The sequence below is a fragment of the Lactuca serriola genome, chromosome 4 (genome assembly GCF_051521515.1).
Source record: "Lactuca serriola cultivar US96UC23 chromosome 4, Lser_US96UC23_V15, whole genome shotgun sequence".
NCBI classification, from domain to species: Eukaryota; Viridiplantae; Streptophyta; class Magnoliopsida; order Asterales; family Asteraceae; genus Lactuca; species Lactuca serriola.
In genome coordinates this window covers 158,297,885-158,369,973 of record NC_136411.1, presented here as the reverse complement: position 1 = coordinate 158,369,973, position 72,089 = coordinate 158,297,885, and the positions used below count along the sequence as shown (strand labels likewise).

Sequence of the window (72,089 nt, the reverse complement as noted above, 5' to 3'; positions counted from 1 at the left end):
GCCGAGTCATATGAACAACTCGACGAGTTGTTCTTGAGCTTAAGAAGATTGCCTTGGACTCGCCGAGTTGTATGAACAACTCGCCGAGTCCCTCCATTACTGAGTCTACCCTCAAACTCGTTGAGTCCACTCCACTACTCACTGGTCCCACTCGACATCGCTCAAAAGGGAAGAAATCGGGGACTCGCAACTTGACTCGCCGAGTCGTTCTTCCGACTCGCCGAGTCACCGCCATGCAACTACTCTACACTCGATTCTGCTCGAATCCAAAACATACAAATGGTAGATCTGACTCCAATAAGCTGATTTACCACGTAAAGTTTCCAACTTTACATGTACAAACACATGAACAAGGAAATAAAGGCTAAAAGATGCTTAAAAGGGGTAGATCTAGGGTTAATATGAAAAATAGCCCCATAAAGACAATAGATCTGGGCTCTACAACTCCTAAATGAACAGATCTAAGGTTATCTCGGCATAAGAGATCTTCCATATCAACATAAAGCTTTGAGAAAGGAATTAACAAGATCTAGAAAGGGTTTTAAGCCATAAAAGAGAGGGAAAACGGAAGAATACCTCAAAGAGCTCTTGCTTTCCCTTGAATCTCTGCTCTACAGTCCTTCTTCTTGCTCCTTCCTTCTTCTCCTTCTTCAAGCCTTCACAATAGCACACAAAATCACTTAGAATCACTCAAGAACGAATTAGGGTTTTCTCACAGTTTTTGAGGGTGAAGGAGGCGAGATTGGGGGCTATAAGGTGGCTTAAATAGTGGGCAACCCGTGGATTTAGGGTTTCTCCCAGATGGACAGACTCGCCGAGTCCGGAATATGGACTCGCCGAGTCGCCAGCTAACACGTGCTCGAAATCCCGACCCTACTTGGCGAGTCAGGCTATGAACTCGCCGAGTCCCTTTAGCAAAACTTCAAAATAAATACCAAGGAATTATCATACCGGAGACGGGTCGTTACAATTCTCCCCCACTTATCTCAGACTTCGTCCTCGAAGTCTGCTACGGCTGAATCTGCAAATATCTCTGGGTAGTGCTCCCTCATCTCCTCCTCAGCCTCCCACGTCCACTCAGACCCCTTCCGGTGCTGCCACTGCACCTTCACTAATTGAATTTCCTTGTTCCTCAAGGTCTTGGTCTTCCGGTCCAGAATTGCGACCGGTCTCTCAATATAATTCAGGCTGCTATCAACCTGAATATCCTCTAGGGGAACGACTGCTGACTCATTCACCAGACACTTCCTCAACTGAGACACATGGAAAGTGTTGTGGATCTGACTAAGCTCCTCAGGAAGATCTAACCGATAAGCAACCCGACCCACCCAGGCCAAAACCCGGAAAGGACCAATAAATCTAGGGCCCAACTTGCCCCTCTTCCGGAACCTGATGACACCCTTCCAAGGTGAGACCTTCAGAAGGACCATATCCCCCACCTAGAACTCCAAGTTCGAACGCCTCCTATCGGCGTAGCTCTTCTGCCGACTATGAGCAGTCTGCAGTCTACTACGGACCTGCTGGATCAACTCAGTCATCTTGAGCACCACCTTCGTGCTCCCGATGACCCGCTGACCGACCTCGCCCCAACAAATTGGGGTCCTACACTTCCTCCCATACAGCATCTCAAAGGGAGGTCGATCAATGCTCGCATGATAACTGTTGTTATACGAGAATTCCGCTAACGGAAGATACGTATCCCAACTGCCACCGAAATCTAGGACACATGCCCTAAGCATGTCCTCGAGAGTCTGAATCGTCCTCTCGCTCTGCCCGTCTGTCTGAGGGTGGAAAGCGGTGCTGAAAAGGAGACGAGTACCCATCTCGTCGTGGAACCGCTTCCAGAACCTGGATGTGAAACGGACATCTCGGTCTGACACCACCGATACCGGCACTCCATGACGTGCCACAATCTCTCGCACATAGATATCGGCTAACTTCTCCGCCGATATACTCTCCTGGATCGGGATAAAATGAGCACTCTTCATCAACCGATCCACTACTACCCATATCGAATCCACTCCACGTGCGGTCCGGGGAAGCTTGGTGACAAAATCCATGGTGATGTCCTCCCATTTCCACACGGGAATGTCTAACGGCTGCACCCTGCCGTGAGGTCTCTGGTGCTCTGCCTTGACCTTCCGGCAGGTCAGGCATCTCTCGACGAACCAGGCGACGTCCCGCTTCATGCAGGTCCACCAATAATCAGGTCGAAGATCTCGATACATCTTCGTCGCCCCTGGGTGGATAGAAAACCGAGACTTATGAGCCTCATCCATCAACACTTGCCGTACTCCACCCTAGTACGGTACCCACACTCTCCCGTGAAGCGTCAGCAAACCACGGCTATCATAATCAAACGAGGCTACTCGACCCACGATCCTCTCACACTTCTGTCTCTCCTCCTGGAGGCCCTCCACCTGAGCCTCCTTGATCCGCTCCAACAACGGAGTGATCACTGTCATCCTCAAACATAGATCCCTGATAGGGGCCGCCGACACTTTGCGGCTCAGGGCATCGGCCACCACATTGGCCTTCCCTGGATGGTATAGGATCTCACAGTCGTAATCCTTTAGCACATCCAACCACCTCCTCTGCCTCATATTCAGACTCGGCTGATCCATAAGGTACCTCAAACTCTTGTGATCCGTGTAAATAGTACAACGGACCCCATAAAGGTAATGCCTCCAAATCTTGAGGGCAAACACAACTGCCCCCAACTCCAAATCATGGGTAGGATAATTAGCCTCGTGAGGCTTCAACTGTCTCGAGGCATAAGCTATCACATGACCTCGCTGCATCAAAACTGCTCCCATACCGGTGATCGAGGCATCACAATAGACTACGAAGTCCTCTACTCCCTCTGGAAAGGTAAGGATCAGAGCCTCGCACAACCTCTGCCTGAGGGTCTCGAACGCTGCCTGCTGCTCAGGCCCCCAACGAAATACCACCGACTTCTTGGTCAGTCGGGTGAGCGGCACTGCTATCTTGGAGAAATCCTGAATAAATCTCCGATAATACCCTGCCAACCCTAGGAAGCTCCGAATCTCAGATGGAGACTTCGGGACCTCCCACTGCATCACGGCCTCTATCTTGGCCGGATCTACCAAAATACCCTTCTGGTTGACGAGGTGACCAAGGAACTGCACCTCGCACAACCAGAACTCACATTTGGAGAACTTTGCGAAAAGTCTCTCCCTCCTCAAAGCCTCCAGCACCTCCCGCAGGTGCTCCTCGTGCTGCTCCTGCGTCTTGGAATATACCAAGATATCATCTATGAACACTATCACTGATCGGTCCAGCATCGGCCTACACACGCGGTTCATGAGATCCATGAACACGGCTGGAGCATTGGTGAGCCCAAATGGCATCACCACAAACTCATAGTGACCATACCTGGTCCTGAAAGCAGTCTTCTGTACATCCTCATTTCTAACCCGCATCTGATGGTAACCGGAGCGTAGATCGATCTTGGAGAACCAAGACGCTCCCTGAAGCTGATCAAACAAATCATCTATCCTCGGAAGTGGGTAACGGTTCTTCACCGTTACCTTATTCAACTCCCGATAATCTATACACATACGATGCGACCCATCCTTCTTCCTCACAAACAGGATCGGCGCTCCCCAAGGCGAACTGCTCGGCCGAATGAAACCTTTGTCTAACAGCTCCTGCAGCTGTGTAGACAACTCCTGCATCTCAGGGGGAGCTAGTCGATACGGTGCTTTGGCTATCGGAGCCGCACCAGGAATTAGGTCGATCCTGAACTCGACCTGTCTCTCAGGAGGTATCCCCGGCAAATCCTCGGGAAACACGTCCGGGTAGTCTCGAACAATAGGGACATCATCAACTGTCGTCTTGCCCTTCTCTCGGGCATCCGAGACGTAAGCTACAAAACCGGCGCAACCCTGCTGAACATAGCGCCTCGCCCTTGCGGCGGAACAAAAGGTCGGTCCCCGCTGTGGCCTCTCGCCCTGAATCACTAACTCTCCCCCACTGGGAGTGCGGACCCTCACTAGCTGAAGCTCACAATCAATCACCGCCCCATTGGGGCTTAGCCAATCCATGCCCACAATAACCTTATTCCCTCGCAGGGGAATAGGTACCAGATCCACTGAAAACTGCTCATCAAATAACTGAAGAGAACACCCTCTATGGACCCTGCCGACCCTCACGGTCCTATCATCTGCTATCTCAACCTCTAATGGACAATCCAGCTCCCCTGGAGCTCTACTAAATCTCTTGCTAAGCGCAAGCGATACGAATGATCGGGTAGCCCCCGAATCGAATAATACCATAGCAGAAATGTCGTTCACAGAGAACGACCCTGAATAAAACATACAATCATAAGCAATACTCAAACGATAATAATAATAAAGAGATGAAGGAAGATACATACCCGTCACCACATCAGGAGTCGCTCGCGCCTCCTCTGCTGTCATCTGAAACGCCCTGCTCTTCGCCACCGGCGTCTCGGCTCGGCCCTGCCGGCCATCTGTAATCCTCAAGGTAGCAGGGGCAGGTGCAACCACCTTCCCTGTTGCAGCTAAACTCGGACACTGGGACTTTTTATGTCCCCTCTGATTGCACTGAAAGCAAATCAGATCTGATGTTGCGACGGCAGTAGCAGGGGCCGTGCAATCCCTACTCAGATGCCCAATCCGACCGCACTTGTAGCAGCCGGAACTCTCTGCCTTGCACGCTCCCTCGTGCAATCTCCCACACTTGCCACATCGACCGTGGCTCTGCTGACTCCTAAATCTGTGATCCGAAACCTTGGGCTTTTTGCCCGAACCGCCTGTACCTGAAACCGCCTCCGGTTTCCTCTTCCTCTCCATCTCGAGATCAATCTCCCTCTCCCGAGCCCTAGCAATCATATCTTCCAGCGTTTTACAGTTGGACCGGCTCACAAACTGGCGGATATCGCTCCGCAACATCTCATGATAACAGGCCTTCTTCATTTCCTCATCAGCCACGTACTGAGGAACGAGAAGAGCCCTCTCCCTGAACTTGGCGGTGATCTCCGCCACTGTCTCTGTAGTCTGGGTGAGGTCCTGAAACTCCCTAGCTAACTGCTGCACCTCAATAACCGGTGCGAACTCCACCCTGAACCTGGTAGAGAAATCAGCCCAAGTCATGGTGTCCAATGCTGCGTCATCTCCAATTGAGTGTCCGACCTCCTCCCACCAATCCTGTGCCCTGTCCTTCAGAAGACAGGATGCCAATCTGACCTTGTCCCCCTCGGGACATCTGCTAGTGCGGAAAGCATTGGCCACATCCGCCAACCATCTGGTACTCGCTATGGGGTCTCGTGCCCCATGATAGTCCAGAGCTCCACATGCCCTGAACTCCCTGAAAGTAAGGGTGCGCGACCCCATCATAGCCGCCACCTCGGCACGGAAGGTGCCCAATCTCTCATCCATCATCTCTAAAATCCCCTCCTTGATCGAACCAAAGATCACAGGAGTCTGCTCTAAAATGATACCAGTAATCTCTGAAGAAAGAAACTCTCTGGTCTGCTCATCCATGTGCTCGCTCCCCGAGCCTGATCCTGATCCCTCCCCGGCGCCTCCACTGTCGGCTGCTGTCCTCGGACGCAAAACCACCATACTGAAACACATCATAGCAATATCAGAAAACTGAAATATCTCAAGGGATCATTGATACTACTACTAGCTTCCTGGCCTTGTCTCGGCCTTCCTTGATTCGAGTACGGATCCTCTACTTTCAGTAGTACGGGCCCATACTACCTTCCACATCTATCCGTACTTTCCTCAAGAACCGCCTTGACTCCACCAAGTCACTTCTACTACTGCTGACCTCTGCTACTCTCATCCTAGGCTTGCCCTAGGGAAACCTCAGACTCAACACAACTAGTCCTCAGCTGCTGAAGGCCTCCTTATAATGCTAATTAGCCATCACCTGAACACCATCACATGTGACGAGGCTCAGATAATCCTTCAAGTAAAAGACTCGTCCCTATAACGGTTGGACTCAAACAAGAGCTGCGCAATAGGGCCAAATCCAGCACTCTGAGATTATTCAACCCTGATCACATGTGATGTGGCGTATTCACCTAATGACTAACTCCCACCATTCAGAGTTCCACAAAGCACAAAGCAAGCAGCATTCGGATAAGGAAACATACTCAGGCAAAACTATCCTTATAACGAGAAGCTACTCTAGCATACAATGCTAAGCCCTTACTATCAGGCATAACCTAAACAGGCTATCCTACTACTGTCTACTCAATACTGGCATGCAATACTCATAAAGTTGTAACACATAAAACAGGTACATAAGGCATCCTCCTAGATCCTTAGTCCTATACTAGCATGCTGTTCTACTGAAACTGAAACTGAACAATTAACTTGTATGGGTAATTTGGGAGTACTTACTTGAGCTCGGCTGATCGCATGCACCACACCCTTATCTTGTTTAAAAATTTCTTTCCTTCTAAGTGCTTTCAAAACTCTTTTAGAAAACATTTTCCTTTTTCGAAAAATCTTTTTATTTCCCCTTAGTTTGAGTTCAGATACACCCGGAAGTGTATCTGAATCCCTCAAACCAGGGCTCTGATACCAACTTGTAACAACCCAAAAATTACGACCCAAAAATTTCATTTCCCATATAACCAAAAACCATAATCTGAGTGTCATATAATAAAAACCATACGTGATGTATCCCAAACGTAATAAAAACAACACTGTGCGGAAACTGTATCATAACCATGTCATATAAAAACTAAATCAACTCCTAGGATAAAAGTTGAAGCTGTGGTGTGTGCGATGCCATCATCCCGAGCTCTTCCCTCTGCTAGCGGAAGTACCTGAAACCAAAACTAAAACTGTAAGCACGAAGCTTAGTGAGCTCCCTCAAGCTACCACATACTATACAATACATAAAAAGCACATACTGGGCCTTGCCCACTGCATCAGACCGAAGTCTGGAACTAGCTGCATCGGACCGAAGTCCGGAACTGACTGGGACCTTGTCCCCTGCATCGGACCAGAGTCCGGAACTAACTACATCGGACCGAAGTCCGGAACTGACTGCATCGGACCGAAGTCCGGAACTAACTGCATCGGACCGAAGTCTGGAACTAACTGCATCGGACCGAAGTCCGGAACTGATCGATCATGGCATAGCATAGAACATAACAACTATTATAATCACATATACTGCATACTGCCTCGGACTGAAGTCCGGAACACATAACACAAATATGCTTGAATCACAAAGACATCAAGCACTCTAGCTACTGCATCAGATCAACTTCCGGAACTACCGATAATTAAACGGGCCGGCATTGTGGCCGTAGACCCGTTCCTACTGAAGGGAAACTCACCTCGTGAACTGGCTGCTGAGTGAATAGCTCTGAGGTCTAACTGCTGCTGCTCCGGTATCTCCCCGGCTACAAGTCCATAAACACACTCAATCAAATACTAAACACTGCATTGGGTAAAATGACTCTTTTACCCTTGGTCAAAGTCAACTCTCAGATAAAGTCAACTCTCGGTTAAAGTCAACCCACAGTTGTCCTGACTCGCCGAGTTGGGCCGCCAACTCGCCGAGTCCCTATTCTCACTCCTCGACCCTACTCGCTGCTACTCGTCGAGTATGGCATCGACTCGACAAGTACTCATTCAATCCAAGAACTCAGACAATCTTCATCCGACTCGCCGAGTCATATGAACAACTCGACGAGTTGTTCTTGAGCTTAAGAAGATTGCCTTGGACTCGCCGAGTGGTATGAACAACTCGCCGAGTCCCTCCATTACTGAGTCTACCCTCAAACTCGCTGAGTCCACTCCACTACTCACTGGTCCCACTCGACATCGCTCAAAAGGGAAGAAATCGGGGACTCGCGACTTGACTCGCCGAGTCGTTCTTCCGACTCGCCGAGTCACCGCCATGCAACTACTCTACACTCGATTCTGCTCGAATCCAAAACATACAAATGGTAGATCTGAGTCCAATAAGCTGATTTACCACGTAAAGTTTCCAACTTTACGTGTACAAACACATGAACAAGGAAATAAAGGCTAAAAGATGCTTAAAAGGGGTAGATCTAGGGTTAATATGCAAAATAGCCCCATAAAGACAATAGATCTGGGCTCTACAACTCCTAAATGAACAGATCTAAGGTTATCTCGGCATAAGAGATCTTCCATATCAACATAAAGCTTTGAGAAAGGCATTAACAAGATCTAGAAAGGGTTTTAAGGCATAAAAGAGAGGGAAAACGGAAGAATACGTCAAAGAGCTCTTGCTTTCCCTTGAATCTCTGCTCTACAGTCCTTCTTCTTGCTCCTTCCTTCTTCTCCTTCTTCAAGCCTTCACAATAGCACACAAAATCACTTAGAATCACTCAAGAACGAATTAGGGTTTTCTCACAGTTTTTGAGGGTGAAGGAGGCAAGATTAGGGGCTATAAGGTGGCTTAAATAGTGGGCAACCCGGGGATTTAGGGTTTCTCCCAGATGGACAGACTCGCCGAGTCGCCAGCTAACACGTGCTCGAAATCCCGACCCTACTCGGCGAGTCAGGCTATGAACTCGCCGAGTCCCTCTAGCAAAACTTCAAAATAAATACCAAGGAATTATCATACCGAAGACGGGTCGTTACAGGCATCACCACAAACTCGTAATGCCCATAACGAGTTCTAAAGTCCGTCTTCTGAATATCCTCCTCGCATATTCTCATCTGTGATATCCAGATCTCAAATCAATCTTGGAAAACCAAGATGCCCCCTGCAACTGATCAAATAAATCGTCGATCCTCGGAAGTGGATAACGGTTCTTGACCATCATCTTGTTCAACTCCCGGTAATCAATACACATCCGGTGTGAATCATCCTTTTTCTTAACAAAAAGGAGCGGCGCTCCCTATGATGAGCTACTCGGTCTGATAAAACCCTTCCCTAACAGCTTCTGGAGCTGTGAGGATAACTCCTGCATCTCTAGTGGCGTGAGGTGATAAGGTGCCGCTCCCGGAACCAAATCAATCCGGAACTCAACCTACCTCTCAGGAGGCACACCCGACAACTCCTCGGGAAAACATCCGGAAAATCACACACTATCGGAACCTCGGTGGTAGAACTCACCAAAAAAGCCCATACAACCCTGTTGTAGACTCTGTCTCGCTCTGGCAGCAGACCAGAAAGCTGACCTAGATCTGGTACCCTCACCATACACTATAAGCACTCCCCCACTAGCGTCTCGTATAGTCACCAAATGACGCTCGCAGTCGATCACAGCTCCAAAATGGCTCAACCAATCCATGCCACGATGACACAGACATCACCCGTCGCTATCGGCACCAGATCTATCGGGAACTCGACACCAAAAATCTCTAGCACACATCCTCAAAATACATAAACAGCAAAAACCGCATGCTCTTTAGCTATGGAAACCCTCAAAGGTCGACTCAACGCCTCATGTCAGATATTGATGTGACGACTAAAAGCTAAAGACACAAAGGTTCGACTCGCACCCAAGTCAAATAACACCAAAGTAGGTATAGAACTCACAAGAAATGTACCTAAATACAGCACATAATAAGCACAACAAATGTAACGCATGTGTTTCCGGGCTTGCCATTTTTAGCAATTTAATAGTCTAGGTTAACCTTTGTAACCCGTTTTGAAATAATAAAAGTGTATTATTTGAATATTATGTGTTTTGTGCTTAATTGCTTAATTATGTGGTTTGATTAATTAAGAATAAAAATAAGCGTCAAAATTAAAGTATGAGATAAGCCCGATATCTTTTCATAAAGTTGTAGTGGTCGAAACAAGGATTCCGGAGATATAAGGAATGCCGAAATCCGAGTTATAACGAAGAAGTTATGACCTGTCGAAGTTTCGCGACAGAACCGGCACGACCCAGCGCGACGTAAATAGTGAATTTAAGGTAGATAGATATCTATCCTTAGTGATCTAAATGAGAATTGAAGATCTCATTGATAGTAGTGCAACGACGGAAAGACAGACGGAATCGGAGTTCAGATGAAGGAGTTATGAATTTCGAACGGAGTTTTCATGTCCCGGCCTACTAAAGATAATATATAAGTAATATACTTATAATATATTAAAAATAAATTCAAAATTAGCCAATGGAGTCTAAACGAGAGTTGTAGAGCATAATCTCACCTTCGCGGCGATATAAAGAACGTCGAAAACGGAGTTCGTATGCGAAAGTTATGAATTTCTGAAGTTCGGGGCGCGAAACCCCAAAACTGTCAGAGCCCACGACGTGCAACAAGGTTGCCACGACGTGGCAAGTGTCCTGTCACCTCCGGAAGGCCCCCAGATGCAACTTGGGATGACGCATGCAATGACGACCAAGCCCACGACGTGGAACAAGGTTGCCACGACGTGGCAAGGGCCAAATTTGCCCTATAAATAGATTTGAAGGGCCAGCCGTTTAGGGTTGCTATTTTCTCTCTTCTCTCTCCCGTTTTGCATCGAATTGCGTGCCAGAAGTATCCCGAAGCCCCGGTATTGTTCCCGAGCCCCGAGGCAAGTCCCGAGATCCTGAAGATCCCGAGAAGTGCGGTTCCCGAGCCGAAGCTCTGCCCGCGAGAAGTTCGATTTTTGAAGAGATCTTCCAGATCTGTTGAGGATTACTACTTTTGCAAGTCGTAGTGCTGTCCGATCATCTTCTGATCAGGTGAGTGTGTAGTTACTTTCTTCTAACACATAATTATGAAGTATTTTATACGGAATACGTATTATGTGTATAATTTTGTGGTTATGTGTGTGAATGTGTATTCACTTTCTTCTAACTCATAGATATGATTTATTCTCTATGAGATATGTGTTATGTGTGTGTGCCTCATCTGTTATGTGAAATATGTGTTGATTAAAGCATGCTATACAGGTTTTTAAACTATGTATACAAAATGTATATTTTATCTACTAATATGTTGGGTAGAACATGGGTAGATAGTTGGTGTGTAATAAACAGATGAGAGGCCTCATTGTTGTTTGATTTAGTCATCTAGCGGAGTTTAGATGACGACCACATACTTTTCTAGATAGTCTTGTGGAAACATTAGCAGGTTCGCCACCTGTAGGTGTTAATGAACTTGGGTGTTCATTCGTTGTACTCCATCCCCCTCATGGTTGCCTTATTTGACTTATATTGCTGAGGTACCCCCGAAGCATGTGTTGTCGCCCCGATGAAATATTCTTAGACTAGGTCCCTTATGTTAGTTTTTTTAGGGACATAAAGTGAGAATAACGGGAATGGGTAATTGGTTTATTGTTGGTTGGTGAAAATTAAATATGATTATTTATTGTGGGTTGAAAACCCTATATGCTCACCAGGCTCCCAAGCCTGACCCACTCAGTTTTATTTGTATTACAGGAAGTGGCGCGAGGGCATGAGATGGATGAACCATCAGTTGTTTTGTTTACAAGTCTGCATATGTTTATATTTGTTATATGACTTGTAATGTTATCGTTTATGCTTATTGGTCTGTATCGGAACATGACACCCCGAGTTTTGATTATATAATGAAAAATACATTTCTTTTATGAAATGTTTTGGTAAACATTGTTTTATCATGTTTTGTTTTTGGGAACAAATTCCGCAACTCTTTCAAATCAAAAGGATTTACTCTGAAAATTATTTTAAAAGCATAAATGAAATCGGTCTTTTTTAGCCGAGATTTTGGGGATGTCACAATAAATCTCAAAATAAATAAATAAGGAAATACATACCAACCACGACATCAGGTGTTGCGCGGACCTCCTCCGTCACAGCTGAAAAGTTTTCCAACGAGCCCTCGGTGCCTCGGCCTTCACCGACCGACTATCAATAGCACACAAAGCAGCAATAGTGGAACCCTAGGCTGATCCCTGAACAAGCTAAGGGAACTCGGCCTTCCAATGGACGGTCTGATTGAAATGAAAGAAAAATGCAAATCCCTTAGGGTAGTCCTTCGCCATATGCCCCTCATTGCCACATTTGTAGCAAATCCCCACCCGACAAGATCCCTCATGACTCTTGCCGCACTTTCCACAAGTGTGGCCCTTCTGGCCTCCTGATCTCGAATCAGCGGGTTTAGCCCGCTTCGTTGCTGGTTGCGACTACGTCGGCCTCCGGTCTCTCCCCTGAGACTCCGCCTCCTCCCTGGCCTAAGTTTCCAAATCGATCTCCCTCTTCCTGGAATTTTCCTGAATCTCGGCAAATGTACGATAAGACGAGTTCGCCACGAACTCTTGAATATCCCTCCTCAGAATGCTAAAATATCGTATCATGCATGCCTGCTCGGTAGACACGTGCTAAGGGCAAAACAACGCCCTCTCGTGAAACATCCTCATAATCTCCGTCACTGACAATGTCTTCTACTTGAGAGACAGAAACTCCTAGGCCAACCGTTCCCTCTCCATCGGGGGAACATACTCATCTCAGGACATCAGTGTAAACCTCTCCCATGTCACTACAGTATGCTCTGCAGGAGTAAAACTAGTTGTCACAAATTTCCTCCAGTCCTTCGCTCCCAAGCGAAGCTGGTTCAGCGCGAACCAAACCCTTAAATGCTTTGGGCATGAACAAGTGTAAAAACATCCCTCAATATCAGAGATCCACCTCATACATCAATCAGATCTTGTGTCCCATCAAACTCTGGTGGCTTCGTGTTGCTGAACTCCTGTAACAGCTGTTGGATTAGTGTCTAAGTCCATAACTATTTTGGTATGTACTTGACCCGATTATGAGCATGGTCCTTTTGGGTTGCCTTCACCATAGCAATATGTAGGATGAATTAAGGAGAGAAAGGTTTAATTATGATTTATTAATATATTATAAGAATAATATATTAAAGGAGAAATCATATTGTTTAATTAATATTAGTCAAGAATTAATTAAGAAATAATTTTGTGGCTAAAAGAGATTAATTAAACTTAGGGGACTGGATTTGTAATTTTGAGATAATTACAATTGGGCTATGGATTACTTAATAATATATAAGTTGGACGAATTCTATGGGGAAGCCCATTAGAAATCGTCCAAGAGATATGTTAAAGGAATCCATGGGCTGCTTAGGGCTTAAGCAGTCAGATTAGGGTTTCCTAGTTGAAAACCCTAATAGCCTACCTATACAAAGGAACCCTATTGCCCCAAAAACGTGGCTAAGACTCCCTCTAGGATTTGTAGACGTTTTTTGGCTGCCTCCTCTCTTCTCCTCTTCATCCAAGTTGCTCTTGGTGTTTGTGACTCCATTAGAGGTGCAACATTTGAGGCACTAAGCATTCTGAAGCCAAGGATTGATTGTTATTGCTATATAACAATCAAAGGTAAGATCTAAACCCTATTTTATGTTAATATGATTAATTGTATGCTAGATCTAGGGTTTATAGCTTTGGATATTCAATTGCATGTTCATTAGACAAACTATATCCAAAAGCTATTAGGGTTTGCATGTACACCATAGGAATGATGTTTTGCTCATAACCCATCAGTGGTATCAGAGCCATGGCCGTTTGTTTGATGTATTTGATGCTATTATGGATTATCCTTGCTTAAAATTCGAAATTTAGGGTTTTTGGGGGCTGAACTCGCCGAGTCCATGGTGAACTCGCCGAGTCTATGCCTGACTCGACGAGTCAGCTGGTCAGAAAGAGGGAAAATTGGGATTTTGTGCTTCTTTGGCTGATGGATAGCTAACAAAACGTTTTTTATTGATATAAATCAGATTTGTATGATATTGGGTGATTATCTTTGCCAAAATTAAAGATAACTTCATATTACTTAAATAATTATTTCCTTATATGATTAGATTTAATTATTTGAATTATTTGGTGAATTATCTTGCAAGAATTTGGACTAGGTCAAATTAGATAACCACCAATTAATTGTTAATTGCCTTATTTGAATTTTGAGATCTAGAATATTATTGATAAAGTTTGGAAAAGTTTAAAATTAATCCCTTTAGGTTTTATAGTTTAAATTTGAACTTAAAAGTTTTGTTTTTGAAATTTAAATAAGTTAAACCCTAATGTTTTGAAATGTTTCAAAACTTGCCCTCAAGTTTTGGAATTTAAAAGTTGATTAAAAGTTTAATTTAGAAATGTTAAATTCTAAAACCCTAGTATTGTTTTGAAAAGTTCAAATCACACCCTTATGGTTTGATTAATTAATTGAAGTGTATAATTAAAAAAGATTTAATAAACCCATAAAGTTTTGGTTTACATTTAATTAAATTAAAAGTATAATTTATTAAATTAGACCACCTAGTATTTTAACAGTGTAAAATACAACCTATACTATATATAACATTAAAAGTCTAGTATTATATATGTATGAGTAAACAGTCAGTATTACCGTTATTAGGCCTCATTCATGAAGCTGGTCTATAAGGGGTGTTTAAGGAAATTGCCTATAAAATGGCGATTGAATGGGTATCCACTCTTACCCACCGCACTCTTGACTAGTGGAGGGTCGTTAGCCGAACGGGTAGGATAGGACAAAAACCCTTTCCATTAAAAGTATAATGAAGCATAAAATAACTAAATGTTTTACAAAATTCCCAATCTTAGTTACTTTAGGCAAAAGTGAATTGATGCAATTCCATGAAATTACACTTTGTGCCCTTACGAAGACGTTAGTGGAGCGTGTGTGGTTAACCGGAACACTAAATGGTTCTAAGCAAAGGTAGCAAAGGGTGACTCACTGTTTGTGATAGTTCGGTGGAGCATGTGTGGTTAACCGGCACATCGAATAGGTGACTGTAAAATTGGGGGCACCATGTAAGTTTGCATGGTTATTCACACCCTGTTTTGTGATCATCGGCATCCCAGTCACAAATCGAGGGGCATATCAAGATTTAAACATGCCATTGAAAAGTTCAATGAATCTCAAAAGATCTAGGAGTTTTCAATACATTTGAAACTTAAGTTTCCTTTTTCTTTTTTCATGGTGGAAATTGGTAAATCGTCATTTACCTACCTTCAAATATTCTGCAACTAGATTATAGCATCCCTCTTCTAGGTTGTAGACTATTGTGTTGGATCCTAGCCTCGATGTTTCATTTGGGTGTCACATCAAGGATTCTAATCAACTTAACTTGAATTTTCTCCCGTTTTGTAGATGTCAAAGTATGACAACTATGGTCTTCCCAAATTCCATGGAATAAGCTTTCCACATGAAGATGATATTCCACGATTCGATCGAGGAACAAGAGATCATGCTTCACCTCCTCCAATTGTTCTCCCTAGCCCACAAGTTCAAAGGCTTGAAAAGTTCAAGCTCACTCAAGCCTTGTTGGAAATTAAGCACGAAGATGGGAAACTTGTGTCACACCCCGAAACCGATGGCGGAAATGTTCCGGGGCGGAGGACGTCATGTATATCGCAACCAATGTACATAGTAAGCATAGTAAACACAAAACATTACATTACATAGAATCATTACATTTTTTTGAGATTAAAGTGTTACAAGTGTTATACATACATATATATATATATATATATATATATATATATATATATATATATATATATATATATATATATATATATATATATCATATGAAAAAAGCTAAGACGAGTCTTCTATACGCTCCGTCTTCACCAAAAGATCGCAGGGTACCTGTCTAATGTGGACCTGAGAATATAAGCAGTTTGAAAATCAGCATAAAGCTGGTGAGTTCATAAGCGGTTTGTTTTTGCAAAAAATAAGTTTCCTTTGGTTTTCTGAAGAAGTCGTTATCCAAGAAAATCCCATATTTTCTTATAAGAAAGTTTAGTTATCCATTCGTTACACCATTTAGTTAAAAGCAGTTATGTTATCCCAGGAAAAACCCTTATTTTCCTAATAGTCGATGATTAGTTATTGATTCGGAATGCAATGTATTAGTACCTACCATACTTGTAGTATTAGTTATCCTAGTTATCCTACACGCGAATGTCGAATATCTACTATACTTAGCCGTATTTTCGAATATTGGGATACACTTAGAAACGTACATTAACTGTATATTCGATATTCTGGTGACTTCCAAAAGCGTACTTTAGACGTATTTCCGAAGCTCTGTTGACATCCAAAGGCGTATGTTTTCGAAACTCTGTCGATATCCAAAGGCGTACTTTCGAGTTATTTCTGAAACTCTGGTGACACTCAAGGCGTACACTAGTTGTATTTCTGAAGTCGTGGTGTCATCCAAAGGCGTACTTTCATATTCGTTCTGTTCCTAGCTGTACTTTCGTCGTTCTGTTCCTAATTGTACTTTCGTCGTTCTGTTCCTAACTGTACTTTCGTCGTTCTGTTCCTAACTATACTTTCGTCGTTCTGATACTATCCGAGGCGTGTCTTATTAGTATTAATCATAATTTATAATTAGTATGAATCCTTCGCAAATTATTAAATATAACATAGATTATAACACTTTATAAAGAAATCTACAATTAGTCTGAAAATTAACTCTGCAATTCGAACTATTGGTTAATACGGTTTTCGATATTAAAAGTATACAAAATATATAAACATTTGAACTGAAATAATAAGTTTGAGTACAAGATTTCCTTGTACTTTTGCTTGTATTCCCCCTGAAAACATTTGAAAAACACGGAAAAAGAGTAGGGGTATGAACTCACCAGTCGCGGAATGTGTCGGTTTTGGATGTTGAACGTCAGTTCGGGGCTTGAACACGTGCGAGGTTCCTATGTAATATGAAAAGATACACATTTGTATCTAATTAGGCTTTGTACTACTAATTAGTTGAGGATATACACTTCCAGTCGCGAAAACACTTCATTACAAGTGTTTGGAGTGACCCGCGTGGCATCTGTGGTTGTGTATGGCTTGGATATGGAGTTTGCTCTTCAAGAGTAAACTCCTAGGATATTTTATGGCCCTAATGAACATATCCCCATGAATTTACGGCCTTAAACTCATGGTGGCGTGTTCTAGTGTGCTAAATGGTCTTACAACTCTTGAGGGTTAATGCTAGGCTTGGTTTTAAGGCATTGAAATGGGATTTGAACATCATAGGGACCATTTGAGGAGTTTACGGTAGTAAACTAGGATTTTACGGTCGTAAGCTCCCTCATACCCATTCCTATGGTGTTTTGGTGGTCCTAGGTCAATCCCAAGTATTTCTAGCTCAATATACAAGTCATGGGGTGAAATTTGGGCATCATTTGACTAAGTTATAGGAGTTTACGGCCCAGGAATCCATCCTTGGGGGGTTTACGGTCGTAAGCTCCTATGGGGGTGGTTTTCATCAAGTTTAAGGCCCCTAAATCGTTTGTGGTTGCTTCTAGACATTATTCCAAGGCTTATGAGGTGTTTAAGGGGCATCTTAACACCTTAATATGTGTTTACTGCCCAAGAAATGGTGTTTACGGTCCAAGCATGCTCTTGGGCCGTAAACTCTTATTTACTCCCTAAATATTGAGTTTAAGGTGTTCCAAGTCCATTCCAATAAGTCCTTAAGTCATTTCCAAGCTCCAAGAGTAATTTGGGAGGGTTTTTGGTAGGGGTGTTGAACGGGTAATTTTTTCGGTTTTCGGGTAATTCGGGTTTTTCATGTTAGAAAAATTACCCGTTACCCTACCCAAACTAAATTCGGGTAATTCGGGTTTGGGTAATTCAGGTATCGGTTTGGGTTTGGGTAATTCGGGTATTACCCGAAATATATAATTTTTTTTGAATTTCACCTGAAAATAAATTGAATGAAATAAATACGTCGTGCTTTATTAGTCTTGTTTATATAAACAAATGAGACATAAACGAAGTTACTCAAGCTTTGAACATTGAGATTTTTTAATCAATAATACATAAGATATCAAGTAATTTTTTAACAACTTAATCTAATCTAATAAGATGTTAAAAAAACAAATACCTAAAGATCTTAATTTAAAAGTTTAAAATGTTTAAGATAAATGTAGCCATATGTTTTGTCATGTTCTGAAGTTTCGTCAAGATAATGAGTTTGTTAGTTGCAATAGAAACTATAATCTAGAAACAGTTAAGTTTTAAAGAACGTGATGACATATAAAAATTACTTTTAGTATTGTTAGAATCGTATTGTCATAATAAATATATTTATGTTTTACAATATTGATAGTTAGTTTAAGCGTGATCAAATACCTGTTGTATAGTATAAGCTTTAAAAAATAGGAATTTTTAAAAAGTTTGGGTAATTCGGGTAATTTGGGTATACCCGAAACCCAAAAAATGTACCCTTTACCCGACCGAAAAAAAAATCGGGTATCCCGATTACCCGGAAAAATTTACCCCATACCCGAAAAAATCGGGCGGGTAATTCGGGTATCAGGTATTTTCGACAGGGCTAGTTTTTGGGCTCCAAAACCCATTTTAGGTGAGTTTACGGCCTAGGACTGTTCTAGGACCGTAAACTCATGTTAATGGTCCTATTTCATAGATTAAACATGGATTTGAAAGCTAAAGAGGTTATACTATGAGCTAGGATAGTTACCTTGACGATTTGGAGCTTGAATTTGATGATTTTGGGACCTAGAACTTGGATTGAGGAGAGAGAGTAGAGAGAGTGGTAAAGGCTTCAAATGAGGCTCATTCCAATTTATATATGGTTAAAGTTTGGACACGGTGGAATTCTACCCGATACTGATGTTAAGCGAGGCTTTTGGTCGCACCCGATTAAGTTGTCGTAACCCGACGTGGTCGAAACTATAAATTTTCTAAATAATAAATTGGGATGTTTTCATGAGTTTCTAACGTGTTTGGACACCAATTAAGTCATAATGGAAGTCTCGAAATAAATGACTTAATTTAAAAATGTAAACGGAAACGATTCGAGAAAGACGAATTTTATGAACGGAAACGGGTTACGGCGATGGAGCAAACTTTGGGTTGTCACAACTTGTGTGTGCACACGTCTTAGAGATGAAGTCACACATTGATAGGTTAAGGATGTTGGGTGTCGAGATTTTAGAAGAGTTGGCTATTGGCTGGGTTCTTCAGTCACTTCCTGAATCATATAGTGAGTTCGTTAGAGAGTACTATACGATGGATCACGACGTGACCCTCATTGATCTCACCTATTTGCTTATAGTTGTTGAATCAGAAATGATTTGGCGTGTTGGTCAAGAAAATTTGTCTTGTAAGTCTAACTCCCAAACTGCAATGGACATCGGAAGTCTAGAAAGAAATAAGTCTATGATTGTCCGATGTGCTGTGCCAAAGGAGTCCATTTGCTTTTATTTCCAAGAGAAGGGGCATTGGAGACGGAGCATCCCTAACTACCTGAGAGATCTAAGAGATGGGAGAGTCAAGACGTATGGATCTACTTCAGGTAAAATCCAGTATCTAACTCTTTTAAGTTCCTATTCTAGATTCTTAATACATGATGTGATAAGATTACATTTTGATGTTTTGTAGGATCGAAGAAAAGAGAGGAAGCTTAAGGGAAGAAGTGAGCGGAATCTAATCATGAAGAAATGGATTTCGATCGCATTGATTGAATATTGGATTCTTGAGCTACTACTTTGTCACAACTGTAAATTTTGAGCCATGTAATCTATATATTCAAGTTAATGTGAATCAAAAACTTCAATCAAATACATCATGCAAGTACCACAAATAGTCATCAAACAATTGGAGACCCTAGAAGTTCTTGTTAAGTCTATTTTAGACTAGAACTTCCTTATTGGATCCCAATGGACCAATAAGCTTCCAATTAGACTATCATGGGCTTAGAACCCTAATTGGGCTCTAATTGGACCCACACTTATTTATTTCAATATCTTGGGTCATATTGGGCCTAGAATGAAATAAATCACAAGCTTTGATCCATAATTTAACCTAACCTAGCTTATTAAAGCATAAAAATCACAATTTTATTTTATAAGGCTAATAAGCACCCAAAACTAACTCTAATTTTGGGCTTAAGGGAAAAAGCCCAAATTTTTCTTTTCCCTCTCTAAAATCTCGGCCCAAGGCCCAAACACAAGAAAGAGTTGACTTTCAAGTGACACCTCATCTTTACCCATAGGATATCCATGCATTATTCTCATTTCTCCATGCACTTCACTTCAAAGATCACTTCACTTCTTCTCTCCTCTCTCACTCTCGGCCATACACACATACACCCACCAAAAATATCTCAAACACTCTCTAGATCACTCAAGAACAACTCTCCCTCTCCACTCAAAAATCTCGAGTTCTAGGAAACATTCAAGAGGAAATCTCCACAAAATTCTTCATCTAAGGTAAGAGTATACATGGATCTATGGTTTAAATTCTTTTGCTATCAAAATCTTTTCCTAATCTATGCAAAAATCGCGATCTTGCACCCTAGAACCATCTCAAAACTCGAGATCTTCATCAAAGGGAGCTAAGGCCAAAAACACTTCATTTTTCCTTCCATTTTTCCTTGCAAAACCGAATCAACACCCCAAGGTGAGCTTCATACCCCCTATTTTCTGTTTTTATGAGTTTTGTGGGGTGGGGGGGGGGGGAATACAAGTGAAAGTGTAGATCTATATGTGTTTTGTATGCCTTGTATGATTTCCATGCTTATATGTATGCTTTTATGTGTTTTTATGTTGGATCTAGCCTTAAAACCCATCAAAACCGAGATATATCTTGTATTAAATGATTTTAGCTTCAAATATATTTCTAAACACAAAGTGTTTCAAGAAAAATGGCTAAGTGGTTTAGTAATAATTTTCTTTGGGTTAAAAACACAAATTTTGGGCCTAAAATGTGAAAAATGCAAAAATAAGGGCCCAAATTGACATTTCACAGATTCTGATGGATGAAGTGTGCCAAAACAGTTTCCATAAATAAATTTCTGGAAATATACTCATTTAGGGGATTAAAAACATAAATTCCAAGCTTAATGGGCTAAAAATGAAAATTTCGGCCCAATAAGGCCCATTATGCGAATTTTTCTGTTTTGGAGGGCCAAAACTGTAACTTTCTGTAAAACAGTGGACTATAAGTGTTCCAAATCCTTTTCAAAGGTTTAAAATGCTTTCCAAATTTAAAAAGGACCAAAGTTGCAAAAGTTTCACAATTTGGGCCAAAACTGTCAAAGTTGCGAAAAGAAGGGGCTAAAACCGAGATAATTGCATTTTCAGGGACTTAAACTGTTTTCTATGAAAAATATGCTGAAAAATATTAATTTCAATAATTTTTGGTGTTAAAATGTCAAGAAAAATAGTTTAAGGACCAAACCGGGAAGTATTTAATAAAAAGGGTTGAAAATGTAAATTTTACAAATAATGAGGGGCTGAAAACTGGAATATTTCAAGGCTAGTTCAATGTACACAATTTGATCAAATAATGGCACCGCGACTATCGACGAAATACAATACATTACAATACCAAAAATCGTTGTTAAACGAATTGGCTCGGTCTCGAGCCAATAGAATTCTACAACTACTAACACTACGACACTACGATTCATACAAGTAACGTTTGGTAATACATATACAAACGAGTGTGCACAGACGTCTACGCACCATCTTTGGGCCCCACAAGTGTAAAATCTTGTTCGTTGAGCCTAGCTAGCCCAATGACCTGATCTTAAGGCCCGAAGACATTTTTTTTTTACGGAGTGTTGGGTTTTACCGATCCGACACAACGTAAATGGACTTTCAATGGCTTGTATACTACTGGTCCCCAAGGGTCCTTTGGTATTGCTAGTAAAGTCTACATTTCATGCGAGGCGGGTCGGGGACCCCTCGTACATTTTATCCCCAACCGGCTAATGGAGTTACCGGGGTCTTCGTGACCTCTTTCTCTTCGGATGTGGGACTACACCTAGTCAGGGCGATTGGATAACGCGATTAGTACTGACGACGCCTTCGGAGTCGTTAGTATAACTATGAACTGGGCGTTTGTGTAACGCGGGTTTGTAGTAAATAATCCTGCTCGAGAACCTTCCAACGTCGCCTGGGACTGTCACTATACGCTATGCAATGGTTTCAATGTAACATCACGTAATTCAAGGAACTAGGAGAACATCGGGTTTTCCTAGGGTTTTCAATACTTACAAATTTGAAATGCATACATTTTCAATGAACATTTTTTTTTTACAAGTATAGAAACAAACAAGCATACCTATGGATCTTCACAAATGTTTTCAAAAGCTTATCTTTTCAGAAAATATCGGATTTTCTGGTGGTTCTTCAAACAATACAAACATTCGATTTCAAACACTACTTATGAACTCACCAACATTTCATATGTTGACGTTTTTCAAAATACTTGTATTCTCAGGGAACCAGTGAATCAAGGGAAATCATATTCAGTGACGGTTGCAGTTTATTTTTGTATGAATTGAACAAATTAATTTTTTGGGAAATGTAATGTTTAAACAATGTATGATATGTAAACACTACTGGTTGTACTATGTTGATGAATGGTGACGAATGTTGTTATGTTTCATATATTCAATGTTATGGTATTCAATTGAGTCACGACAAGCCCCCGGACGTTTCCGCCGTCTGGTTCGGGGGTGTGACAGGTTGGTATCAGAGCTTTGTTTATAGTGAACTAGCATGTCGAGCCATACATTGATATGCAACTATAAACCAAAAAAAAAAAAAAAAAAAAAAAAGAGGGACTAACATAACTCTGAACAAAACAAGTAAATATAACACACTTGCTTGCATTAGGGATAAGAACCTAACGCCGAATCAAACACAATAATTCTGGTATCTCGGTTAATTCGGGACTGTTCTTAGTGATACCAAGGAGTGAATGTAGCCTGATCAACTACATTCTCTCCAAGGTAAAATTAACACACGTCTTGATGAGATCGGGATAGCCAGGGAACCTAACACTATACCTTTTATCACCCAAAAGGAGAATGTTTGCTTGGTATGTATGATAGACATAGCATCCTAGGATAATGTAGCATATTTACGTACTCGCGCAGACAGCATGGCTGGCTTTCATCACCCTGGAGACCCCTACTTCCCTAATCCGGGAAACAACGGGTGGCTAGAGGAGGAGGAGCCTGAGGAGGAGCAGCAGGGTATCCAGTATCATCAGGCCTTAGTAGCTCACGGGATGCTTGTGGATGAGCCAGGAGAGAATCCAGGTGAAGCACACGATGTCGGACCCGACGAATACGTAGACACTGACTACGAGTTTGGAGGAATCGACAGTGACGATGAGGAAGGTCAGGCTGGGGACCAGGACCCCATCCCGCCATATGAGGACGTGGCACAACCCGATCACCCCGCTCCACCAGTGAACCCCCCAAGAGAGAACCGTTCCCTCGAAGCTGAGGTCGTCGCACTGCGACAACAGCTGTATGCTATGGAAGCTCGGGCAGTGCAAGCAGAGCATGAGAGGGATGAGGTTATAGGAGACATGGCAGAGATGGCGCAGCTACTGGCGCAACATTTCGGCATGTGACTTCGGCACCACCTCCTGACGCAGCTCATCGCGGTTAGGGATAGACTCGTCGTAGTAGATCATTAGGAACTATATTATGTACTCCGGCTCTATGTTTAAGTGACTACACTACTCATGGAGCCGTTATGCTGTCGGATTAGCGTTACTTATGTATGCTCCTACGAGCAAATTTTCTTGTACGAAATGCGGATAATATTAATAAACTTTTGTGTGTTTTGCTAAATTATTCTCAGTTGCTATGTGTTGAGACATTATGATTGCATGCTTGATGATAGTAATGTTTAGGTTCGCACCATACACCTAGTTAGTAGAGTCGCCACCTCACAGAAACCACGTACACTCAACATCTTTCCGTTTCATGACAGAAAGATGCCTCGCCCAGCTACTCGCGGAAATCCCGAACCAACCCCGCCGGAAGTTGACTCCACTGCTTTCCAGGCAGCCGTGTCTGCTGCAGTCACAGCGGCTATGGCACAACTTCACCGAGGGAACAACGGAGGAGGTAACGGGCAAGGATCCGGAAGTTCGAACAACGGGACGAACCAAGGACTCACTAAAACGTGCACCTACAAGGATTTTGCGAACGCTAAACCCCGAACTTTCAACGGTACCGGAGGAGTGATCGCCCTAAAGCGATGGATCGAGAAGGTAGAGTCGGTATTCGAGATATGCGAGTGCCCCGAGCAGATGAAAGTGAAGTTCGCGGCCTGCACTTTTGTGGACCAAGCACTCACTTGGTGGAATGGTCATGTGGAAGCTATGACACTCCCTGTCGCCAACTCTATTCCCTGGGCAGAGATGAAAGAGATGTTGACAGCTGAGTACTGCCCCCGAGGCGAAATACAGAAGATGGAGCAGGAACTATGGAATCTCACGGTGCAGAATGGGAACATCGATGCTTACATATCGAGATTCAGCGAACTATCTCTGTTGTGCCCGGGTATGATCACATCAGAGGGAAAGAAGATTGAACGATTCATTTGGGGACTGACATCCCCCATTCAAGGGAATGTGATAGCTGCGAACCCTGAAACTTTTGACAGTGCGAAGAGATTGGCAAAGAGGCTATATGATCATAACCACAAAAAGGGCGAGAAACCGGTAGAGACTGAGAAGAAAAAGGAGAGTGATGGTAAGAAAGGATGGAACAACAAGAGGAAGGGGCGTCAGGGTCCCGAGACCTCTAAAAAGCAGCAAACGGTGGCAGTTCACGCTGTCACTGCGCCAGTACCAGTCACATCACATGCTCCAGCCTCAGCTGCTTCAAATACTTCAAGACCCTATTCCGGTAATCTTCCCAAATGCAACAAGTGCGGTTTCCATCACCAAGGAGAATGTAGGGAGTTCCATTGCACCAGTTGCAACCGAAGGGGACACACTGCAAGGTTCTGCAGGACTTATCCTTCTCAGAACCAGAGTCAGGGAAACAACCAGAACAACAACAACAACCACCGCAATACCAACAACACCAATGCCGGCGGCAACAACGCAGGGCCTAGCCACACCTGTTTCGGGTGTGGAAGGACGGGACATTTCCGTCGAGACTGCCCTAACAACAACAACAACTCAGGAAACAGAGGAGCAGGAAGAATGCTGACTATGGGTCAGAGTGATGCAGTTCAGGACCCCGCAGTTGTGACCGGTACGTTCCTCCTAAACCACACTTATGCATGCATCTTATTTGATACCGGAGCGGAGCGAAGTTTCGTAAGCGAGAAGTTTAAACATTTATTAAAACAACAACCCCAAAAGCTAAATGAAACCTATACGGTGGAAATGGCCAATGGGAAGACCGAATCCACTAGGGAAATCTACGCTGGATGTACCCTAACCCTTAACCAACACGTCTTACGAATAGATCTGATGCCAGTGTCAATTAGGAGTTTCGATGTGATTATCGGCATGGATTGGTTAAGCCCCCACCATGCTGAGATTATGTGCCACGAGAAGGCCGTTCGCCTTCGTCTCCCGAATCACGAAACCCTAGTAATTTACGGAGACAAACCTAGCACGAATCTTCGTCTTATCTCATGCATCAAAGCACAAAAACATCTGCGAAAGAACAACTTAGCGTTCTTGGCCCACATAGTGGACAAGGCCAAAGAAGAAATTAACATCCAAGACATTCCGATAGCGTGTGAATTCCCGGACGTGTTTCCTGAAGATCTTCCAGGAGTACCCCCAGAGAGACAGGTTGAGTTCCGAATCGACCTCGTCCCAGGAGCAACTCCTCTCGCTAAATCACCATATCGATTGGCACCTGCTGAAATGCAGGAATTGTCCAGCCAACTCAGTGAGCTTCTGGACAAGGGATTTATCCGACCTAGCTACTCGCCATGGGGAGCTCCGGTGCTCTTTGTCAAGAAGAAGGACGGATCTTTCAGAATGTGCATCGATTACAGAGAGTTGAATAAACTCACTGTTAAAAACCGCTACCCACTCCCACGAATCGATGATCTATTCGACCAGCTCCAAGGAGCTAGCTATTTTTCTAAAATAGATCTACGGTCCGGATACCATCAACTCAAGGTCCGAGAAGAAGATATTCCTAAAACCGCTTTCCGAACCCGCTATGGACATTATGAATTCGTCGTAATGCCCTTCGGTCTAACAAATGCACCCGCCGCATTTATGGACCTAATGAACCGAATCTGTCGACCGTTCTTGGACAACTTCGTCATTGTGTTTATCGATGACATCCTCGTCTATTCTCGAAGCAAAGAGGAGCATGGCCAACATCTCCGACAAGTCCTAGAAACGCTGCGATCGGAAAGGCTTTACGCCAAACTCTCTAAGTGTGAGTTTTGGCTACGGAGCGTGAATTTTCTAGGTCACGTAGTTAGCCAGGATGGAATTCATGTGGATCCCTCTAAGGTCAAAGCTGTGGAAGGATGGGCAACTCCGACTACGCCCACAGAAATTCGTCAGTTCTTAGGCCTAGCAGGCTACTATAGGAGATTCATCCAAAACTTCTCTAAAATCGCCAAGCCACTTACCTTGCTTACGCAAAAGAGTGTGCCATTCAAGTGGACAGACCGACAAGAGATTGCGTTTCGAGCCTTGAAGCAAGCTCTTTGTAGCGCTCCTGTACTATCTCTACCCGAAGGAACGGAAGATTTTGTAGTTTACTGTGACGCGTCAAATCAAGGTTTAGGTTGCGTTCTCATGCAACGTGGAAGAGTGATAGCATATGCGTCCCGTCAACTAAAGACGCACGAAGTAAATTACACAACCCATGATCTAGAACTGGGAGCCGTGGTCTTCGCCCTAAAAATTTGGAGGCACTACCTGTACAGTACCAAGTGCACCATCTTCACAGACCACAAGAGCCTCCAGCACATCTTGAATCAGAAGGAGCTGAACATGAGACAACGAAGATGGGTGGAGTTGTTAAACGACTACGAATGCGAGATCAAGTACCATCCAGGCAAGGCCAATGTGGTAGCTGACGCATTAAGTCGGAAGGAGTACACAAATCGCCGTACGAAAACGCACTCGATAACCATTCAGTCTCATCTGACCGCTCAAATTGCATCAGTCCAGGCAGAGGCTATGAAAGCGGAAAATAGAACTAGCGAGGCATTACGCGGAATGGAGAAGAACCTGGAAGTCAAAGAGAATGGGGTATACTACTTCATGAACCGTATTTGGGTTCCAAAAATCGGAGGATTCAGGGAGATCGTTATGAAGGAAGCCCACAAGACACGATACTCCATTCATCCTGGTTCGGACAAGATGTATTTGGACATTAAGCAGCACTATTGGTGGCCTAACATGAAGGCGGAAATCGCAACTTATGTTAGTAAGTGCCTTACGTGTGCCAAAGTAAAAGTGGAATACCAGAAACCTTCCGGATTGTTACAGCAACCGGCAATCCCTGAGTGGAAATGGGAGGGGATTTCTATGGACTTCGTGACCAAGCTGCCCAAGACGTCGGACGGATTGGACACCATATGGGTAATAATCGACCGACTGACGAAATCTGCCCATTTCCTGCCCATCAAAGAGTCCTACAAGATGGAGAGGCTGACGCGTTTGTACCTACGAGAGATTGTAAGACTTCATGGAGTGCCAAAATCTATCATCTCGGATAGGGACAGTAGGTTCACGTCACGCTTTTGGCAGTCGCTCCACAAGGCCATGGGAACTCATCTTGATATGAGCACCGCGTATCACCCACAAACGGACGGTCAAAGCGAACGAACCATTCAGACGCTTGAAGACATGCTTCGTGCATGTGTGATAGACTTCGGAAAGTCTTGGGATACCCACCTACCGTTGATCGAGTTTTCATATAACAATAGTTATCATTCGAGCATTAAGGTGGCCCCTTTCGAAGCACTGTACGGGCGTAAATGTAGATCACCGTTATGTTGGGCTGAAGTAGGTGACACCCAGCTAGCAAGAACACATACGTCAAACAGGGCATTAACGGGACCGGAAATCATTCGCGAGACCACAGAAAAGATTGTCCAGATCAAAGCTCGATTACAGGCATCGCGTGACCGGCAAAAGAGCTATGCTGATAAACGGCGAAAGCCCTTGGAATTCCAGGTCGGTGATCGAGTATTGTTAAAGGTCTCACCCTGGAAAGGGGTTATACGTTTCGGAAAACGGGGAAAGCTGAACCCGCGATACATTGGACCTTTCGAAATCGTCGCCTGAATAGGTCCAGTAGCATACAGACTACAACTACCCGCAGAGCTAAACGGTGTACACCCCGTGTTTCATGTTTCTAATCTGAAAAAGTGCCTATCAGATGAAACCCTTGTCATTCCTCTTGACGAAATCGAAATCAATGAGAATCTCCTGTTCGTCGAAGAACCAATCGAAATTATGGACAGGGAGGTGAAGCGTACTAAGCAGAGTCGCATCCCGATCGTGAAGGTACGGTGGAACGCAAAGCGTGGGCCAGAATTCACGTGGGAACGCGAAGATCAAATGAAGCAAAAGTACCCTCACCTATTCTAGCATTCTCAAATCTAGCTTTCAAACAGAATTTCGGGACGAAATTCCCTCTAACGGGGGGATGATGTCACAACTGTAAATTTTGAGCCATGTAATCTATATATTCAAGTTAATGTGAATCAAAAACTTCAATCAAATACATCATGCAAGTACCACAAATAGTCATCAAACAATTGGAGACCCTAGAAGTTCTTGTTAAGTCTATTTTAGACTAGAACTTCCTTATTGGATCCCAATGGACCAATAAGCTTCCAATTAGACTATCATGGGCTTAGAACCCTAATTGGGCTCTAATTGGACCCACACTTATTTATTTCAATATCTTGGGTCATATTGGGCCTAGAATGAAATAAATCACAAGCTTTGATCCATAATTTAACCTAACCTAGCTTATTAAAGCATAAAAATCACAATTTTATTTTATAAGGCTAATAAGCACCCAAAACTAACTCTAATTTTGGGCTTAAGGGAAAAAGCCCAAATTTTTCTTTTCCCTCTCTAAAATCTCGGCCCAAGGCCCAAACACAAGAAAGAGTTGACTTTCAAGTGACACCTCATCTTTACCCATAGGATATCCATGCATTATTCTCATTTCTCCATGCACTTCACTTCAAAGATCACTTCACTTCTTCTCTCCTCTCTCACTCTCGGCCATACACACATACACCCACCAAAAATATCTCAAACACTCTCTAGATCACTCAAGAACAACTCTCCCTCTCCACTCAAAAATCTCGAGTTCTAGGAAACATTCAAGAGGAAATCTCCACAAAATTCTTCATCTAAGGTAAGAGTATACATGGATCTATGGTTTAAATTCTTTTGCTATCAAAATCTTTTCCTAATCTATGCAAAAATCGCGATCTTGCACCCTAGAACCATCTCAAAACTCGAGATCTTCATCAAAGGGAGCTAAGGCCAAAAACACTTCATTTTTCCTTCCATTTTTCCTTGCAAAACCGAATCAACACCCCAAGGTGAGCTTCATACCCCCTATTTTCTGTTTTTATGAGTTTTGTGGGGTGGGGGGGGAATACAAGTGAAAGTGTAGATCTATATGTGTTTTGTATGCCTTGTATGATTTCCATGCTTATATGTATGCTTTTATGTGTTTTTATGTTGGATCTAGCCTTAAAACCCATCAAAACCGAGATATATCTTGTATTAAATGATTTTAGCTTCAAATATATTTCTAAACACAAAGTGTTTCAAGAAAAATGGCTAAGTGGTTTAGTAATAATTTTCTTTGGGTTAAAAACACAAATTTTGGGCCTAAAATGTGAAAAATGCAAAAATAAGGGCCCAAATTGACATTTCACAGATTCTGATGGATGAAGTGTGCCAAAACAGTTTCCATAAATAAATTTCTGGAAATATACTCATTTAGGGGATTAAAAACATAAATTCCAAGCTTAATGGGCTAAAAATGAAAATTTCGGCCCAATAAGGCCCATTATGCGAATTTTTCTGTTTTGGAGGGCCAAAACTGTAACTTTCTGTAAAACAGTGGACTATAAGTGTTCCAAATCCTTTTCAAAGGTTTAAAATGCTTTCCAAATTTAAAAAGGACCAAAGTTGCAAAAGTTTCACAATTTGGGCCAAAACTGTCAAAGTTGCGAAAAGAAGGGGCTAAAACCGAGATAATTGCATTTTCAGGGACTTAAACTGTTTTCTATGAAAAATATGCTGAAAAATATTAATTTCAATAATTTTTGGTGTTAAAATGTCAAGAAAAATAGTTTAAGGACCAAACCGGGAAGTATTTAATAAAAAGGGTTGAAAATGTAAATTTTACAAATAATGAGGGGCTGAAAACTGGAATATTTCAAGGCTAGTTCAATGTACACAATTTGATCAAATAATGGCACCGCGACTATCGACGAAATACAATACATTACAATACCAAAAATCGTTGTTAAACGAATTGGCTCGGTCTCGAGCCAATAGAATTCTACAACTACTAACACTACGACACTACGATTCATACAAGTAACGTTTGGTAATACATATACAAACGAGTGTGCACAGACGTCTACGCACCATCTTTGGGCCCCACAAGTGTAAAATCTTGTTCGTTGAGCCTAGCTAGCCCAATGACCTGATCTTAAGGCCCGAAGACATTTTTTTTTTACGGAGTGTTGGGTTTTACCGATCCGACACAACGTAAATGGACTTTCAATGGCTTGTATACTACTGGTCCCCAAGGGTCCTTTGGTATTGCTAGTAAAGTCTACATTTCATGCGAGGCGGGTCGGGGACCCCTCGTACATTTTATCCCCAACCGGCTAATGGAGTTACCGGGGTCTTCGTGACCTCTTTCTCTTCGGATGTGGGACTACACCTAGTCAGGGCGATTGGATAACGCGATTAGTACTGACGACGCCTTCGGAGTCGTTAGTATAACTATGAACTGGGCGTTTGTGTAACGCGGGTTTGTAGTAAATAATCCTGCTCGAGAACCTTCCAACGTCGCCTGGGACTGTCACTATACGCTATGCAATGGTTTCAATGTAACATCACGTAATTCAAGGAACTAGGAGAACATCGGGTTTTCCTAGGGTTTTCAATACTTACAAATTTGAAATGCATACATTTTCAATGAACATTTTTTTTTTACAAGTATAGAAACAAACAAGCATACCTATGGATCTTCACAAATGTTTTCAAAAGCTTATCTTTTCAGAAAATATCGGATTTTCTGGTGGTTCTTCAAACAATACAAACATTCGATTTCAAACACTACTTATGAACTCACCAACATTTCATATGTTGACGTTTTTCAAAATACTTGTATTCTCAGGGAACCAGTGAATCAAGGGAAATCATATTCAGTGACGGTTGCAGTTTATTTTTGTATGAATTGAACAAATTAATTTTTTGGGAAATGTAATGTTTAAACAATGTATGATATGTAAACACTACTGGTTGTACTATGTTGATGAATGGTGACGAATGTTGTTATGTTTCATATATTCAATGTTATGGTATTCAATTGAGTCACGACAAGCCCCCGGACGTTTCCGCCGTCTGGTTCGGGGGTGTGACATACTTGGAGTTAGAATAGATTGCTAAGAAATATGTATTAACATAGTTTTCAATTGAATTGGATTGTAAGGACAAATTTTTCCGCAATAAAATAAATTTTGATTTTATATTATTTATTTATCCTTGCAATTGCGTGTATGAAAAATTGATGTTTGAATGTTTCTATTATTAGCAATAATGGATTTGATTCTTAATTATGTTATTTCTGGAAATGTCAAGAATTTACCAAATAGGGAGAGTTTCTCATCGCCCAAATTTCAATGGGACAGAAACTTGGAATCATGCAACGAGTATTGTATGATGAATGAAAAACTTTCACATTTGGGAAATTTAGACTAATTCTTTGACAAAGTGTCAATTAAAGGACTAGGAGATCGAGTACAATAGGTCGTACGTTGATCAAGTCTACCACAAGAGTGACAGAGATATTCGTCATGATTTACTAAAGTTTAGTGAATATGATTGTACTTATAAGATTAAGTGTAATTCTGAGTTGATTAAAAGAGTTTCAATCAATAGCAGAACGAATAAGAAGAATCAAGTAGGCAGAAAGATAAAAGTTTCTCTATTCTAAGAAGAAGGGAGAGTACCTTTTATTATGTTTTATGATAGGTCTTAATGATTAAGAACCATATCTCAATTGATCCTCTAAGTGAGTCTTAGTACAATTGTATGTCTGAGAAGAGGAATCGAGAATTGAAGAAATGGTTAATCAAGAAGTCAATCATACTTCGTTCCAAAAACAAGTCTGAGAGTTAAGATTGTGACATTGAGTGAAAAGTCTTAAGAAGGTTTATAACATTCATCAAATGTGGAATTTGGAAAAGGCTTTCTTATTCTTTCACATTTGAAATTGGAAAGTAGTGATGAGTTGGATAAGACGAAGACCAACTAGGACCAATTTTGTGAAGTGTTTTGTCTTGATAAAAGCTACACTAACTCTTGAATATTTGTTTGTCGAGAAATGTTTATTGACAAGAGAATCTTATATGTCAAGGAGTCAGTGGGAGTCTTAATGGTCTTGAAAGGTTTCAAAACAAATCAAGAATAAAACTTATCGATCATCACTAGCACACGACTTGAGGTTTATAACCTATCGTGTTGACGTTATTTTGTGTCTGTGCCATTCCAATTGAGTTAATTATACATGTGAGTTCTATGAGTTCTCATTTGAATGCATAAAAGGCAAGCACCTTGATCAATGAAAAGTACATTGATAGGAAATGGTGAGCTGCTTAACTACTTGGAAGACATGGTGGGCACCCGTGTTACTGTAAGGCAAGAGATCAAGATTGAGAAGGTTCGGTCCATATGAGTTTGGATTTGTCGCAAACTTTGGTTTTGGAAAATTCACATAGACAGGAACTCATACACCATAAAATCTAAGTGTCATAAGATTACCTCCTTCATGAAAATGACTATGAGGAAATGCTTTCACTAAGAGAGATTTTAAGAAGATAGTAATTGTGAAAAATTGTATTCTCGAATTCGATTATGGTTACGGTATCTCTTTCCATAATTCGAATTGTGAGATTTGGCAATTAGTCTGAATTGTTTAGACACACATATGAACTTAAGAAGCTTAGATAAAGGATTATCAAAACATTAGGTATTAGAAATATGAACTTAAGAAATTTAATAGGTATTATTTTCTGGAAGTTCAGTTGTTTTCTAAAAACATGTCAAAGCTAGTGGGAGCAAAAGTGTTATGCTTATATGATAATGATCATCATGATAGTGGGGGCATAAATGTTATGCTTGTATGATTAAGGCAAATATTTCAAGTTAGCAATATTAATTATAGAAAACAAGAGTTATACTTTGCAAAGTCGTAAGGGTTGAAAAGTTGTTTTGCTATAATTAAGGGAGAGAATATTGTACTTCATTTCAAAATCTAAAGCTTAGATTGAAAAATTTTAATAAATTTAGTCGAGGATACATAGTGTGTTCTCAAATTTCGATTATGATTATGGCATTCCTCTTCATAGTTCGAATTGTGAGAACGTGACACATAAAATATTATGGCATAAGATTGATAAAGTATCACATCTTTATGTAAGACATTATGCATCATGTCCCATACGCTTCGGGTATAGGATTGATTGCAAATGCTATAATATTTGACCATTCTAAAATTTTCCAAATGTCTAGCGCATTAAGAGGGAAAAAGAACTAGAACCGGTTTTGACTAAAATAATTAAACAACTATCAAAGGACGATCCAAAGTTTGCTGAAGATTGGTTGCTTGTGAGTAGTTGGAAGTATGGTATTGGATGGACCATATCGACATTATTATGAATAGATAAGATTCTATTATGAATGACTTGTCATATGGAAAATATGGAAATGTTTCATATTGGGAGTTGGATATTGAGAGTCTATGTTTAGATTAGAAAATTTTATGCAAAAAGATGTTCAAAGGAATGTACTTTGAGTGAGAGACATCACATCTATGGAATTGTCTTGTAACAATCTCCAATAGAGGACTTTGTAATTTCATTGGCAATAGTCATTGTGACTTTTGTGCTATGACATTGCGAAAGGATCATTGCATAAAATGTTAGAATCTAGCATATTCTATAAGTGGCAAGAATTTGATATTCTTACACTTGTGATAAGGATTAGGAGTTGTGAAATGAGTATGATTGGAAATGTGTTCATTTGTTCTATTTCACAAAGTAAGGACCGTAGGTAAACATTGTGTGCATGCTGAGAGCATGGGACAAGTGTAGTAATAATTCAAGTAATAAGTTAATTAACATAAACAACAAATAATGAGTAATCGATATGGTGATGAAAAAAAGGTGTTTTATTTATACTCAAAGGTTTGGGACCATATAGGATTAGTATTATTCTTGTGTTTCACTTTGCATGTTTTGACTTCCTGAATAATTAATTATTTCAGAATAATCAAATTATTCGAATGTTCCACAGTCGTTCATATGTTGGAAGTAGGTATGAATGAAGACTGTCATGAATTGGTTTGTAGATTGTCTAAAGTGTATTAGACATAGCAAAGGTTTGTTGCAACGTTCATGAGTGCTTATGAATATGATTTTGAGCATTGGATTAAACCCACGCTCACAAGAATCACTTCATGGATTCTATCACGAGTGATTGTGAGTCGATAATATTGTATATTCTTAAAACCAAGATGTGTGAGTTGTTATTTGTTGGTCGGTTGCACATTGATTATAAGTAAACGCACCAGTAACTTGGTGTCATAAAACTTATTGTTGTGTGTGATTCGATGAGTGAATGCAAGCAAGCATTTGAGTCGAATTTTATCCATTCCTTTTACCCAAAGTGGGATAAAAGTGATATCTTTGGGCCCCTCGATGATTTAGTGATGGCACATAAGCGCTTGGCCAAGTCGAGACTAAGTTGATGTGTTCAATTGTAGTCTGTTGTCATTCGTCATAAATCGGAAGTCAGGAAATAGAATAGAGAGAATGATTGAAATTTATGTCTATACGATATCAAGAATGGAGGAATATATAATCCCTTATCTAAAGGACACACTTCTGATAAGATCAGAGTTGACAGCGGATTTTCAAAGCTACGATTGCTAATCAAGATCTGAAGTTATACGCAGAATAGTTATTAGACTTATCCAAGTGGGAGACTGTTGGATTAGTGTCTAAGTCCATAACTATTTTGGTATGTACTTGACCCGATTATGAGCATGGTCCTTTTGGGTTGCCTTCACCATAGCAATATGTAGGATGAATTAAGGAGAGAAAGGTTTAATTATGATTTACTAATATATTATAAGAATAATATATTAAAGGAGAAATCATATTGTTTAATTAATATTAGTCAAGAATTAATTAAGAATTAATTTTGTGGCTAAAAGAGATTAATTAAACTTAGGGGGCTGGATTTGTAATTTTGACATAATTACAATTGGGCTATGGATTACTTAATAATATATAAGTTGGACGAGTTCTATGGGAAGCCCATTAGAAATCGTCCAAGGGATATGTTAAAGGAATCCATGGGCTGCTTAGGGCTTAAGCAGTCAGATTAGGGTTTCCTAGTTGAAAACCCTAATAGCCTACCTATATAAAGGAACCCTATTGCCCCAAAAACGTGGCTAAGACTCCCTCTAGGGTTTGTAGACGTTTTTTGGCTGCCTCCTCTCTTCTCCTCATCATCCAAGTTGCTCTTGGTGTTTGTGACTCCATTAGAGTTGCAACATTTGAGGCACTAAGCTTTCTGAAGCCAAGGATTGATTGTTATTTCTATATAACAATCAAAGGTAACATTTAAACCCTATTTTATGTTAATATGATTAATTGTATGCTAGATCTAGGGTTTATAGCTTTGGATATTCAATTACATGTTCATTAGACAAACTAGATCCAAAAGCTATTAGGGTTTGCATGTACACCATAGGAATGATGTATTACTCAAAACCCATCAACAGCAACGAGTCACCTCCTTGTGGCCTGGCAGCAGTGACAGTTGCGGTGGCTGCAGCAGCAGCCACCTCAGTAACAGCAGCATATCGCTCATCAAATTTCTCGATCAGGGTCGTCTTAATAGACCCAAACATCTCATGAATCGCCTCCCGAATGGCCGCGGCCACCTCATCATGAATCATCCTGCGAATCTGATCATCGCTAGTCCCACTGCTCTCGGGGTTGTGGCGTGTACCCACCATGATGTCTCTGAAACATAACACAAAAATCATCAGAGACTCGTTCGAGCATACTCACACCCGACCACTCATCCCTACTTGTTCCTTAGCATCCTAAGGATTTTTACTTGGATTGCATACAGATATGGTGCTTTCAGTAGTACGGGGCCAATACTACCTTCCACACCTAACCTATAGTCATCCCAAGTCCTTATCCTAGGTTTCTAATTCTCAAGTACTCTATCTCTCACAAATATCATACTACTCTCTCAGTAGGCTACTCGTATGCTCATCTAGGTATCTCTCCTAGATTACCCCTCAACTCAGAACTCAGCACCTACTCAGGGAAAATAACAGATAACACTGATCAATAGCATCTCCTAGGCTAAGGCATCACAAATCAGGCAACTCTAGCCCTAGAATATGAAATACCTAGCCTATTCTCCAGCATGCATTTCTAATATCTCATAAATATCTCATAACACAAACAAGTAAGGGTATTTTAGGAAATCACCGTTTGGGCTCTAGTTGATTGTACACACTGCTCTAACTCGTTTTCTCTTAAAACTCTTAGAAAAATTCATTTCTTTTGAAAAAATTTCTCAAATCCTTAGTTTGAGTCCAGACACCCCCGAAGGAGCATTCGAATCCGTCAAACCAACGCTCTGATACCAACTGGTAACACTGTCAAGTTTCAAACAAAATTTTCATTTAAAAAAGTAATTTCTAATTTCCAAAATCATAAAAATTCCACAAACATCAAGTTATCAAACACATGTCCCAAAACTGTTTATAACACAAATCCAGGATCCTCCAAAAACATATCTCCAACTCGTGTGTCTACAATCAAGTCGGTGCCTTCCCGTGATCCTGAGAGGTACCTGAAACGCATAACACATAACACGGTAAGCACGAATCTTAGTGAGTTCCTCAAAATACCACACACGTCACATTAGCCACTCGAGGCTAACTCAATACGACCCTCCGGTCAATGTGTCTCAATGGAGACCCTCCGGTCCCACGGCTCGGGTGGACCCTCCGGTCCTAACTCAATAAACTCATAATAATAATACTCATCATAAATCACAAAGACATAATGCAGGATATCAAAAATACTCAATATAACACATAAGACCCTCCGATCACACAAGGATTACCACTCTAGGTAAAGTATAATGAAAGGACTCACCTCATAATCAAGTAAGTAATAATCTCGTACACGAATCTCGAACTAGCCTCTGCCTAACACATAAGATAATAATCTCTAATCAACACTTAAATCACGACTCGAAATAAACTAGGTTAATCTCTCTCTCTCTCTCCATCTCTCTCTCTCAAACTCATGGAATGGGTAAAAGATCATTTTACCCCTCCACGATCTTCATACTCCCTGCCTTGACCAAACCCTAAAGTCAACAAAATTCAATACTCGAGTCAACTGTCTATGTTGACCCGACTCGCCGAGTGCATCTATGTGACTCGTCGAGTCCCCCTTTTCCTTCAAAACCTCGCAAAAACCCAATTCAACTCGTCGAGTTGTCCCGTCAAACTCGCCGAGTTACCCATGTCCAGACTCATCGGGAAAAACCCTAGCCGACTCGTCGAGTCCCTTAAGTCAAATTCTCATTCATACGTTTTAAGGCAGATCTATCACTACAAACTCTAGATCTAGCCTGCTAAGGGTCGAATGTCATGTAAACCTTCGATCTTTATGTTCATGTTGTTTGCTCCATAATGCCAAATAAAAGCTCTAACCAATGTGTTTAAGCACAATAACTCTTTATGGTTGGATAAAGCTGGGACCTTTGGACTATATGGACCTCACAAGGTCCAGATCTGATGTCTTAATGCTTGGCAAGCACAAGTCATACCAATCTTAATGACATATGGAAAAAGCCCCCATAAGTTTCTCATTAACAAGATCTAAACAACATGATGAGCAAGGTGATGACTTTTACCTTCCAACAGAAGCTCCAAGTGAATGAATACTAGATCTCAAAGCCTTTCCGAGTTCCTTGCTTGAATCTCACTTCTTCTTCTTCCAATGCTTCACCAAAAAACTCAAATATTAGCTCTATCACTCTCTCTTAGCTCAATGGCCGATTAGGGTTTCACTCAGGGGAGTAGGGTAGCTGGTGAGGTGGAAATGAGGAAATAAGTTTCCTTAAATAGGCCCCAAACCCAGGGATTTAGGGTTTCCTCACACAGCGCCAACTCGGCGAGTCGGCATCTCTGACTCGTCGAGTCGGTTATTTAACTCGCATGCTCAAATCCAATTCTACTCGGCAAGTCGAACACACAACTCGCCGAGTCACTCATTAATTCCCAAAAATAAATAAATAAATGTAATACCTAGGATTCGGGATGTTACATAGTCACTAGGCGATTTTATTTAGTTTTTGTTCAGATTTACGTTTTTATTTTTTTGTTTTATTGCAGTAGAGGTTCCAACACACCTTTGGTACAGCCGCTTGAAGATCCAGAGTCGGCCCTTCACAAAAAAACGGATAAAAACGTAGAAGAAAAACAACCACCAAAGAAGTCGCCTTTCAAAGACCTTAAATCATTTTTTGGAAAGAAGAAAGCAAAGAACGTGGGTGAGTCAAGTACATCTTCGAAGAACAAAAGCAAGGTTGAAGGCTTTGATCTAATACCTAGTCCACAAGAATCCGAAGACGAGTCCAAACCCGACTTCGAACTAGAAAAGATTTAACCTGAAGACAACCCAAAAAACGAGATGGAAAACTTTGCGGATATGTCCATGGGAGCATACAAGAAGAGAATCTATGAGGACACCGGTCCCGGTTTAGTACAACCTGCAATTCCCGCCGTTGTAACATTCGATTTGAAAGGAAAAATTCTGACTGCACTTAAGGATGTAACATTTTTTGGGAATGATCATGACGACGCTTACAAGCACTTATATGAGGTCAATGATATTTCAAACTATTTCAATGTCCTGAATATTCCTAGAGAGACAATTTTGTTAAGGATGCCTCCCGTTACTTTTAAGGGAGCAGCCAAAGATTGGTTGAAGGCACTACCACCCAGTGCAATTACAACTTGGGCACAAATTTGTGAGAAATTCCTAGAACAATTTTTCCCACCATCAAAGATATCTAAACTCAAGAAGGAAATAGCCAAATTTAAGCAACAACCGGGTGAGTCGCTTTATGAGGCATGGGGGCGATATAAAGGGTTACTAAGAAACTGCCCTCAAAATGACCTTAACATACAACAATAAGTGTTTGTCTTTTATGACAGGTTGAATGTAATGACAAGGAAACTCCTTGATTCTCACGGACCAGTTACGAAGAAAAATCTAGCCGAAATCAGGAGTTAATTGAAGAGTTCTCCAAGCATTCTCGTGAGTACCACAATCCAAGACATGATGGAGTTAAAGGAATTAGGGGTGGAAATTTTGAATACATGGTTGTTGTACTAGCCATGCTAAATATTATGGACCGAAGAATGACCAAGATGGACCAATCAATTCATGCTATTAGAGTTGGTTGTGAAAGATGTAATGGCCCACACTTAACAAAAGATTCCCACTTGGATGAAAATGGAAATAAAAAGGTGCAAGTTTGCTACTCGAGTGGAGATATGTATGGCGTTGGATGAAAACCAAAGAAGTAGTGGTTGCCATATGACGAATATAAGAGGCTAAAAGAATAAAAATATAGGCAGACTAACCGAGGCTTATACCAAAACGAACAACCAACTCCTGAAAAGAAAGTTGATCTTGAGTTAATGTTACATAGATTTATGGAGGCTTCCGAGAAAAGACATGATGAGACCGATGCAGTGATAAGGGAACATCAAAATATTATGAAGGACCAGCAAGCTTTGCTAAGAAATCACCAAGCATCGATCCAAAATATTGAAGTCCAACTAGGTCAACTAACTACTTTTGTATAAGAAAAATTATCTCCAAAGATATCCGAGACAAAGCCTCAATCACATGTAAAGGTAATAGAAACTAAAGAGGATAACATCTCTGATTTCCTTGAAGAACTTGAAGTCGACCCACATCAAACGGGACCAAGCTCGAAAAAGTAACGATTAGATGAAAAAATGTTGCAGAAACATCGAATCCATGATGTGGGGCGAGTCTGAACAAAAAAATTTCCATGATGTTCAAGCTTATCGTCCTCCTTTATCATTCCCGTCACGAGATCATATTCATCCACTGGAGCAGCAACACTTGAAGTTTATGAAGCAAGTGAAGGGTATTTCAATAAATACCCCTTTCATTGATTCATTATCTAAGGTTCCTGAATATGCAAAGTTTTTACAAGATTTCATCAATACTCGCCAACAGTTAGAGAAGAATTCCAAGGTAATTCTTAGTGAGCAAAGTTCTAAAGTGATTATGGAAGAGTTACCTAAGAATATGGGAGATCTTGGACGCCTCACTCTTCCATGTGAGTTTGGGAATAATTTGAAGACTTATACATTAGCTGATTCGGGAGCTATCATAAATCTAATGCCTTACTCATTCAATCAAAAGCTAAATCTTCCAGGTTTGAAGGCTACAAGAATGACAATTTACATGGCCAATCGTTCAGTGACACATCCAAGGGGCATTGTGGAAAATATCTCGTTAAAAATTGGGAAATTTGTGTTCCCAATTGATTTTGTCATTTCAGATATGAAAGAAGACGCCAATGTCCTAATCATTCTTGGTCGACCTCTACTTAATACTGATCGAGCCCTGGTAGACATTCGCAAATCCAAGCTTACTTTGACAGTTGGAGATGATGAAGCTACTTTTGGAATAGAAGATGGTTTTCAATGAAATAATGTTCAAGGTGAAGTTTTCAATGCCGATGAAGAGAATGAACTTGAAGAATTGGAAAAATTAATGGAGGAAGAGATTCAACAAGTTAAACGCACCAAACCAAGTGCATCTGTTCCACTTGTTTTTGAGGTGATTGCTTATAAAACTCCAACATCTTGGGTGAGTGAGGAAAGTGAAGACTTGGTTGGTATCAAGTGACGAGGATGAAGTTATTTCCAATGAAAATAGACTAACTATGAATAAGAAGATGGTACCCGTGGAGCTAAAAAATGAAGACAAAGCAAAACCTTATCTTCAAGGAATATAAGGGAACTAAGAGAAAGCTTGAAGAAAATGATTCAAGGGTTAAAAAATAAAATTCTAAAAAGGAATATATTAGACGAGTTTAAGCTTACAAAAGAAGGTGGAAGGAGCAAAAGATACAAATGGTGGGGGACACTCCGACAAGTTCAACGTGAGGGGGCACAGAGTCCGGCTCATGACTCCAATAAAAAGAAGTGCTTATCGGGAGGCAACTCGAGCTTGGTTTGCGATTTCTTTTCATTTATGCATTTAGTTTAGTTTTTGCATTTTTTTATCTTAGGATAATTAATCATCAAACCCTTTAATTCTTTAATTCATTTTTGCATTTAGTTTAGTTTTCTAGTCTCCTCCATTTTCTCAGCTAGCATTGTCTGAATCATGGCTTGGACTCCTGCCATTGTGATTGGTTTAGCCGCTGGCACGACTTCTTGTGCACGCTCGATCACACTTTGAGGTTCAGTCTATTGATTTTTGTTCTTATTTCCCAATCCGCTACGAGTTCTCACCCTAATATTCTGTATACCAGAACAATTATTCACTATATTGAAATTGCGATTATATTATGATAGAGAGGGATGTTTAGATGCATAATTCTTCTTATCACCCCCCAAAAACGTTATATGTCAGTTCTAATACACTAATATATATATATATATATATATATATATATATATATATATATATATATATATATATATATGTTTAGAATCCTAAACACATAAAGTTTCTAAATCAAGGTCAACAATAGGCCTTAGATTCTTTCAAATAAATCTAGGTAGGAAATATAAAGCATGCAATAACGCAACTTATTTAGCACAAATTAGCAATTAAGGCACATTCCCTAAAGTATTCTAGTGCTTGAGTAAATTCAGGTATACTACCTAAAATAAAATAGACACATACCTCAGAATCATCGCTTAGCATTCTAAGTTTAAGTCGAGAAATCCTCAAAATTTCTAGTTCGCTTAAGCTAATGCTCTGATACCAACTGTGACATCCCTATTTTCACCACCTGAAAAGACCTTTTCTTTATGCTTATCTTAAAATATAGTATTCTTTATAAATGCAAAATTCGTCCCATAAAACGTATTTCCGAAGAAATATTTTTTTATTATTATTAAAAACTTGTGATGTCATAACTGATACAAGAAACATCACTATCCATGTACCTTTGTACCGCAACCATTGCCCTAGATCTTACAATATATTATTATACTATGGTCTACATCTGCTCGAATCTCTCATCAGATCCAAACATCACTATCCATGTACCTTTGTACCACAACCTGTGACACAAAGAAATTGAGTGGGTTAGGATCTTTGGAGCGTGGTGAGTACATAGGGTTTTCAACCAACAATATTATTATTATATTGTTATAAGTATATGTATCACACCAAAAGGATTAATCTTGATTACCCATTTCTGTTATTCTCACTCTTCGAACCTAAAATGATAATCTCAAGGGACCTAAAGGATCTATGTAGCAATGAGTAGACAATATTGTCTCGAGGATTCGTTGGCAATACATATCAATAAGGAAACCATGATGGAGATACAGTACCCAAATGCACACATAATTCATACTCCAATATAATTTGATTCATTAACACCTACAGATTATGATTTTGCTAGTGTTCCACTCGACAGCCTCGAAGAGTCTATGGTCGTCGTCACTGCTAGATGACCGCTCTCAGTAATATAATAATACAATGGTAGGCATGGTCTCTCACCACTATTTTATCTCTAGTATGGTATCTCACCATTATCTGATCACTTTCTCTCTTTGGTCCCATTGGTATAGTACTACTATGTTGGACATGGTCTCTCACTATTTTCTCATCTCTCTACCCTTTTTACCCAATCCAATATAAGTATGATAAAAATACATATATGGTTTATTTCGAGTAAAAATCATTATCTCATTTAGCATAGATATTAGGAACACAGATAATAATGAAATAGGTCATCTATGTAATTAAATACTTGATATCTAAGTGTAAGCTGAAAGTAACTATGCACTCACTTGTTAAAAGTGGACGGTTGGTGATTTGGGAAGCACTCTGCCTAGCACCTTAGCTTTTCCTTTGGAATGACCTAGGTACGAATATCACTAAGTTTTGATTTTATATTCCTTGTGATTAATTATAGCAATAGTCTAAATTCCTCAATAATCCCAATGAATATTAATCTATAGCAGATAAGGAGCAACCTGGTAAGATCGTATCGATGTATGGTCCGTTTGGTATAGAGAGTATATTGTTTGGAAATTCCACTTTAAATACCTCACTAAATCTAGTCTAGACGTCACCCCCGTCAGTAGATCAATCAGTATTATGACACGGAATCACTGATAAATCTTGTTTATAGGTTCATAATAATGATAATGAACCTAAAAATAAGTTACACTTGAAGCAAGGTTTAGACGCATAATTCTCCTTAAGATAGAAAAGAATGTTTAGACGCATAATTCTCCTTAACAACCCCCTCCCCCCCCCCCCCCCCCAAAAAAAAGTTATATGCTAATTCTAACACATTAATATATACGTTTTGAATATAAATCAAGGTCGGAAACAGATCTTGGATTATTTCCAATAATAGCAATCTAGGTAGCCAACCTAAAGCATGCTATTATACAACTCATTTAGCACATAATAGCAATTAAGTCACATTCTCTAAAATATTCTAGTGCTTGTGTCAATTCAGGTATACTACCTAAAATAAAATAGACACACACCTCACAATCATCACTTAGAATTCTCATTTTAAGTCTAGAAATCCTAGACATTCCTAATTTGCTTAAAGTAATGCTCTGATACCAACTGTGACATCCTTATATTCATGACCCGAAAAGACCTCTACTTTATTCTTATTTCAAAACAAAGTATTCTTTACAAATGTGGAATGTGTCCCATAAAAAGTATTTCCAAATAAATATTTTTCATTGATTATTAAAACTTAGGATGTCATCACGGATACAAGAAACATAAGCATAAACATAGTCATAATAGGCCTTACAACATATTATTATACTACGGACTACATCTCATCGAATAACACATCAGATACAAACATCACTATCCATGTACCTTTCTACCGCTACATGTGATACAAAGAAACTGAGTGTAGGGTTTTCGTTTGAATGGATCGGTTCTATCCGATACAATTATGTAAATACTAATTGATTTTGGTTTTCAATATATGGATCTGAATAATCCAAACAAAATTCAGATCCAATCTAATATGATCCAGTTACAATTTGGTTTGATCTGTTTTTATAATTCAGTTTTCAAAAACCAAAACATTTTTAAACATCATATAATTATAATATTATCCAATTTTATAGAAGAAGCAAAAACGACTTAGTTAGTTGTGATTTAAAACTTTTAAACAACTACTCAAATAAACACACAATAAGGCAACCATGATGGGGATAAATTTTATTTAGTTGTGATTTAAAATTTATAAACAATATTGCATCGGGGATTCCTTAGCAATACATATCAATAAGGCAAACATTAGAGGGATACACTACTCAAATGAACACACAATCCACATTCCCGGATAGTATGATTTATTAACACCTATAGATTACGAGTCTGATAATGTTCCACTGGACTGACTAAAAGAGTATGTGGTCGTCATCAATACTTTGTTAGATGATTGATCCCAGTAGCACAACAGTACAATGTTGGGTATAGTCTTTCACCATTATTTTCTCTCTGGTCTCATTGGTACAATACTACTATGTTTAGACATGGTTTCTCACTATTTTCTCATCTCTCTCTCTCTCTCTCTACCCTTTTTACCCAATACAATATAAGTATGATAAAAATACATATATGATTTATTTTGAGTAAAAATCAATATCTCATTTAGCACAGATATCAGGAACACAGATAATAAGCACATAGGACATCTAAGTAATTAAATACTTGATATATATATATATATATATATATATATATATATATATATATATATATATATATATATATATATATATAAGCTTAAAGTAACTATGCACTCACTTGTTAAAAGTGGATGGTTGGTGATTTGGGCAGCGCTCCGCCTAACACCTTGGCTTTTTTTTTGGTATGACCTAGGTATGAATATCACTAAGTCTCAGTCTTATATTCAATGTGACTAAGGATAGCGAGGGTCTAGATTTCTCAATAATCCCTATGAACACTAATCTATAGTTGATAAGGAGCAACTAGGTAAGATCAGATCGGAGGTAGGGTCCATTTGGTATACAGAGTATATTATTTGGAAATCCCACTTTAAACACCTCACTAAATCTAGCCTAGACATCACTCCCGTAAGGAGCTCAGTTAGTATTATGACTTGGAATCACTAATAAATATTGTTTATAGGTTCAGAATAACAATAATGAACTTAAACATAAGTTACACTTAAATCAAGGTAAGTGCATCTTAACTTATAGAAATTTCAGCGAAAATTGAGAAATTGCATGGATAGAACTTCGACCCGAAAGCTTTTATTTCTTCCGGATCTCAAATGCTCTAGAGGTCCACTACTTACCCTAAAAAACTCCTAAAGTTGGATCTAGATAAATCGGTAGGTTTTGAGATGAATTGTAGGATGAAATGAGTGGAAAAATAGGGGTTTATATAGGTTGGTTACTATACGCACCACACGCCTTATATAGGTGCGTCGCACCCTTTACCTGATGTGCCTAGTTCATCCAGGTGCCCCGTTTCAGATGATCCTTCGTTCGCGTCATTCTTCTAGAACATGGTACATGTCACAATTTAGTGCTTCCATGTGTCCAAATCTCGTCGAGCCATATTACCTTGTCCCACAGAGGAGTCGACCGCCTGACATGCCACATGGTGTCATGTCATCACAATAAGTAAATTCCTGAAATATTCGAATGACCATAACTTTAGCATACAAGCTCCGTTTCTAACGTTCTTTATATCCCCATAATCCTCTCGACAAGCTCTACGACTTTCGTTAAGTCTCAATAGCTAAATCTAACTCCATTTTAAATTCATATTTTATAGAGATTAGACTGCTAAGGTCTGTGCGGAAATCATAACTCTTTCATACGAAATCTACTCTCGAATGTCTTTATATTGACGAGTTCATATTTAACAGATCTTCAATTCTCATTTAGATTAATTTACCTAATAATCAACCAATCTTAATTTTGATTTATGTGTCCATATTGTTGCGTTGAAAATTCGAAAAATCGTAACTTCCTCATACGAATTCAGATTTGGACAATATCTATATGCATGCTCTTGCTTTTATAATTAATACAACTTTCGTTCATATTAATTAGGCTAATAAGCAATCAATTGCCTATTCGTATTTTCTGACGTATTTTGTCGTATAAGACTGACCTTAAAACTTCAAACAATCATGACTACTTTATACAATTTTAGATTTAAGCATTCCTTATATCCACGAGATCATTATTACAACTACTACACCTTTGGCTACGATTATTTACTATATCTTAATTATGTAGCCCGAATCAGCGGGTGTTATAATTACTGTGTTGAGGACAACAAAGTATGCTTGTAGAAGAGCTTTAGACAATGTTTGTGGAAGAATACTGCCCTAGGAATGAAGTCCAAAGTCTGGAGAATGGACTGTGGAACCTAAAAATGATAGGTCCAAACAATAAATCCTACTCTACCATATTCAATGGTCTTGCCTTGTTATACCCAACATTGGTAACTGCAGAATACGTGAAGGTAGAGCGCTACATCTGGGGACTAGCGCCAAAGATAAAGGGAATTGTCATGTCTTCAAGACCTACAACCTTTGAGAGTGCTAATAACATAACTAATCGCCTGAACATACGAGATCAATCAGGGAACCATGGAAGAAAGTGTTAAAAACCTCAAGTCTAGATCAAACAAGCGCAAGTCATCTAGAGGAAACACGACTCAACCTCAGAAACAGGAGACCAAAAAAATTTATGTTGCAACCCCACTAGCAATAACTCCAGCGCCAACACCAACACCACATAAGAACTATGATGGGAAACAACCTTTGTGTACCACTTGCAACCAGCACCATATCGGGGAGTTTTTATAGTGTAACAAATGCAAAAGAGAGGGGCATACTACCAGTTTTTGTAAGAGCTCTGCAAATGTTGGAGGAAATCAAAAGACTGGTACGGAATTTGGAAACGGAAGTGGAAAGGTATGTTATGAGTGTGGAGATAAGGGGCACTTCAAGTGGGATTTTCCTAGATTGGAGAACGAATGAGTGAATGCTTATGGGTGGGCATTTGTGATAGGGAACAATGATGCTATTCGAGATCTGCCAGTAGTCACCAGTATGTTCCTTGTCAATAACTTGTATGCTACAATACTTTTCTACTCCGGTATCGATAGAAGTTTTGTAACTCCAACTTTTAAACAACTCTTAAATCATGAGTCTATCAAATTAGATGTGGCATATGAGGTAGAAGTACCAAACGGACAAATAGAAAGCACCACCGAAATATTAAAGAATTTCATGTTGACCCTAAACGACCATACTTTCATAATAGATCTCATGCCAATTCCTATCAGAAGCTTTGACATTATCATAGGTATGGATCGGCTATCCCTTCATCGTGTTGAGATCCTATGCTACGAGAAAGTAGTGTGATTAACCCTACCCGATGGAGAGATCATGAGCATTTATGTTAATAAGTCGGGACAAAACCTAAAGCTATTCTCTTGCATGAAGGCTCGGAAATATCTACATAAGAAATGCTATGCATTTTGGCTCAGAAATATCTTTATATTTTTTATGTTTTAAGTCATTTATTAATCCATACCTATGATCTAAGTCATTTCTTCTTCTTCTACGTTTCATTGTTTTTTATGTATTAAGTAACATTTCTAGTTATTAAGTCGTCTTTTTATGTTTTAAGTCATGTATTACTTAAGTCGTGTTTTAATTCTAGTATTAAGTAATGTCTTTCAATTCAAGAATTTTTAATATTAAAATGATTGTGTTTTTAAAAATAGCTAGTTGTCAAAAAAATAGTTGTTAAAAAAAATTTTAAATAAAAATGATGTGGCCTGTTAAGGCACACCACCCCTCCATAACACCATGCTAACCATAGTTGGCATGCAAAAGAATGATGTGGCTGCATAGTATCCACACCATAGCTACCTCTCATCTCATATGTAAACAAAAAGCAATGTCACTATCTAGAGATCCATGTATAGTTCACATCAAAAGATAATGGTTGATTAACGTTGTCTAGAATTTCGAGGATAACAACTAGGTGAGGATGTTGTTAGAGACTATCAAAAGATCTGAGGGTATTTATCAAATATAAACAAATAGGAGTGTGACTATCTAGATCATGCCCGGTAAAGAGCATGAGCAAACAAGACATAGGCACAGGGCCCATTCTTTTATGGGGCCCATTTTTTATAGGCTAAATTGCATCAATCGTCCCTCGTGCAGGTGCCGAAAAGCATGTTTAGTCCCTATTTTCAAAAATTAACTCGTACAATCCCTCGTATCGTTAAAAGGTGCACGTTACGTCCCTTGCAAACATAAAATGACTATCTTGCCCCTTTCTTTTTCTTGTTCATTTATTTTTTCACTGTTTATAAATTATCTATTATTTTTTTTATAATTGTTATTTTTACAAAAGGAAACATCCCTTAAAAGGAGTTCAAACCATTTTGGCCATCAACCACCTCCAACTACAGTCACTTCCGGCTACCATCCACTTCCGGCCACCCTTGAGCTCCGACCACCATCCACCGCCACCGGAAACCATTGCATCTCTACATCTCTACATCTCTCTCTCTCTCATCCTTATCCCGTCTTTAAACTCCGACACCTCCCATCCCTGTTCATTATTGCCATTCACAGCCACTAACCTCCATCAAAAACTACCATCAGGATCATCACCTACCCTACCCTATCTACTAATCTTCAGCTGATCAGAATTGTAACTCAAAAGAAAGAAGAAAGAAGAAGGTTGAAGATGAATCTGGGATTGAGAGATATAGGGTTGAAGGGTGGGGACATAAAAACATACTCATGCGATTGATTAAGAGGAGGTTCAGGTGAAACCTAAATTTTTCATCATCTTCTCCCCCTTACACCTGAAATCATCCAACCACCACCCTTATGTCGATATCGATTCCGACTGTGGAGTTCGATGCTCTCCATATCTCATCCACTCATCTCGGCCACGATGGAGGTAGATATTGTTCTCTATACATATGTCGAAACGCACAGAGATCGATGACATTTGTCAAAACCCTAGCCGATGCCGATGGCGGGGTACATATGACGAAGCCCTAGCTGGCGGAGATCAGAGATCGAAGACTGATTCACAGGTGGCGGCATCGATTTTAGATGGTTCAAAGCCACTTAGGCCATAAAAAGATGGTGGCTAGAGTGCGATGAGTGTAAAATGGCGGTGGTTTCCATGAATGTGGTCGGAGTGTAAAACGAAGATGGTATCCACTGTCGGTGGCTTAAGGATGAATGGTTTTAGGGTTTTTTAAGAGTTTGGAGAATAGAGACAGTAAAGGGAAGGTACAATGGTGGAGAGATATGGTTGCGTATAAAGTGGTACCACGTCTTTTTTTTTCTTTTTTAATTAATAATAATGATAATAACATAAAATTAATTGGAAAAGATAAACATAAAGGGCATTATGGTCATTTCAGATATGGAAAGGACTAATATTGCAATAAAAATGTGTATTAGGGATGAAGCGTGCACGTTTAAAACAAATAATGGACGGTCCGAGTTAATTTTTGAAAATAGGGACTAAATGCATTTTTCAGCACCTGCACGAGGAACGATTGGTGTAATTTACCCTTTTTATACTATATTGAGAGTAGGCCCAGCATGAATGTTAATCCACTAATCCACTTGTATAAGTTCACATTTGTAATTTGTAGATCAGGACTTCAGCAGAACGTGGGAGTTGGGACGTACGTAAGAACACAACGCCAAAAGGAGAAGCAATTGATCATTCAGGCTTTAGTGGCTTTATCCAGCATTCCAGAAACCATCGATCAATCAGAATACCCTCTGATTGAGTTTACTCGATCACTAATCTGCTAATCAGGTAAGTGTTTAATTTTATAGTGAAACCCAAATTGAACTTGCAGAATTGAAAATTGGTATCAGAATTATTGTTTGGTAATTTGGTATTCGTATAGCATCAGATTCGAGTTTTACTGTTTTAGTTTATATGATATTGTTTGTCTTTTTATAGTAAAAAAAATAAATCAAGAATATATTATATATATTATCACTTATCAGTATTTAGAATAATAGAATTCAGTCAATTTCATTCAACATTCATGTACTTAGTTTGTTTTTTGTTCTAGAATTCAGAATTGAGTAATGAGTATCTAGTTTGTTTTTTGTTCTAGTATTCAGAATTCAGTCAATAAATATTGTCTAATGTATGTTATGAGAAATTAAATATTATCAGAAACAAAATGTATTTATAATTTATGTTATCAAAAATTGAATGTTGAATTTGAACTATTTTATGTCTTTATGCAAGAATATTTATATTATCATAATCACTTTATTAGATTTATACTTGAATGTTATCTGAAATCTGAATGAATGTTGATTATTGAATGTTGAACTTTTAGTGATGAAGTCTAAACAACCATCTGGTAGTTAAAACATAAAAAAGAAAACTAGATGAAGAATAGAGAAAGGTTGACGTCGGTGCTCTAGATAAATTTATCTATAGACAACATGTTGAAGAGCATGTTGAAGAGCACGATAAAGAGCACGTTGAAGAGCATGTTGAAGAGCAAGATCATGTAGAAGTAGAAGTAGAAAAGATAGAAAAGTAAGAGCACGTTAAAGAGCTTGTTGATATATATATGATCCAAGAAGGTGGGAAAAAACTTAATTATGATGAGATTAAGCTTTTGGTTGAGAAAGGTCCTAAAAGAGATACTAGTATTATGTATGGTCCCTACGATAAATTTGGTAGACGATTTTCTACAGCTTTATATACTAGAACTTTATCAAATTTGGAGAAGTTAGATAGAGAATGGCTAGTATATTCGAAAAGTGTTTTGCTTCTATTGTAAAGTGTTTAGAAAATGATTTTGAAAGGTAAATTGGATGATGAAGGTTATGCAGATTGGCACCATGTTACCACTAGGGTTAAAGAACATGAAATTTCCTTGTATCATCTTACAAATAGGAGTAAGTGGTTTGATATGTGTAAAAGATTGAACTTGAATGAAATAGTTGATAAAGTTCAATATGATCAATTCATTAAAGAAAAAGATTACTGGAAAGAAGTCCTTTTGAGAATCATCGCAGTAGTGAAGTTTTTTGCTAAACATAATTTAGCACTTTGTGGATCCAATGAAAAGTTGTATAGAAAAGGTAACTATAAATTGTATTTTTTTTTGCTTCCAATTCCACCAAATACTTTTTTGTTAATTATTATGCATGATTCCACTTCTTATTTGTTAATTATATTTAATAGGTAATGGGAATTTTTTGGGTGTCATTGAAACGTTGGAAGAGTTTAACCCAGTTATCAAAGAGCATGTGTGGTGAATCACAAGCGACGGGCTTCATGTGCATTATCTTGGCCATACGATCCAAAACAAACTAATACTTTTGATATCTCAAGAAATTAAAAAAGAACTTATCAAGAGGATAAAGGAAGCAAAGTACTACTCAATCATACTTGATTGTACTCCCGATTCAAGTCACCAAGAACAGATGACTATAATAGTGAGGTATTTAAAGTTATCATATAATTTTGTTACTATCGAGGAGTCCTTTTAAGGTTTTTTGAATGTTGATGATACCACTAGAAAAGGACTATTTGATATTACACTTGAGGAGTTAAAGTCTCTTGGTCTTGAAATTATACATAGTCAAGGCTATTTTAATGGAGCAAACATGAAAGGAAAATACCAAGGAGAGTAAAAGAGATTTTTAGATATAACTCCTAGAGCATTTGACACTCCTTGTGGTTGCCATTCTCTCAATCTAATGTGATATGGCTAACAAGTGTGTTAAAGGAAAAAGCTTTTTTGGATTCATCCAATGCATTTATACTGTTCTTGCAAATTCTAATAAGAGGTGGGAAATTTTGAAAGATAATGTTAAAGATTGGAGTCTTAAATCATTATGTCAAACTCGTTAGGAAAGTCGGGCTGAGAGTATAAACGCTATTAAACTGCAACTTGTGGATGTATGGCAAACTTTACTTCAAGTTATAGAAAAAGATAATGATGTTCCAATTGCAAGTGAAGCAACTTCACGGATAGAAAAAGAACTTGTTGACTTTGAAATTTTGATCAAGCCACTTCTTCTCTTGAGACAAGATTTGAACAATTCAAAGAGTGTGACAAAGTATTTGGTTTTTTATTTCCCCATAATTTAAGGGGAATTAAAGATAAAGATCTAAAGTCATATTGTCATCGTCTTGAAAAAACACTCAAGTTTGAAGAAAGATCGAATACTGATGTCGAGGAACTTTATATGGAGTTGATGAAAAAGATAATGATGTTGCAATTGCAAGTGAAGCAACTTCACTGACAGGAAAAAAAAAACTTGTTGACTTTGAATTTTTGGTATCAACTGTTATTTGGTATGAAGTACTAAATCATGTGAATATTGTGAGTAAGAAGTTACAATCAAAGCATATGCATCTTGATAATGCTATTACAGCAATAAAAAATTTGATTGGGTACTTCAAGGATTATAGAGAAACTGGTTTTTAAAAAGCGATTGTTGAAGCTAAGGAGATTGTTATTGAAATGGGTATCGATCTAATATTTCCACAAAAGCGTTTGATTGAAAGGAAAAAAAGATTTGATAAGAGTTCAAGTAGGGAAGAAGTTTCATTTACACCTGAAGAGAATTTCAGAGTCAATTATTTCTTATATATTGTTGATCAAGCCATTTCTTCTCTTGAGACAAGATTTGAACAATTCAAAGAGTATGACAAAGTATTTGGTTTTTTATTTCCACATACTTTGAGGGGAATTGAAGATAAAGATCTTAAGTCGTATTGTCATCGTCTTGAAAAAGCACTCAAGTTTGAAGAAATATCGGATATTGATACCGAGGAACTTTATATGGAGTTGAAATTATTAGAGACATTGAAAACCAATGAATTTAGCAACCCTATAGATGGTTTGAAGTTTTTGAAAGAATTTGATTGTTTCCCAAATGCATGCATTGAATATAGAATATTGTTGACTATTTCAGTAACGGTCGCATCTGAAGAAAAGTGTTTTTCGAAATTGGAGTTTGTGAAATCTTACTTACGCTCCACAATGACCCATGAAAGACTTAGCGGTTTTCTGATGATATCTATCGAGAACGAAATCTTAAATAATATATAGACTATGAAGATTTGATCAACCAATTTGCAGTCAAGAATGTTAAAAGAGTTTCACGGGTCGTCGGTTAGCTGTTACGATATGTAATAACTCATTAAAATACTATGATTTTGCTATGCTTATATCTATAAAGTTTATCATCATTTTAATTAAAAAAATGAGTTTATGTAATTTAATTCGTTACACGTTAAGGCCTAATGACCTTTTTTATTCATCTCGTCCTAGACATTTAAATCCTCATGATCGGCCCTGATTTAAAGATCCGAGAATAGTTCACCCAAAAGTAATGTGGGGACATTGAATGTGCAAGTAGTTGATGAAGTGAAAGTTATTGGTTATATTTGATATATCATTTCTTTACTATGTTTATTTTATTTTGGTACACACTGTGATGCCTTTGTTATGCAAGGGGGATGTTATGCTTGTTTTTATGACGTATGTTACAGGGATATGTACAAGCAATAAGAGGAAAGGGATGGATTAGATTATGGATAGCATCTGATACTTTTAGAAGAAGTTTTTGTAGCTTTTTATTTACTTATGGTATCACCCGATTAGGCCACTTTGTTTAGTTTGTTGTAACTATGGCATTGATGATATAAGTTGATATCCTGTACTTAATATGAAAGTATACCATCTTGTTTAAAGCATGTTTGAAATGAAACATGTTTTTGTACTTTATATTAATGTTGGGGACTTGGGGTGTTATAAGAAGTCGATGAATTTACAATTGAAGTCTTCAAATTGTAAGAACGCTTGCTAATATTCTATGGAAGATATGGTAAAGACACAAGGTATTAGACTTTGAAAATGTTTTGTCCATAATTGTTTTTGGTTCTAGATGCAGGAACCAAATACCTTAAAACTGAATAAGTGGGTATCTTCCCTGATAATATGTAATTCTGGTTTAGTCTAGGGTTGGTTTTTGTTTTTTTTTCCGATCCAGTCCGGTTCTAGCGAATCAAATGCTTATCCATAACCATATCAAAATAAGTATGTGACAATCATAAATGTGGTTTCATGGTTCTAAATTTGAATCAGAATGCATGTACCCAAATAGCTTTTTGGTTACATTTTAGTCATGTGATAATAGTTTTAGAAATATAAAATTATTCCGAATAACACGACGTTGCATAGTTGTACCTTCTTATAAAAATATATTAATATACATACGAGAAGATAGGGAATCCAATTCCGATCCTTTTGAATGGGTAAATACCCGATCAAGTGATGATCGTGAAACCACCGGTGATAGACAAATTACATGCTAGTCGACCAAATCACTGAGGAGGCTCAAAAAAAAAAAAAAAAAAAAAAAAAAAAAAAAAAAAAAAAAAAAAAGGTGGTCGATTCCACCAGAAAGGGCATGCAGAATGCTCATGTTACTTGTCGATATGTTAATTTCGGGATCATCGTATAGGGTTTTGGCGGCTAAGCATCAGATTATTATCCGACGTTGGATTTAATTAAAATAACCATTAAAGGTTTTTTGTAGTACTGAATTGTAGTTTGGCTTCAATTATTGTTTTTAAAATAATATGGTATTCCCACAAGGTGTCTTTTCCACAAATACAACGTAAATATATACACCACAATTTTATTTTAATGTTACAAAACTCTAAAATAAACATAAGCAAAACAAATGTAGGGCAAGTTGGAACTCTCAACAAGGAGACACAAGACCTCATTTAGATATGTTTCGGAATGAAGCACAATGTGGATTTGGTGAATTTCAATTGAGTTCATGACATCATCCACCATTATTTGCACCTTTATTTGTAACATTGGCATATGTGTGATTTCAACTTGCGAATACACGTCATAATTGGTGAAATCAACGTAAACTAAGAAACGGTTTGCTTAAGTAAAGCATTGAACTAAAATGTAAATTCACGCCATAATTCGTGAAATCTACGATATTCATGAACAAATGTGTCAAAAGATTCAAAGAAAACTTATAAATACTAGTTCTACAAAATTACATTATAAATAAAGTAAAAAAACAATTCGCAAAAGTAGAAAAACTACTACACCCATCTAAGGCTGAGTTTGGCGTGCCACAGCTATCTTATTTTTCGAGCTTTTTTAAATTGTCATGTTTCACAAGTCAAAAAGTAACTGATAAACTACCTTATAAGTTAGCTTTTTAAAAAGCTACTTTGAATAGTTTTTTAAGAGCTTTTTAAAAATTTCCCTAATATACCTTTATTTAATTACAGAAAACTTATTCTTCTAAATGTCATTTTATTTCATTTTATATCTTTCAGCTAGATTATCAGTTAGTTTTTACTAAACATTATTTTTTGTCGGCTAGCTTATAAGTTAACAGCTAGCTTTTCAGTCATCAGCTAGTCTGCCAAACATAACCTAAAAGGTTGGAAATAAAAATATTTGAGTAAACATGAAAAATGGCACTTCACCAAACAATTACATCTTTTTCAAGTGAGTATATTAATAAAAACTCTAATGATAGTGGGAATACTAATCGTGATACCATTTCTATTGATTGAAATGGAATAATTTCAAGTATTCAAAATTCAATATTTCTTCAGCCTCAATATAAAAAATCGTAGAATGTTTAGGAAGATAACTCTTATCTCCAATCATCCAATTTTGTCATATGCTTCTAAAAAGGTGCATGTATCTACATAATTTATCTGCTCAATTATTGGGGTTTTATATAGAAATCTCCTATTTTATAGAGCTTTTTCATTCTATCATACATTAAATGAGCATTACCACTTATTTCAAACTATAGAAAACACGTGCAATTCACATCTCAACATGATTTTAACGTGTTATACTAAATTTTATCATCAAGACAAATACTAATAATTAAAATTATTTATAAAAGGAAATTTCCATCCACCAAAGGATATCGCACAACAAATACGCACTTCCCTAATGATAAATAATCCAATATAACATACAAGTGTGGATTTTATTTTATTTGATCTTTTAAAGATAAGATACAATTACTACAAGGTTAACAAACTCATGGTACTTACAAAACTTAACAACTCTAGGTAAGTTCCTATGTTCATATTATTATACTAAAAACAGAAATGTTTTATATTTTTATATATTTTTTTTTAATTCATTGAGAATGAAATTCCAACAACTCTTGATGGATTAATTTCTATATCATCCTCAATTACATTCCCTCTCCATGTTGGAAGGTAATGTGCCAACGGAATCTGCAATTCCATTCCAAAGTTCATCATTAGCATCCCAAAATGTTTAACAAAATGCATTGAAAACTTGCGTTTGCATTTTGCAACAACCCAATTGTGTTTAGGCACAGACACAAAAGCTTGCCATGAATTATCTTCCATTTGTCCAGGCGAATTAGGGTTAAAATGCAAGAAATAGCAACGAACTTTCATTTATTTTTGTACTACAGAATTCTATTTTCATTTCTTTCAAAGTAGAATGTTGTAATAGGAAGAAAGGAAAGTAGGAGGCTATAAATAAAATAAACAAAATCAATGGAAGTATATATTGCTGTTATTTGCATTTTAGCCATTAATATTTAATATCAATATTTTATTATTAGTAGTAGCAAACAAAGAGTGTGGATACCTCTTTTAGTGGCAGTTAAAAAGCTTGTCATATTGCTCGAACTTTGGACATTTTTCAGCTCCTTAAAAACCCTATGAATTTAAACAGTTACAACAAGTTTGAATATTTTCATCATTGCATTGTAACATTTTAAATTTTGGAATTTATTGTAATAAATATCATTCGAGTTGTAAATAAGATTAAGTTTAGGCCCTAAAGTGTAAAGGGGACAAAAAAACAAAAAAAAAAAAAAAAAAAGAGCAAAAAACTTGATTTATAATAGGCTTCCTTTTCCCTTATTTTGTATGTTAAAATATGTTTGTCTATGAGAGGTTCTGAAACCTGGTCTAAGAAAAAATTAAGCAAGTCGCTTTCAATGGTATAAATCAAATTTAAAATGTAAAAATTACTAAATACCAAAAACTCAATATGTTAAGGCAAATATAATGAGAAGCATTAAACATTGAATACCAAAAACTCAATTGTAATTTGTCATCGGATAATCTAGAATTCATATAAATTTAGAATTGAAATTTGAACTTTGAAGCTTAGCATGTTGGATGTTTCAAGTTTCTACCATTAAAAGCCTAAATGCATTTCCTTCCCTTAACTATCAACAGTGAAATGAACCCTTTTACATTTGTAGAACTAGAAGCAAATTAGTAACTAAAAAATGAAAATGCAATTCAACTAGCGCATCATCAGTTTCACATACCTCTTTTTAAGGAATTAGTAAGTAAAAGGGAGAAACCGAGGGGTCTCGAGTTCAAGCGTTTTTTCATCATTCTTTCCATTTCTTTTTATTAGCGTGGACATGTCACGTCAACAAAGAAATGTCCAATCAACATGGCCGATAAAAATATAAAATAAGTAAAATTAACAAGGTACATAATATAAATTTTTAATCATTTGTTAATTTATTAGAGTTTGTTATTAGTTATATTAGAAGGCATGGCTCTAATAAAAAGCCTAAAGTCCTTTATATATCTACAAAAAAAATGAATAGATTTAGGATTTAAACTTGTTAATATTAACATATATATATATATATATATATATATATATATATATATATATATATATATATATATATATATATATATATATTTTCTCGAATATCTCAATTCTTGAAAATCGAATTGTAAAGAACAATCATACCGAATTGTAATTTTATTTGATTGGATCAATATGGTTTATACTATTCGGATCTATATTTCAAAAATCAAAATCAATTTAAATTCACTTAATTGAATCAAATCAAACATATCCGTTCATATGAAAACCCCTAAAATTAGCAATTATGAAATAATTCTCCATGTAAGTTGGTGAAAAGTTGGAAATTTTTGAATAGAAACTTAGCTTTAAAATGTCATAATTTACATCATACAACAAACATAAAGAAGTACAATTACTTTGAAATATAAAAATCACAACTTCCCCCATACAAGTTGTTCACTAATAATAACCATAAACTATTCACATTATTCATTTCTATACATTTTACGTTTTGTTCTTACAAATATTTTTTTTAATCCAACATATTACCAAATAATATACTATATTATCATTTCAAAATAAATGTAGACATAGGATTAAAGGGTATATATACTATACACACATTATAACATGTCATGATGCTTGTGTTAACAATCAAAACAACTTTTATCTAAAACCAAATTTTAAGCAAAATACACAAATATTAATCAAAACCTGTGAAGATATGTGCAACTAACTTAACCTTCTTACAAGAACTTTCATGGCTTCCACTTCACTTTAACTAATCATAACTCATCATTTGGGATCCCTACAAAGTACACACAAGAAAACCTTCATTCAAACCATAAAACTTTACACTTAATTGTCTTTTTTTTTTGTAAATGTCAAATGTGTACCTTCAAACAAGGCTTTCAAATTATAAGGCTCTGTGATCTTGGAATCCCCATTCCAAAATATTTCTGCAAATTGGCGACTTGCCACTTCATTGGGATGAAAAGAATCAAAGAACAAATACTCACTGGAATTTTCACATACTTCATACTCTTTTATCCCTCTTATCCCTCCACAACTGTAAATCCCCCTAAATGGACCACTACCACAACATGCAATCTCTCCTTCCTTAAACCCTTCATGTCAAATTAATCCACAGAAAAAAGAAATCAAAGATGATAATATAATAATAGTTCATAAAGATAGCTCATGAGTACCATATTTTGATGGGTTCTTCATTCTGTTGTTAATGGAGGTGGAAATGTCGAACTTTGCATACATAAATCCTTCCAATTCCTTCTCCAATTTCTTTAGCTTTCTTGAAAGTTTTTGATTGTGTAATCTTGTGATATCATCAGTCTCTACACTACACGTATTCCCAGGTTGTCTCATCCTAATTCCAGGCCAACAGCCTATAAGAGGGGCAGTGACAAACCCATATTTCCTGCCTCCTTTTTCGTGTATTCCCTGTTCGTAAAAGCAGAATCAAGAATCGAGTTTAATTGCTTGAAGATAGAACAGATGAGAAGAATTATAATTTGAATCTTGACCTGGATTACGTTAGTCAAGTTTCCGATCACCATGTCCACGTATTGTTCATGGGTATATGGATGGAAGATGCTGTGATGATTGACAACAGGCTTTTGGTAGTCGTTGGCTCCACAGCTAAACAAGTAGACAGCGTTTGATAGAAGCTGTTGAGCTTTGGTATCACCTAAACTCTGCTTGTAATGGTTTACTAAATTGCCAAAGTACTGTAGCTGTGTTTGAAGATCGACTACCTACATTACATAGAAGAATAATTCAATGTTCTCTTCAGCTAGGCATTTCATCGAACACAAAAGGCGCATTTACATTGTAGGGAATAAGTTCTTCGAAGCAGAGAAGGGGAGGCATACAAATCCAGCATGGCTGTCGATCAAGGCACCAGCTCCTCCAGACGCAAAGTTTGCTCCGTGCGTGAATTCATTATTCCCCGGTTCGAGATACGCCGGAACGAGAGGTAGTCCGGCATACTCAGCTGCATCAAGAGGCATGGTATTATGGTAAGGTAAGGAATGACGGAAGGAAGAAGGAAAAACAAGTTGATATGATTTGGGATACTGCTCACCGATGAAATCGGGGATGAGACGGCCATCGGAGAATCTCCCAGTCGGAGGATTGAAGTAAGATTGACCATATGGCCAATGATTCGCCTGAAAATCAGTAGTGGTGTTGATGTAGTTGTTGTTTCCAGGATCGAACAGCGAATCACCGAAGACGAAGAGCGCAACGTGTTGGTCGAAAATCCCCTGCGAACTCAGGCAACATGTAGGTATTGATAGACACAAAACAACGAAAACTAGAACGGCCAGTTCGCTGGTTGAAACGACCATGGGTAATCTGTCTTCAGATCAAGAGTTCACGATTCACAACTTCCACTATCGGTGGTTTTTTCTGAAAATAAATGGTTTTTCATTGGCTTTTATAAAAATAAAAATATATTATTTTTCTAAAATATAATACTGTAATATTAAAAAGAACAAAACAAAAACAATCTAGACAAACCATCTAAGATTATTGGTTAGAAGAAACAAGAAAAACATATTTTTAGACAAAAATTCAAAAATGGTCCATATGGTTAAGTGAAGGAAATTTCTCTCTTTTCACTATCATATAGGCCATTTATGAAGTTTTGCCTTATTTAAAAAAAAAGAAAAAAATATATAATTATTTAATATTAAAAGGTCTCTCTTCTTCTTCTTCTTCTTCTCTCTCTCTCTCTCTCTCTCTCTCTCTCTCTCTCTCTCTCTCTCTCTCTCTCTCTCTCTCTCTCTCTCTCTGCCAGACCTCAACAAATTGCTGATCTTTCCTAGTAACGAACATTTTGTTTCCACCAAACCCTGGATTTGGGATCCTATTTTGTCCTAAATCCTTCGACCTACCCAACATGTTCTTCTTAAAGACCCTCTCTTCTTTCCCATTTTTACCAGTTCTCAAAGAACCCATCAAAACCTCAGACAACAGCTCCAATTCACCTTCTTTACTGCAAAAAAAAACTTGATTCCCATGACTTTCAATCTTACAACCATACCCTTCTTTCTTCACATTCATCACTTTTATTGAATCACCAAGACAATTCCAAGAATTATCCGACAAAATGTTCCTAAAATCAATGTATGAAGCCTCTCCAAAATTTGTTCCTATCTTGAAAATAGATGAAAGGGTATCATAAACTGTGATATCCGAAAAGCAATCCACTTTCTCTTTTATTTTTCTGAAACAAGATTCCCGGATATTATATCCCAAAACTTGATGTTTCCTGAAACGCCAGATGGTCCACTGTGAGACCCAGAAGCCATTAGCAGTTTAAGACTTGGAATCCAATTCAATTTTGTTGATGGAATTGCGGAATCAAGATCAGCACCAAAGATTACATTATGCCCAATTTCTTATACAACTTTGAAGCTATTATTCAGGTCATATACCAACATAGAGTTTGAATTCCTACGACTTGATTCAAAACTAGTGAATAAAAGCTCAAAACTAGTGAATAAAAGCTCAGGGGAAGTTCCAATTGCTTTGAACAATTGAACTAGATTTGGTCACATTTTCCAAGTTTATGGAGTTATCATTCAGGTCGTATACCAATATAGAGTTTAAATTAATCGAATAATCAACTCCGGTACCCAATAAGAACTCGTTGGCGCTGGATACGACGAAAGGGGAGCATATGTTGGTTATAGCGTTGTACAAGTACCCAGGATGGCAATCACATAAAGAAGAGTTGAAATAGAAGGAATTAGTGCTTGGGCACTACATTTTTGCAATATTTGGCTTTTGGTTTCAATGATTATGTATGGACAGAATTGGGGTTTAGGTTTTTGTATTTTGCTGGAGATCTTAGAGAATTTAGGGTTTGTTTGTGTAGGTGAAGAAGAAAAGAATTTTTAGAAGTTTGTGTGTGTGCGTGGGGAGAGAGGGAGAGAGATAAAGAGAGAGAGAGAGAGAGACCCTTTAATATAAAATAATTATATTTTTTTCTTTTTTTTTTAAATCAGGAAAAACTTCATAAATGGTCCCTGTAGTAATGAAAAGACAGAAATGCCCTTCACTTAACGGCCAAAAGCTAACGTAGTTAGCGAAAATGACCATCTGTTAAAAGTTTTGAAACCACAGGGACCATCTGTGAGGTTTTTTGAACTTAGGGACTAAACTTGATATTTTCGAAAACTACATGGATCATTTTTGAAGTTTTGTCTTTTTTATGTATATACCTATTATGCATAGCTTGATATACATATGTATATACAGGGTGACCAAAATCCAAACCACAAATAGGAAAAACCATATAAACCAAAACCAAAACAAAAAATGACGTTGTGGTTTTCAGTTTTGCAAAAAACGAAAAATTCTAATGCGGTTCAATTTTTAATTTTGCAAAAACTACAGAAAACCAAACTACAAACCGAATAAAAAAATGAACCATAAGGATATATTAAAGGGTAAACTACAACAATCGTCCCTCGTGCATATGTCATTTTGCATTTTAGTCCCTATTTTCAAAAATTAACTCAGATCATCCTTGAGTTTGTTTTTTCTTGGACACTTAGTCCCTATCGACGTTAACTGTTAATTGTTTCCTTTTAAGTGCCCTACTTCCCTTGTACGTAGGGGTATTTTCGTCATTTCAGGTCTTATATACATGAATGAGTATGGCGCGACATCGGGTATAATCAAATGTTTCCTAGTTCATCCTCTTTCAAACCTTTCCATTGCACAGACAAACCCAAATCCTCTAAACGATGATGGAATGGAAGATTAGGAAAGAATGGGAGGAGGATTATGATATGCAAAGGTTACATGTAATATCTTCTCCTCTACTATGTAGATCATCCATAAAGATGCCCCCAACGACTAACAATTTTGAATTTTTTTTTTTGCAGTTGCTTATCCATCAATGTTTGGCATACAATTTCCCTATGGAAGGGTTTTTACGAACTTTCCAGACCGCGAATACATCAATGGGAAAATTGCATACATTGACAAAATCGACAATGTCTTATTCTTAGTTCATGATATAAATGAGATGATGGAAATTCTTGATTGTGTGGAGGAAGGTAAAGTTATTTACTATCACTTCAAACGACCAAATTGGGATTTAGATTTTGGTAAGGATGCATTGGCTAGTGACCAAGATATTAACCACTTTAAGTCATGTATATCTTTGAACACAAGTTGATAGAAGTCTATATAGAGTTTTGGAAAACCAAATTACATGCGTATAACATAGCCCATCATAGAGAATGAAACAAAAGACAAAGAAGGACTTAGAACAGGACTCTGCTAGGTACGAGAAGCTGGAGTAGAACCCCATCCAACCCCCGATGAGTTATATGTACCACCTTCATGGTTAGAGACCAAAAGGGCCAAAAATACCAAAACACAGAGCAATAGTTGACACAATCCAACGGAGAGCCCAAAATTGAGTAGACCCCCCAAAGGAAATTCGCAGACACTGATACCCCGAATAGGTTTCCCTTAACACCTTTCGACCACCAAATCAAGAAGGTATTGACTGAAGCTATATGGGGAAGAGAAGTCGACGCAGAACAAGTCACCAACACCACAGAGATCCCCAATCGACTCAAACATTCCCCATATTACTTCTTGTGCGACCCCTTTCCAAGCGACCCCCCAGAAGACAAGAGGGCCAATGCTAAAATCGAGTGACTCGCAATAGAGAAGGTCTAGCTACGAAAAGAAAGGTACTCACCTGTAGAAAAGATCGAACGCCTAGGAATCGCCACTGAGGAAGGCCTAGAATACTAGGTGCACATTCCTCCTCAAATCCCACACGCCATAACTCTGATTAGCAACCATTGGTCACCCGGTCAACAGGGTATTGATACCATGGGGCCACCCCCCGTCACCCCAATAGGATCCATTCCCCCCCCCCCCAAGGTCACCCGTGACCATTTCATTAGGTAGGAAAAAGGTAAGAATCCATCGGGAGTGAAAAAAGAAAGGGTCAGAGAACCTCGAGTAACGTCTCAACCCTATCGCCAGTAACCAAGGCCAGACGTCGAAGGAATACCCCTCAACCTAATACAAGGAGAAAAGGCAATGCACCAATTGGGATTGAGAGTGGTCCATTGCGAGCACCAAACTTTGGTGCAACCATCAACAAAGCAAAGCAACATCCAAACGTGAAAATGCTCAATGGGAAACATAAGATTGTTATACTCAGCTAGACAAAGCAAAGGGGAAATGCCAAAAATTGCAACACTTGGTTTATGAAAGTGGAAATCTCCTTAATATTATAAAAGTTATAAAATCTCCTTAATATTTTATAGCTTGGGTTACGGCATCCCTCTTCCAAGTTATAAAAGTATTGTGTTGGGTCCTAGCCTTAATATTTCATATTGGGTGTTACATTAAGGACTTTAAATCAACTATCATGTAAATCTCCTAAAAGATGTCTGGTTCAGACATCTATGATCTTCCCAAATCTCTTGGAACTTCACTTCCTCCACCTCCTGCAATTATTCTCCCTAACCCACAAGTTCAAGGTCACTCTAGCCCTATTGGCAAGCAAGGCCTATGTGTGCTCACATCTTGGAGATGAAGTCACATATTGACTGTTGGATTAGGTGTCTAAGCCCATAACTATTATTGATATGTATTCGTCCCGAGAGTAGCATGGTTCATTTGGGTTGCATATCATCAAGACAAATTGTTAGGATTGACTTTTGAGAAAAGGTTAATTATGGTTTATTAATATATTATAAGTTATAATATATTAATATGAAATCATATGTTTTAATTAGTATTGATCAATAATTAATTTGGAATTAATTTACTGGTCAAAAGAGACTAATTAAATCTATGGGGACTAATTATGATAATTAGTTATATTTATATGTGTTGGGCTTATGATCTACATTGGACCAATTTTATGTATGGATACATAAAGAGTTGGGCCAATTGAACCATGGATCATAAAAACGCATGCGTATGGATTTGGGTTATATCCATGACCCTAGAAATCTCACATATAAATAGATACTTCATTGCCCAAAATCGCCACTTGTATCTTCTTGGAGTTCATGGTGTCCTTTGTGTGCATGGAATTTTCTCTCAAGTTCATCCTTTGTCCATGGTGTGTTGTAATTCCATTTGAGGCTTCCACACTATTGGGGCTAAGCTCTTTAAGGCCAAATACATCAAGACTTCAAGCTCCATCAAAAGGTATGTCATACTAACTAGTATCTTATATGGTTTATGTTAAATGCATGCTAGTTGTAAGATTAATACCTTGGAAACCATTTGCATGTATAATTAGTGAAAACATAGATCCAAGGTATTTAGGGTTGTATTATACCAAAACTCAATAGTGGTATCAAAGCCATGGGTTGTTTTCAATTATATTTGATGCAAATAGCTGCAAAAAAATTGAATTTTTTGCTGTTTGGACAGCTGACTCGACGAGTCCAATGATGGACTCGATGAGTCCATGAACAAATTCATCCAAGTCGTCGTGTTGGTTCATGTAATCGACGAGTTGGACCCCTGACAGCATATATTCGTGTTTTTTGGCCTGTTTTGGATTAGAATCATTACCACAAAGTGTTTTTGTTCATAAAATTTATTTTTGGTACTTTGGTAATGTTTATTCTCATCCAAATAAAGTTATAATCAAAGTTTCAAGTTTTATACATGTTTATATGATGCTTGAAAATTGTTGATTATGAATGTTCATGTTTATGAGTTTGTTTAGATTAATAGAAAACTTTTGTGATAGTTGTTTTCAATCCAAATTAATCTAGAAGTTGGTAATAATATGTGTTTTTTTGTAACTTGTCCTCAAGTTACTTGAAAAGTCACATTTATGAATTTTTAAAAACTCATAAAATTGCCATAGGTTACAAAATGAAGAGTCTTTTTGTCATAAATAGTTTTATGAACTCCATAACTTGTCCTCAAGTTATGGATGTTCAAGAGTCTCTTTATTAAAGTTTTTTTATGACCTTAATTAAACTCATAAGTTATAAAAATCCAAGGGTTTTGAAAAGTCTCAAACTTGCCCTCAAGTTTTGGAATTTGTAATGTCACCCCCATGTACACTTTAACTCCAAACCCTAGAACTTTAAAAGTTAAAATTCAAAATTTATGCACTTCATTAAATTAATTAAAGTGTTTAATTAAAAGAGTTAATAGTTCCATAATGGCATGGTTTAAGTTTAATTAAATTAAGGGTATAGTTTAATTATTAGATTAAACCACCAAGTATTTTAAATGTGTAAAATACACCCTTATACAATTATTATATTAAAAGTTAATATTTATATATGTGTATAAGATTAAAAGTCAGTCTTACCGCTAGTAGGCCTCATTCACGAAGCCGGTCTATAAGGGGGGGGGGTATAAGGTTACTGCCTATAAAATGGCAGTTTAATGGGTGTCCACTCTCACCCACCGCTTCCTTGACTGGTGGAGGGTCGTTAACCGAATGGGTTTGACATGACTATAATTCTCCCTTCATTCAAAGTATTAATGATAAATACTAAGTAACTAAACCTTTTATAAATACCCAATCTTAGTTACTTAGGAAAATGTGAATATAGTGCTAACCCATGAAATTCACACTTTGTACCTTACCAAGTCATTGGTGGAGCGTGTGTGGGTTACCGGTACACTAATCTGGACTAGTAAGGATTACAAAGGGTGACTTAATGTTTATTATAGATCGGTGGAGCGTGTGTGGGTTACCGGCACATCGATTAGGTGATAATATTAGGGGTACCAAGTAAGTTTGCATGGTTATTCACACCTCGTTTTGTGATCCTCGGCATCCCAGTCACAAAATTTGAGAGGGCACAATCGAGATTGAAACATGCCGTTGAAAAGTTCAGTGAATCTCAAAAGATCTAGGAGTTTCAAATCCAATTAAAACCTAATAAATTATTTCGTTTTTCATGGTGGAAATTGGTGAATTGTCATTCGCCTACCTTCAAATATCTTATAGCTTGGATTATGGCATCCCTCTTCCAAGTTATAAAACATTGTGTTGGGTCCTACCCTCAATATTTCATATTGGGTGTTATATTAAGGACTTAAAAATCAACTAACTTGAATATCTCCCATTGTAGATGTCTAGTTTAGACATCTATGATCTTCCCAAATCTCTTGGAATTTCACTTCCTCTACCCCCTCCAATTATTCTCCCTAACCCACAAGTTCAAGGTCACTCAAGCCCTATTGGAAAGCAAGGTCTATGTGTGATCACATCTTGGAGATGAAGTCACATATTGACAAGCCGGGAGAGTTGGGTGTCAAAGTCTTGAGAAAGTTGGATGTTCAATCACTTTCTAAGTTACACAGTGAGTTCCTTTGGGACTACTATGAAACAGACTATGACATGACCCTTTATGATTTTGTCTATTTGCTTGGTGCTGCTGAATCAGAAATGATTTGAAGACAAGTAAAGCAAATTTGATTTGAAGATCAACTTCCTAAACCTTCTATTCCCAAAGGAAGGGGCATTGGTTGCGAAGCTGCCTAATTTACCTGAACAAACATAAGGTTGGTAAAGTCAAAGAGTTTGACTCTACTTCGGGTAAAGTGCACTATCTAACTCTATTAAGTTCCTATTTAAGATTCTTATACATGATGTGAACAGATCACATTTTGATGTTTTGTAGAATCGAAGAGAGGAAGCTTAAAGGAAGTATATGCTGATTTTGATCGTGAAGATGGATTTCGATCGCATGGTTCGGTGATCAGAATTGTGAGTTGTTGCTTAAGAGTTATGATATATTGCTTAGGAATAGATAACAACAAAATTTTCATATGCATTTGCATTGTAAGGATAAGTTTTCCGCAAGTTTTAAATAAAAGATAAGGTTTTATTTTATTTATTTTAAATATCCTTACAGTGGCATTTGTGAAAAATGGTTGTTTATATGATTCCACTGATAGCAATATTGGAAAATGGATTTGATTCTTTCGGTTGTGGTAGTGTCATAATTTACCAAATAAGGAAAGATTCTCATCACCCAAGTTTCAATTGGACTGAAACTTGGAATCATGCAAGTTGTATAGTATGATAAATGAGAATTCTCAGCTTTGTAAAATTAAGACTAAGTCCTTGGTCAAATGTATATGTGAGTCAAGTGAAGGACAAAGGGATTGGGTACACTTGGGTGTACGCTGATCAGGTCCACCACAAAGACTATTCGTCATGATTTACTAAAGTTTAGTAAATATGAAGAATCAAATTAGGCAGAAAGATAAAATTTTCTTAAATCTGAAAAGATGGGAGAGTACTTTAGTATCATGTTTTATGATCATCTTAATGATTAAGATACCATATCACAATTGATCCTCTAAGGACATCTTAGTGCATTCTTATGGCTAAGAAGAGGAGTCCTGAATTGTTGGAATGGTTAAATCAAGAAGATGAGTCATACTTCGTTCCAAAAACAAAGTCTTAGAGTCATACTCCAAGATTGTAACTTGAGTGACATATCTTGAAGAAGGTTTATTAACACTAGTCAAATGTAAGAGTAAAATGTTTTCTACTCTTGTACATTTGAAATTGGTAAGTTGTGATGTTTTGGATAAAACAGAGATCAACTTAGGCCAATTGCGTGAAGTGTTAGTCTTGATAAGAATCCGCACTATCCTTTGAATATTTGTTTTGTCAAGCAATGGTTCTTGACAAGAGAGTCTTATATGTCAAGAGGATAGTGGGAGTCTTAAAGGTCTTGAAAGTTTCAAGAACTAATCAAAGATAAAATCTGTAGTTCTTCACTAGCACACGACTTGAGGTTTATAATCTATCGTGTTGACATTTTTGTGTCCATTCCAGTTAAAGTTGGCTTTGCATAGGAGTTCTGAGAGTTCTCAATTGATTGCATAACAACTTGGAAGCAATGGCAGGCCCTTGTGCTTCCAGATGGCAAGAAGTTAAGACTGCACAAGTTCAGTCCATATGAATTTGAAATTGTCACTAATCTTGTCATGTGATTATGGTTTTGACAAAATTCACATGGAAAGGAACACATCCACCATAAAATCTAAGTGTCATAAGGTTTCTCTATGATTCTTGAAAATGATGGTGAGGAAACACTTTCACTAAGTAGATTTTTAGTAGATAGCAATTGTGACATTTGCATTCTCGAAGTCGTTAGTGGAGCGTGTGTCGGTAACTGGCACACTAACATAGACATGTGAGAAATGGAAAAGGTCTAAACAATTGAGACTATGATTACATCATCCCTTTTCATAGTTATATAAAATTGTTTAGATACACATGTGAGCTTTATAAGGAAAGGTGTATGATTTTGATAAAGTTTTATCAAAGCATCTAGTATCAGAAATATGAACTTTGGTAAGAGAGTCAATAAAGTATTGATTTCTAGAAGTCCAGCTAATTTCTGAATACATGTCAAAGCTAGTGGGAGCATAAGTGTTATGCTAATAATTATCATGTTAGTGGGAGCATGATTATTATCTTAAATGTTAATTATAGAAAACAAAAGTTTCAATTTGTGAAGTTGCAGGGATTGAAAAGTTGTTTTGCTATAATTAAGGGAGAGGAAATTATACTTCATTTCAAATCATCTTAGGGGTCGTTTGTTTACCTCTTAATTGCAAAATTAAGAGGCAATGTCTTAAAATTTCAGATTCAGAGTGTTTGTTTGAGTATTATATTTTACCTCTTAAACACGCGTGCTTTCTATTAGCCCTAATCAACCGATCGACCGCGTCCTTTCTGTCCTTCCCACATCATCTGCTCCCATCGCATCTTCTCCCACCGGTGACACTTGCGACTACTACCACCGGCGACGCTAGCGACGCCGCACACCGACGACGCCAGCAACGCCGCCAGCCTCTGCCGCCGCCGACTGCAGCTTGTTTTCTTTCTTCCGCCGACTGCAGCCAATTCGTTTCTTCCTTTTTTGCCCTCGAATTCAATGGTCTTGTTTGTTCCTTCTTTCCCTTCAAAATTGAAAATCAAAAATCGAATTCAATGGTCTTGTTTGGTTTGAAATATGGTTTCATTTTGATGAAATGTTGCTGATTCTGGTTTGATTTTGATGAAATGTTGTTGATTTTAGTTTGGTTTTGTTTGATTTATCAGCTATGGCTTCTTTTCCATGTTTATTTTACTTGCATATAAACCATTTGATAAAATGCCTGAATGAAATTGTTTCAACTTATGATTTATTTAAATTTCTATGTCTTGAATCTTTTTGCAGAAAAGAAACCTTGGATGATAAAAATTGTTTGTATGTAGATCTGATAATATTCTCTCATAAATTGTTCAATGTGGATGGTAAAATCTGATGTATCCTTTGTTTGGTTGATATAGGTGATTGATAATGAACAAGATGCTATCAAGATGAGGATGATAATGGATGCAGTTTTCAATGTGATTGTTCTGATGTTTATTGCTTCAATTTTTAAGTTTATTTGGAATGTTGCATTTGTGTGTAGATCTGTTAACATCAATTTATGTACTGTGATCAATATTAGCATACAATTTAAAACAAAGCAATTTTGATTGTTATAATTGGATACATTAGCCAAATATTTATGTTTGATTGTTTAATTTAACTTATGTCTAATTTGGATTTTGTATGGTGTTATTATAATTTTGCAAAAAATAATACAGAAGGGTAAAATGGTCATTTTTATAATTAAGCACAAAAATTCAGAGGTTCTAAACAAACAGCATGTTCACAATTCAGATCTTAAAAATTCAGACCCTCTTAGAAATTCAGATCTCTTAAAAATTCAGATCTTAAAAATCCAGATCTTACCAAATAGCCCCTTAGATAGTGAGATTTTAATCATGTTTAGTCAAGTGTATATATGAATTTTATGTTGGAATGTTCGACTTAAGGAAATTCTATATATTTTTCGTTTTCAAAATTCGATTATGATTATGGCATCCCTCTTCATAGTCAAATTTTGAAAACATGCCAAATAAAAAAATTATTGTAGCAAAAGATTGGTCTAGTATCATGTCTTTATGTGAGACATCATGAATCGTGTCCCATATTCTTCGGATATAGGATCAATTGCATGTGTTGTAATATTCATCCTTTCTAAATTTTCCAAATGCTCAAGGCATTAAGATCAGAAAATTCTAGAATTGGATATGACTAAAATGATTAAACAGTTGTCGAGGACAATCTAAGGTTTACCGAAGATTGGTTGCTCATGGATAGTTAGAAGTATAAGTGTTAATTTTGGAAGGACCATACTGACATATTCTGAAAATAGGTAACTCTTATTCAGAAGTGATAGTCAAAATGGGAATCTGGAAAGGTTTCCATAGGTGGAAGTTGTTCTTTCAAATCTGTGTAAGATTAAAAAGCTTAATGTAAGAAGGATGTTCAAAGTAATGTACTTTGAATTTGAGACTTTGTTTCCATGGAGTTGATCCCCATTGGAATACTCTATAATGTCTGTTGACAAGTCTTTGTGACTTTGTGCATAGCCATTACGAGAGGATCAATGCATATAAGTTTAGAATCTAACAGATTTCAGTAAATGGTAGGAATTTGGAATTCATACATTTATGATAAATCGAACAGTGAGGAAAGGAGGATGTGGATTGAGCAGAAGGAGAAAGAGTTGATTAGGTCTAAGGATGAATTAATTTATTTGCAACGAGACAATCTTAAGCTTTTAAAACAGCGAAATATTTTTGTTTAATTGCTAAAAGACTTTATTTTAATATCACTTAGTTGCATCTCGATTGTGAAATAGGAAAGAAGATACATCGCATGATTTTACCCCTCCTTGAGTTAAAGGATGATGAAGTCGATGCCGAAGCATACAATTGTGAAAATATTGTATCTTCTGCTGAAGTCTCTCCTGCATACAAAATTGAGTCCTACATAAGGTCCAAAGACCATAAGGACATGCTCAAAAATCTATTAGATGAAAATGATAGATTGAAGTTAAGAACCGAAACTGTACAGAAATTTGACTCATTGAATGCCAAATTAAGTTCAGAAAATAAAATTGATGTTGAAAATGCATCTGAACTTAATGAGGAT

At 38.1% G+C, this 72,089-nt stretch overlaps 3 protein-coding genes and 1 non-coding gene across 4 annotated transcripts; 2 read left to right on the top strand and 2 right to left on the bottom strand.

Moving 5' to 3' along the window:
* Window positions 1-39,141: 39,141 nt before the first annotated feature.
* LOC145103494 (small nucleolar RNA R71) lies at window positions 39,142-39,248 on the bottom strand. The gene has a single exon (XR_013706583.1). It is a non-coding gene; the product is annotated as a small nucleolar RNA R71 (small nucleolar RNA).
* Window positions 39,249-40,089: 841 nt separating this feature from the next.
* On the top strand, window positions 40,090-40,821 carry LOC145098944 (uncharacterized). The gene has a single exon (XM_079036533.1). The coding sequence runs from the start codon at window positions 40,090-40,092 to the stop codon at window positions 40,819-40,821; it is 732 nt and encodes a 243-aa protein (XP_078892659.1).
* Window positions 40,822-52,896: 12,075 nt separating this feature from the next.
* LOC145098943 (uncharacterized) lies at window positions 52,897-53,487 on the top strand. Its single transcript, XM_079036532.1, has one exon. The coding sequence runs from the start codon at window positions 52,897-52,899 to the stop codon at window positions 53,485-53,487; it is 591 nt and encodes a 196-aa protein (XP_078892658.1).
* Window positions 53,488-58,612: 5,125 nt separating this feature from the next.
* Window positions 58,613-60,475, bottom strand: LOC145102831 (GDSL lipase-like). Its single transcript, XM_079040314.1, has 6 exons — window positions 60,143-60,475; window positions 59,931-60,052; window positions 59,583-59,813; window positions 59,250-59,499; window positions 58,938-59,168; window positions 58,613-58,849 (listed from the first exon to the last, which is right to left on the bottom strand). The coding sequence occupies exons 1-6, from the start codon at window positions 60,405-60,407 to the stop codon at window positions 58,827-58,829; spliced, it is 1,122 nt and encodes a 373-aa protein (XP_078896440.1). The 5' UTR covers window positions 60,408-60,475; the 3' UTR covers window positions 58,613-58,826.
* Between the last annotated feature and the right edge of the window lie 11,614 nt (window positions 60,476-72,089).

What these genes read in the sequence shown, in the direction of transcription:
- LOC145102831 (XM_079040314.1), bottom strand. Translation starts at nt 60,407, where the DNA reads ATGGTCGTTTCAACCAGCGAACTGGCCGTTCTAGTTTTCGTTGTTTTG. An exon ending in TCGACAGCCATGCTGGATTT is followed by an intron (nt 59,814 to 59,930) that starts GTATGCCTCCCC and finishes TATGTAATGTAG; the next exon opens with GTAGTCGATCTTCAAACACA. An exon ending in TTTGAAAGCCTTGTTTGAAG is followed by an intron (nt 58,850 to 58,937) that starts GTACACATTTGA and finishes TGTACTTTGTAG; the next exon opens with GGATCCCAAATGATGAGTTA.
- LOC145098944 (XM_079036533.1), top strand. Translation starts at nt 40,090, where the DNA reads ATGAAAAAATGTTGCAGAAACATCGAATCCATGATGTGGGGCGAGTCT.
- LOC145098943 (XM_079036532.1), top strand. Translation starts at nt 52,897, where the DNA reads ATGGGTATCGATCTAATATTTCCACAAAAGCGTTTGATTGAAAGGAAA.